The sequence below is a fragment of the Malus domestica genome, chromosome 15 (assembly GCF_042453785.1).
Source record: "Malus domestica chromosome 15, GDT2T_hap1".
NCBI lineage: Eukaryota > Viridiplantae > Streptophyta > Magnoliopsida > Rosales > Rosaceae > Malus > Malus domestica.
In genome coordinates, this window is record NC_091675.1 from 49867949 (window position 1) to 49940037 (window position 72089).

Sequence of the window (72089 nt, forward strand, 5' to 3'; positions counted from 1 at the left end):
TCATGGTTATTCATTTGGGTGGTTGTTGTTGAAGAGGTCTCTGGATTGGGTTTTTTCCCTAAATTAAGAGCTACCTCATTTGAGTCGAGCATGCATGCTACATGGCACCTCTACTTACACATATAAACAACAAAGTGATTGCTTTGCCAAAAGAAATGTGATATTTTAGTTGGTATCATCATATCTTGGAGAATGATTTCATGCTACAACATAGCATATGTAAAATCACGGAATCCTAAACCCTAAACCATAACCCCTGGGGAGGAACAATACAAGGACAATGTTGCATCATACCAAAGTTCTCTTTATGTCATTCTCAGAATTCTGCCAAGATATGAATTCTCCTATAATATGTTATTTACTTAGATAAGGAGAAGTTCCGTACACTTAGAGTTGCGCATCTCTGACATATGTAACCCTAGCTTCCGCCTGCATACATTCAAGCTTTTCGAAATTCCTAGTCTGACTTGCCTAACGCAGAGATTTCTTGAGAGACAGAACTTATTTGTGTCTCATACAGCGTTAACACAAGAGATGTTGTGTTGTGTTTTTTACAGAGATTAAATGGATAATTTGCACTGTGGTGATTTTCTGCTATCACTGAAAAATGTAGCTGTATTTTTTAAGGGGTATTGATCGTGCCCTTCTTTCTTTATACGCCAGAAAACCTGTCGTATTTCTATCTTTTTATTTTTGCCTTCGTCCAATGGAAAGTGGAATTAACCCAGGTCATTTTTTGCGCAGGTGGTCTTTGGATTTGCTCGGATTTGGGTGGTTATGTGGAGTTCCGGTAGCCGTTAATGAATGTCTTATTTGGTGAGCAGTTGATGAAGGAAGCAGTAGGAATGAGGGAGACGACGTGTGGCCTTGTGCCAGTTATTAGTGTTGGAAAATATTAGTATTTTGTGATTATTTGATTATTTGGGTTTGCTTGGTAGTTTAGGCCTAGCCTATGGGAATTAGGGTTTCTAGGTTTTGCTCTCTATAAATATAACTTATAATCTAATATGAATAACAAGTTAGTTACAATGTAGCCTCTTGGACTTTATGTAGCTGTCTTGACCATTTTGTAGTGTTTGATATCAAGAATATTTCTAATTTTGTAATCTATTTGTTTGTTCATCGTGAAATGCGCACTCTGATATTCAGTTATTAGTGCAAGCCGCACAGTTGGGTAGTTGAGGCGGATTGGATTTGTTTTTTCATTTCCCAATCAAAAAAGTTGGCCATTGAGATTTCTTATGAAATCCGGTGCAATATATGTTTGTACTGGTAGTTAAATTGATTTTGGCCATTTAAACCCAAACACGCTATTCACTTTTTGGGCTAAAATAAAACTTAGGCCTATTATGGGGCCGTCTAATTTTTATCTCATAAAAGGAGTGCGACATCAGTTCACCAACAGCGAAGCCTAGCTCGGGCCCAACATGTGACAACCATTTAGGAGCTCGGGCTCATATGTTCCCGAAGTGAGACCTCCACGTAAGCGACGAAGCCCAAGAATCTCGCAGTTGCTTAAATGACCAAGGGACGCGTCATCCGACGTGAAGATGACAATACAACACTGTACGAGCGCCAAAAAACGCAGAGGCAGGCCACCGACCGGGAAATGTAGTTATTGTCGTGGACCAAATGACCAGTCTAGCCTAAGAGTGGAATTTTTTACCACATTACCATACCTACAGTAATACTAACCGTACCATACCAAAGTTGTGCCAAAATATTTGTACCACTAGTAATGGTACGTTATTTGTACCCTACCATACTGTTTTGGTATGGTACCGGTAATCAAAACCAGTACCAGTGGTATACCGTACCTACTGGCTACCAATATTATTAATATTATATTATGTATATATATATATATATAAATAGAATTATGTATTCTGTACTATGTAATATTATATTATGTCGTTTGACTCATTTATCCTAAAATCTCCACAGAAACCAAACACTCTCAGTCTCTCACTCTGGTCTCTGCTCGACGCAAAGTTAGAAAACCTAGGGCTTGTTCCGTCGTCCCAGCTCTCTCATCGACTCATCTTCGTTTCTCGTTTCCGAAGACTTTGTCTTTCTCTACAGTCCATCTCATTATCTCCTTCATCAACTTGGGTTGTCCTTCTTCGCAGTTCCATTTGTCAAGGTAATTTACTACAATTTTGAAGAATATAGAGATGAAGTTTAGGAATCTCCTTCATCAGTTTTTCCATTGTACTCTTTTATCAGTTTTTCCATGGTACTCTGTCATCAATTTTGAAGAATGGGTTGTCCTCTGTAATTAGATAAAAACTTTCAGAAACCCTAAATTGATAAAATTGGGATTATGATCTCAAAAAGGGTTTTCACTTTGTGATATAAGTAGCACAAAAAGTAGGTTGGGTTTTAAGTTCTAAGTTATTCTCTTTTGGTCCAATGAGTTCACCGTTTGCCAATGTGCATATTTTTTCACCTTTGACAGCATTAATAACTAACCACCACTTGTTATTCAAACATTTTATTTATTAAGTGATGGAATAATATTGGAATTGAAATGTTTTTGTAAGTTTTAGTGTACCTTGGATAATTAGCAATGTACCAAGAAAATGTATATTACTGAGACTCATTTGACCTTGCGAAAGATAATTTGTAATGAAAGTTATGGATGTCTCTTTCAACATAGAAGGATTCTTAACGAATAGTTCCTCTCGCCAGGTAGTTAACAATTATAGGTAGTTAACAATTATACCTTTCATGATTTGAGAGCCACGGGTGCAAATCTCGCCGGGTTGGTTATAGTCGAGTGAGAGACCAATTTCAGGGTAGGGTGGACATTCAAATGTATATTTTTTTACATCCTATACTAAATTGATTAGTAATTAATTAAAGCAGATTAATATTTGGGATATATAGGTAGTTAACAATTATACTAATGTATGTTTTTTTTACCTCTTTTGCTTGCTACTTGCTTGCTTCAAGGGTGATTTTATCTTTTAAAATGTATGAATTATTGCATAATTAAATGGCTTATTCATATGACTATGCATACAATTTATGTGAATGAGTTACATGGCTAGCTACTATATTTTAATGGAACATTGTGTCTTATTTTGGTTAATAGGTCAAAATGGAGTCTACTAGTACACCTTCCACCACTCAACCCCAATCCCAACCCCAACCCCAACCCCAAACACTTGGAACACAACCTCAACAAGAAAATCAAGAAGAAGTGGATGAAAATGTGGGAAGTGGTATGAGAGGTGACAATGATGTTATTTTTTTTTGGGGGGGGGGGGAGCGGTGGTGTAGTCACATGCTAAGAAAGTGGTAAGAAAAGGGAATAAGGGTCGGTGGTGTAGTCACATGCTAAGAAAGTGGTAAGAAAAGGGAATAAGGGTCAAAAAATTCACCTTGCAATTTGCTCACATTGCAAGAAAGAGTGTCCGGCCGATCTTGATAAAAATGGGACATCAAACATAATGTATCACCTTAGAAAAGTTTGTAAGAATTCACCTCTATATAAAAGGTGATAAAAGTCAACCGGTCTTACCAAATGAGTCCAAGGGTAGTGGATTGGTCCCCCACACCTTTAACCAAAAGAGACATGAGTTAAAGGTTGTGATGTTTGTCATCAAGGACGAACAACCATTTAAGGTGGTTGAAGGTGGTGGATTTATTGATATGATGAAAGAGGCTCAACCTTGGTTCAAGATTCCAAATAGGAGGAAGATTGCGGCCGGTGTGTGGGATTTGTTTGTATTAGAGAAGTCTAAATTGTTTGAAGCTATGCATAATCAAAGGGTAAGTATCACAACCGATACTTGGACATCAATTCAAAACATCAACTACATGGTAGTTACCTCCCACTTCATGGATAGTGAATGGAAGTTGCACAAACGAATCATAAACTTTATAAAGATCACGGACCATACGGGAGATGACATAGGGAAGGTTCTAGAGGTGTGTTTGAACCAATGGGGCATAGAGAAGATCTTTAGCATCACAGTTGATAATGCTTTCGCCAATGATGTTGCGGTTGACTATATGAAAAAAAGGCTACAGGAAATGAATTCTCTCTTGGTTGATGGGAAGTACTTGCATATGAGGTGTGCTTGTCACATCTTAAATTTAGTTGTCAAGAGTGGGTTAAAGGAGCTTACTAAGTCGGTTGAGGGGATTCGAAATTGTGTCAAGCACATTCATTCTTCGCCAGTTAGATTGGATAAGTTTAGGGATTTTGCTATCTTATTCAAGATGGATAAAATGTCGAATGTGCCTTTTGATGTGTCTACAAGGTGGAATGCAACATATAAAATGCTTGACGTTGCATACAGGTTTAGGAAGGTATTTCTTAGGATGGTGGAGGAAAATGTGCAATTTCGTGATTACTTTGAAGAGATGGAAATGGATTCAAAGAAGAATTTGGTAAAGAGAGTGGGGCCTCCGGAAGAGAAGGATTGGGAGAAGGCACTAGCCTTTACGCATTTTCTGAAGAAGTTTCATGATGCTACTTTAAAGCTTAGTGCAACTAAAAAGGTTACATCAACTTTGCTATGGGATCAAGTGGTTAGTTTAGAAATAAAGAAGGAGAAAAAAAAAAAAAAAGATGCTATCAATCTTACATTGCAAAGTGTGGCTACTACAATGATGTGGAAATTTAACAAGTATTGGGGGAATTTTGAGAATGTGAATTCACTTATTTTTCTTGGCCAAGTTTTAGACCCTTTTTATAAACTTCAAATGATTACCATCAACCTCAAAGCACTTGGATGGGATGATAGGAAGGTAGATTGGATGCTTAATGAGATTAAAAAATGCTTGTTTGATTTGTATAATGAGTATAGAAGGGGTTCTTCTACTACCATTGGAAGATGTGGAACTAAATGAAGAGTTCATAATTCAAGCTTGTGGGGGTGATGAGAACAAAGTTGAAATGATGAAGAAGCTTATACAAGAAAAGAGGGAGCAACGCCTTTTGGAGATATCCAATGAAGTGGATAAGTATTTTGCCGCTCCTTATATTAGCTTTATTGTTTGTAGCTTTAATCTCTTGAGTTGGTGGAAATCAAACGTAATAGAGTTTCCAATCCTTTCACAAATAGCCAAGGATATCTTTGCAATCCCTACTTCTACCGTTGCTAGTGAAAGTGCATTTAGTCTTGGGATGAGGGTTGTGGACCCTTTTAGGGCATCCTTGACTCCTAAAATGGTAGAGGCACTAGTGTGTGCTAGTGATTGGCTTAGGGCGGACGAAGTAAAATTCTACAAAGAACCAACGGAAGATATGCTTCAATTCTACAAGGAAATGGAAGAAGTTGAAACAAGTAAGACATGTTTTAAATTATTTAGTAAATTTGTTATTAAATATTCAACTTTAATTCTTATTCTAAGTCTTATTAATATATATATATATATATATATATATATATGTGTGTGTGTGTGTGTGTGTGTGTGTGTGTGTGTACTTTGTAATGTAGGCTTGACACAAGCTCAACCTCAATCTTCTACAAGTTTAATGCCTCCTCCAAATGCATTCATATCTCAAAGCTTGAAGAATTGATCAATGAATTTTTACTTTTTAAAGTTTTAAGTTGATTTAGTTTGAAATGTTAATTTCAGCATGTTTGTATTGTATCTGCAACTGCAAGTAGGGAATCCAAATTCCTTTTTATTTTTAAGCTTCATGTGAAACTGCATCCATTTGTGAAACTACATCCATTTGTGAAACTGCAACCCTTTTGTTGTTTTGGAATGAAGATTGTTTTGGAATGAAGATGGTTTTGTATTCTTAAGAACCTTTTTCAAGTAGAAGAAGACATAAACATACCTAGCCTTTCAAACTAGAATGTGTCCCCAACAACAACACTTCCAAGTGAGGGCACATCATATACATTGGGTATTACCACCTTGGATTGTGGGTTCAAATCAGCAAGCCAGTCGTCGAGCACAGCTATGGATATTTACTTTTTTATGGTTTGCTGTCTTACGTTTCTGGTTCATTTGAGTCTCAGCATGCTATAGAAATCTTGTCTTAAGATTTATTAAGTTTCTGCCACTTTGACATACAATAGTAAAAAATCTTGAATTATGTTAAATTGAGTATATGTCAAACTGTGTATATTTTCTGGGCTTTGAATTAGGTTAGAAAAATATTAGATTTTGGCCAAACTAAGTGGTTTAAAACAAAGTGGCAATTACCATTGACATACCATACCAGCCAAACTATTTGGTATACCTGTTTGTACCATACTTGACAAATCCCGAAACTACTAAGCACCGATCAACGTTATACCGTCAAGGACCCATAAGAGTTTCCCTCCAACTAGGAGGCCAATCATAGCGCAACACGTGTCAACATCAGAAGCCAATCATAACACGACACGTGTCAATGTCAGAATGAAACTAGAAACTCTCTTCTATAAATAGAGATCATTCTCTCACAATATTTCTTAATGTCATTTGTACTAAATCATTCACTAGTACTCACAAAAGGAAAGCTTGAACCTATGTACTTGTGTAAACCCTTCACAATTAATGAGAACTCCTCTACTCCGTGGACGTAACCAATCTGGGTGAACCACGTACATCTTGTGTTTGCTTCCCTGTCTCTATCCATTTACATACTTATCCACACTAGTGACTGAAGCAATCTAGCGAAGGTCACAAACTTAACACTTTCTGTTGTACCAAAGTCCTCACTGATTTTGTGCATCAACATTTGGCGCCGTCTGTGGGAACGACACTTATTCCCACTCTTTTCAACTTTGTTAAGCTGGTTTCCACAATTCGTACACTCTTTTTTTACCAGACATCCCTCTCCAACATGGGGAGCGAAGGAAGCCACAACACACAGAATGACAACCCTCTTGCACCTAGTGCAAAGCAACGGAAGAATGAAGGAAAGAAGGTTGCTCTTCAAGCTAAAGTCGATGAGCTAGAATCTCAAAACAACAAGATAGCAATGAAGAATGAGGTCCTTCAGGAGCAGTATGAGAAGCTCTTTGAGATGTTCCACGAAACTAGTCGTACTCAAACACGCGAACTCGTTACCCCTGTGGACATCAACGATCATCTGGATGTCTTCCAACAAGGAGTGTCACCTTCCTTTGACATGGGTATCCCTGATGAGGAGCGAGCTAATCATCAAAACATTGATCAACATGAGACTTCTCTCAACCCAGCTGCTTCGACCCGAAGCAGGAGAAGTGGAGGAAGACACCTTTTTGCAGAAAGGTTGGAAGGATCGAAAGTCGTTTATCGTGACTGCCGAGACTTCCTAAAGCAACGTCGAGAGAATCCCCTGCACATAAGCTCGAAGATCAATGACCCAAGGGTTTTTGAAAGACTCGGTCCCCTTCCACGTCCCAGGCCAGCTACCAATTTGGGGGAGGGGCAACAAGTCCTAGAGAAACACGAAGGTATAGGGGACTTAGAGATCTTTTGACAGACATAACCTTGAAAGTCAATACGACGAGTCCAGGAAAAAATCACATGCTCTTGATCAAACCTTTCTACTTTCAAGAGGAGATGAAGATTTACGAAAGAAAGCTCTAGTGGTACGTGACTCTACTCAGGACCCTTTTGTTCTACAGCTTCTTAAGGAAGTAAACAAGTTGAAGGCCGAACGACAAGCTGAGATACCTAATTGGAACCAACCTAGGCTTAGCCATCTTACAAGGAGGATCATCGACACCCTCTCCAAGCAAAGACAAAGCATAAGCTTGGCTTGCAACTCTATATTAGAAAGGAGGACCCGATTGAACACCCTAACCTCTTTGAATCTACCATGGCATACCGGATGCACACCAACGAAGAGCGATGTCTTCTCTTCCACTCCACCCTCTCTAGCGGAGCTCTAAACTGGTATTGCCGTTTTCCACCTAAGACGGTAAACTCATTTGAGGAATTGAGGAAACTGTTTGTTTCTCAACACATTTTCCAGACCGATTGCTTGCATTCTGCATATGACTTGTACACTATTCGCCAGAAGTTGGACGAGTCACTACGAGAGTATGCCGGTCGTTTCAGCCATGAGTATTCTCGCTGCGCTGAGGTAGATGACAAGACCGCCCTCAAGGCCTTCACGGCAAGCCTACGTGATTGTTTCTTCAAGTATATGATCAATGCCAACATTTGGAAGACTTACTCTGAGGTGATGGCACATGCTTACAACCATGCCTCCGCCGAGGCAATGACATATCAAGGGAAACCCCCCACAGCCACCCCTTATCAGCATGTAGGGAGTGGAAGCCAGATCTAACCAAATGAGAAGACCTCGACCTTCCAAACGGCAGCGGTGCCTCCCTCTGCCTTACTTAATACTTTGCCAAGTCAACAGACATATCAATCTCAGGGCAAAAGGAAAGATTTCCATCCTCACCAGTCTCATTTTAGTAAAAGGAGTAAGGGACACTACCGCGATAACCAAGGGTATCGCCATGATAATCCCCAACCCTAGGCAGTCAACACGGCATGTCAAACACGTGTCGGAACAGCCCTTACCCCGAGGTATGAGGCATACACACCTTGGAACGCCACATGCGTGGCCATTTACCCCAGCATAGCACACTTGATACCGAAGCCAAAGCCGAGGGACCCGGATTACAAGCCCACGAAGAACACGGGCACGTTTTGCTGCTACCACGAGCATAACAGCCATGCCGGCGAGAAGTGCATCAGCCTTCGTGATCATATTGAAGCTTTGGCACGTGAAGGAAAAATTTATGAATTCCTCCTTCACCCTCCAAGGGGTAACCGTAACCAACGCCAGGTGAATGTGATATATTCCATAAGTGGTGGCACACCCATATCTAAATCTTCCAACAGGGCCATGAAAAATAGTGAACGAGCTTTAAGGTCTGACCACCAAGTATTTCACGTGGAAGACATCAGGGGAGGCAAGTATCAAAAGCCTAACTGGGATCCAATATGTTTCTACCCTGAGGAAGAAAGAGGTATCATCTACCCTCACAACGACCCACTGATCGTGGAAGCTCACATAGCCAACTTTGAAGTACGATGAATCTTGGTAGACACAGGGTCTTCGGTCAATATCATGTTTGCTGAAGCTTTCAGGGCACTTAATGTAGCTGAACACTTGCTCGATCGCTCGGTTTCCCCTCTGATAAGCTTCTCTGGTGATATCGTGCAACCTTTGGGGAGCATACACTTACCTTTCACCATTGGTACAAGCCCTTACACAGCTACCATTACCACTAACTTCCTGGTGGTTAATTGCCCAACAACATACAATGTCATATTCGGACGCACATGCATCAATGATCTCAAGGCCATGGTATCCACACATATGTTGTTGATGAAATTTCCAACCCCCTATGGCAATGGTTACATCAGAGGAGATCAACTTAGTGCACGATCATATTACAACACTTCGGTCAAGCAACAACACCTGCATGTGCCCAAGGAAACCCTTTCTATACATGACCAAGTCATAAAGACCAGCCCAGACGAAGCCAACTTGGATCTTCACGATGGCAATAGTTAACTCGACGATCCTCGAGATAACTCTTTCACCCAGCAAGAACAACCCGCTGAAGAGTTGGAGAAGGTTTCTATCTCAAAAGATTATCTGGATCGCATGGTGAAGATTGACACCACCTTGTCACGACCCATTCGGTTGGCATTGATCTCTTTTTTACAAGAGAACACTGAGGTATTCGCCTGGTCATACGAGGACATGCCAGGCATCTCTCCCGATATCATCTGTCATCGCTTAAATATTGACCCCAAGACCAAGCCAGTGAGACAGAAGCGAAGATCTTATGACGTTGAACGGTACGAGGCAATGAAGGCAGAAGTTGAAAAACTCAAAAGTATAAGCTTCGTCCGTGAAGTCAATTATTCAGCGTGGGTAGCAAATGTTATCCTTGTTAAGAAGAATCCAACCAAGGAAAGTCTTCTGCTCTAAAAGGTCTTGTGGAGAATGTGTGTCGATTACACCGACCTAAACAAAGGATGCCCGAAGGGTAGCTTTCCTCTTCCTCTTATAGACATACTTATAGACTATACAATAGGGTATGAACTCCTGAGCTTCATGGATGCTTACTCAGGATACAACCAAATCCTCATGAACCTTCCGGACCAATAACACACAGCCTTTATTACTGACAGGGGACTATATTGCTATAAAGTCATGCCTTTCGGCCTAAAGATGCAGGAGCGACTTATCAAAGACTGGTCAATTCAATGTTCGCCGAACAGATTAGGAAGAGCATATAAGTTTATGTTGATGATATGCTAGTCAAAAGCAAACATGCTAACCAATACATCACCAACCTATCTGAAACTTTCACCATTTTGAAAAGGTATCGAATGAGGTTGAACCCCAACAAATGTGCCTTCAGCGTAGGCTCTGGCAAATTCTTAGGCTTTAGATAAGCCAACGATGCATTGAGGCTAATCCTGAGAAGATCAAAGCAATCCTCGACATGAAGGAACCGGTAACTTCAAAAGACATCCAAAGCCTTACTGGCAATGTGGCAGCCTTAACTAGGTTCATCTCTAAGACCATAGACAAATGTGCTCTTTTTTCAAAGCACTTAAGGGAAGTAAGAAGTACATTACATGGACTGATGAACGTGCTAAGGCATTCAAGAACCTCAAAGATTACATGAGTAAAGCCTCTCTGCTCTCCAAACCTGAGGTTGGTGGGACTCTTGTTATCTATCTGTCGGTATCGACTTCAGCAGTAAGTTCCGTTCTCATTCGAAATGATGGTAATGTCGAACAACCTGTTTACTATGCTAGCAAGGCCTTACAAGATGCGGAGACACGATACTCCAACTTTGAGAAATTGGCTCTAGCATTGGTCATGTCTGCTTGAAAACTTCGCCCTTACTTCGAATCACACTCCATCATTGTGCTTACCAATCATCTTCTTCGACAGATACTCCAAAGTCCTGACACTTCCAGGCGAATGATCAAATGGGCGATAGCATTAGGTGAATTTGACATCTCCTACCAACCAAAGCCAGCTAAGAAGGGCCAAGCAGTGGCAGACTTCATTGCCGACTTCACATATCTTGTTGACATTGTTTCTACACCTAAAAAAGTGGTTTCATTACCCTCGGAAGCTCAGAAAACAAAACCAACAGCCCCAACATGGAGCCTATATGTTGACGGCTCGTCCGACCAACAGGGTTGTGGAGTAGGACTTGTCATTACGACCCCTGACAAAGTGGCAACGGAGTATGCTTTTCGTTTCAAATTCAAGGCGTCGAACAATGAGGCCGAATATGAAGCCCTCATAGCAGGCTTATGTTTGGCCAAACACCTTGGGATTAAACGATTTGATATCTTTAGTGACTCTCAATAGGTGGTTAACCAGGTCACCAACAACTTTGACGTTAAGGATAGCTCCATGGCAGCTTATCTGGCACAAACACAATTGTTGCTCAGACACTTCTACTACCAGATCACCCAAATTCCTCGAGCGGCAAACAGTAATGCAGATGCTTTGGCTCGCCTCGCCTCAGCAGTGGAAGACAAGATTGGGAGAAAAATTCAAGTTGAATTGTTGGCAGCACCAAGCACCATGGTTGCGGAAGTGTGCAACTTATAACAGGGGGATAGTTGGATTACCCCGATTTATAGATTCCTTACTCATAGCACCCTTCAAAATGACAAAGTCCAAGCTAAGCAAATTCGATACATGGCTACCCGTTACTTGATCATTAATGACCAACTCTACAAGCGGGGTTTTAACCTACCATACCTAAGATGCCTTACGCCCGCAGAGGCGAAAACTGTCATTCGGGAAATACATGAAGGAGTCTGCGGAGATCATGCTGGATCTCAATCCTTAGCACACAAGGCTTTTCGCCAAGAATATTACTGGCCAACACTCAACCAATATGCCATCAAAATATCCCGCTCATGTGATAAGTGTCAAAGCTACGCAACTATTCCTCACTCCCCTCCCGAGCCGCTCACTCCTATGATTAGCCCTTGGCCCTTGGCCTAATGGGGACTTGATTTGATCGGCCCAATGCCTACAAGGAAAGGCAAGGTTCGCTATGCAATCGTTGCAGTTGACTACTTCACAAAGTAGGCCGAAGTAGAACCCTTGTCAACCATTACTGAGACAAAAATAGAAGACTTCGTATGGAAGAACATCCTTTGCAGATTGGGCATTCCCAATGCGATAGTCACTGACAACGGGCGACAGTTCGACAATAATAAGTTCAGGATGTTTTGCTCTAAGTTCAACATCAACATATGTTTTGCCTCCCTAGCTCATCCCCAGTCTAATGGACAAGTTGGAGCCATCAACAAAATAATCAAGCGAACTTTGAAAACCAGCTTGGACAAGGCTAAAGGTTGTGGGCCAGAATTTGTATCCCAAGTTCTTTGGTCATACAACACTTCGTATCGGATATCAACAGGAGAAACCCTATTCTCACTTGCCTTTGGTACAGAGGCAGTTGTCCTAGTTGAGCTTAAGCAAGCAACGTTCCGAGTTCTGAACTACGTGCAAAGCAAAAATGACAAACAACTTACCCTCAACTTAGATCTAGTCGAGGAACACAGAAACCAGGCTCACTTGAGGAATGTCGCCTACAAGCAGCGCATCTCCAACTACTATGACTCAAGGGTCAAACCTCGTTCTTTCAAAGTGGGGGACTGGGTATTGAATAAAAGATTACTCTGCGACAGAGTCCCGAGTGAAGGAACACTTAGTCCAAATTGGGATGGACCATTTGAAGTTGTTGGCATCAGTCGCCTTGGCTCCTACAAGCTTAGAAGCTTCGATGGCAAGACCCTTGTATTCATCCATGGAACGCTGGTCACTTAAAGTACTATTACAAGTAAACTCACATTGTACAAGTGTTAAGCTTCAGCCGTTCGGCATCTGATGCAACGAAGACTATTTGGGATGAATTTAATAAAAAGGTGATTTAGACAACTCGGTCATAATCCTCTTACATTCCTGGCAATGAAACACTCGGGTTCAAAGCTTCAACATGAATGCTTCTAACATGAAACAAAGTCTAAGTATATGTCAACAAGACTATACAAATAAACGAACAACTTCACAGTATATTCGTTCAATCATACATTCCAACACATTCATACATAAGCCAACTGTGCTTTGAAAGGGTTCAACATCCTTTGTGTCATTCGACACTTGCTACAATGTGCCTAGACACCTTGCCCTTATTCTCACCAACCAGGTGATGAAATGTGAAAAAGGAACTCATCTTCATGCCACCAACCAGGTGATGAAATGTACAACCCGTACTCTCATTCATGCCACCAACCAGGTGAAGAAGGAACTCATCTTCATGCTACCAACCAGGTGATGAAATATGCAACCCGTACTCTCCTTCATGCCACCAACCAGGTGATGCAATGTACAACCTGTACTCTAATATCATTTGGCAACTAGCCATTCATGCCACCAACCAGGTGATGAAATGTACAACACGAACTCTAATATCATTTGGCAACTTGCCATTCATACCACCAACCAGGTGAAGAAGGAACTCATTCTCGTGCCACCAACCAGGTGATGAAATGTGATCAAAGGTGATGAAGGAACTCACATTCGTACCACCAACCAAGTGATGAAAGCAACTCACCATTCATTCCACCTACCAGAAGACGAGTGGTACAACTTGTACATGTGAACTCCTAGCATTCACAAATAATCAAAAACCTTCAAGCTTGACAACTCAACTAGGGGAGCACTTATGCCTAACAAGAGTTATAGTCACCAACAAAGTCTTATTGCAAGCCAATAACAACTTCAGTGCATGGCATAAGAAGATCAAGCTATTCAGCCCTTTTGCATCTGCTTCATACATTTTTCCTCTGTAACAATGCAAACACTACAACTCGTAGAAAGCTTCACACACTCTTGATCAAAACACTGTGACGCAAAACCAATTTATGGTGCCAACAAGAGCTTCATCAATGGAGGGCAACCACAATTCTCAAAAGCTTCACACACTCTTGATTAAGACAGTATGAAGCAAAACCAATTTATAGTGCCAACAAAAGCTTCATCAAAGGAGTTCAACCACAATTCTCAAAAGCTACACACACTCTTAATCAAGACAGTTTAAGGTGCCAACAAGAGCTTCATCAAAGAAATTTAACCACAATTCTCAAAAGCGTCACACACTCTTGATCAAGACAGTGTGAAGCAAAACCAATTTATGGTGCCAACAAAACCTTCATTAAAGGAGTTCAACCACAATTCTCAAAAGCTTCACACACTCTTGATCAAGACAGTGTGAAGCAAACCAATTTATGGTGCCAACAAGAGCTTCATCAATGGAGGGCAAACCACAATTCTCAAAACCTTCACACTCTTGATCAAGACAGTGTGAAGCAAAACCAATTTATGGTGCCAACAAAAACTTCATCAATGGAGGGCAACTACAATTCTCAAACCTTCAAAACAAATTTAAGACTTTTCGAAGCAAATTTAATTTATATGGTTCATCCAAACCTTCGACTACTACAAGGTGTGGCTTGCATCACAATCTCTTGCTCAACAGTGTGGAAGCAAGATTTGTATATGTTGTCTCTCCCACATTTTCAAATTTCTACTTTCCCAAAAAAAAAAAAAAAAAAAAAAGGGAAATTCAACAAATCTTCATCAATGGAGGACAACTACAAATTCTTAAAAGCTTCACACTATCTTGATCAAGATAGTGTGAAGCAAAATTAATTCGTGGTACCCAACAAAGCTTCACCACAAAAGCTTCACCAACAAAAGCTTCACCAACAAGAGCTTCACCAACAAGAGCTTCATTAATGGAGGACAACTACAAATTCTCAAAAGCTTCACACTATCTTGATCAAGATAGTGTGAAGCAAAATCAATTCATGGTACCCAATAAAAGCTTCAACTCCAAAGCTCCACCTACAAAGCTTCAACTCCAAAGCTTCACCTACAAAAGCTTCAACACAAAAGCTTCACCAACAAAAGCTTCATCAATGGAGGACAACTACAAATTCTCAAAAGCTTCACATTATCTTGATCAAGATAGTGTGAAGCAAAACCAATTCATGATACCTAAGCAAAGCTTCAACTCCAAAGCTTCACCTACAAAAGCTTCAACACAAAAGCTTCACCCATAAAAACTTGACCCACAAAAGCTTGACCCACAAAAGTTTCACCCACAAAAGTTTCACCCACAAAAGCTTCACCAACAAAAGCTTCACCCACAAAAGCTTCACCCACAAAAGCTTCAACCACAAAAGCTTCACCCACAAAAGCTTCACCAACAAAAGCTTGACCCACAAAAGCTTCACCAACAAAAGCTTCAACACAAAAGCTTCACCTACAAAAGCTTCACACTATCTTGATCAAGATAGTGTGAAGCAAAATAAATTCATGGTGCTCAACAAAGCTTCAACCTCAAAGCTTCACCTACAAAGCTTCAACACCAAAGCTTAAAATATATATATATATATTCAAAAATTCGAAAATTCAAAAAAGAAAAAATTCGAAAATTCGAAAAAAAAAAAAATTTAAAAATTCGAAAATTCGAAAGAAAAAAAAATTGCCTAGGCCTCCTCTTCTTTGGGCCTAACAACTTTCATAACAAATATATATGAAGGAGGAGTTTTGGGTTACCACTTAGAAAGGAAATGCCTCATTCGTCAACTCTCTAGACCGGAGACTTGGGAGACTCCTACCATATGCTACTGCAACTTGATACTCAAAAGTCTCACGACCACTCAGTGACTTGGATTTTTCAAGTCTCCAACCGAGAAGTTTTCCTCACTTGGGAAATTAAGGGAGCACTATCTCAACATACATGTTTCACTCTCAAAGTTTCAACATACAAGCTTCAACAAAAGAAAAAAATTCAAAGAACTTAGTGAATAAGGCCTTGGTGTATTTAACACAATACGTTGAAATGAAGCAAAGCTTGTTTATTGATATCTCCGATAAGTTACAAATATGTACATATACATGAATCAAAATAAACAAACAAGAGGGAGCCTTCACAAAGTTTGCTCATGAGAAGTCTCAGCAGTCCGCAGAGCCCCAGAAAGAGTAGGCACCGGAGGGTGATCATTCGGAGCCTCAGTACTGGGCAGAACCCCAGAGGGAGGAGGCACCGAAGGTTGATCATTTGGAGATTCATTACGCGGTACAGCCCCAGAAGACGAAGGCAATAAATGCCTTTGGAACAAACCCACAAACCTCTGATGATCAAGTAAAATCTGACCATCAGATTCCTGCAGCTGGTCAAGCTTCCTCTTCATGTTTGTAGCATAGTCATGTGTGAGCATGTGCAACTGCTTATTCTCATGGTTGAGCCCTCTAATATCCTGTTTGAGACTTATCACTTCAGCAGCCAATGATTCAACTTGACGGGTTTGAGCAAATAGGCGTTGGGCCATATTAAACACAAAACCTGCACATTGAACACTAAAAGCCAGAGAATCATTAACAGCCAACTCATCAGACCGTTTGGAAAGTATTCTGTTATCTTTAGGAGTGAGAAGGTTCATGGCCACCATTGCAGTGATCATATCATTCTTCATCACAGAGTCCCCAACGATAAGAGGACCAGTAGGGGATAAGAAGGATGGGTGTCATATGTTGTCTTAAGAAGGCATGGCTGCCTTTTCACCAAAGTTCAAGTCAAAACGACGATCGGATGGGCCAGACATTCTCAGAAATGATGAAGGAGAAATGAGGTGCAATAAATCTCTTAAGTACAAAAATAAGGGGAAAATTCCTACAAGCAATAACTCTCTGAATGTACTTATTGCTCATAATTGGTGCCCTTATAAAAGAAAAGGTAACAGGGCCGTTGGTTCAAAAATCGAAGAGGCACTACTCTTCGGATTTCGAAGAGGCACCACTCTCCATACGCAACATCAACTCCTCGGGTACCACAGATAACTTTGCCAAAGATCTCTGACAAAGTTTAGACACATAAATTTTGAAGGTCCAGCTACCCTACTATTACCCACAAGGGTAAAGGAACAGCACCACTGCTTGATAATTAGAAAGTCCCAATGTGTGTCAACCTCCGTGCTCTGTGGAAAGGCAGACTAGTAAAAATGCCCAACCTTTACTCACATTCGAGAAAACACTCCCAACAAGATTGCTTGCTCAAAAATCGAAGAGGCACCGCTCTCCGAATCTCGAGAGCCAGACTCCTAACAGGATTATGTGCTCAAAAATCGAAGAGGCACCGCCCTCCGAATCTCGAGAGCCAGACTCCTAACATGATTAGTTTCTCAAAAATCAAAGAGGCACTGCTCTACGAATCTCAAGAGTCAGACTCCCAATAGGATTGCTTTCTCAAAAATCGAAGAGGCACTGCTCTCCAAATCTCGAGAGCCAGACTCCCAACAAGATTACATGCTCAAAAATAGAAGAAGCATTGCCATTTGAATCTCGAGAGCCATATTCCCAACAGGATTACTTTCTCAAAAATCGAAGAGACAGTGTTATCCGAATCTCAAGAGTTAGACTCCCAACATGATTGCTTTCTCAAAAATCGAAGAGGCACCACTCTCTGAATATCGAGAGCGAGACTCCCAACAGGATTATGTGCTCAAAAATCAAAGAGGCACCACCCTCCGAATCTCGAGAGCCAGACTCCCAACAGGATTACTTTCTCAAAAATCGAAGAGATACTGCTATATGAATCTCAAGAGTCAGACTCCCAACATGATTACTTTCTCAAAAATCAAAGAGGCACCGTTCTCTGAATCTCGAGAGCCAGATCCCCCACATGATTGCTTGTTCGAAAACCGAAGAGGCATCGCTCTCCGAACTTTGAGAGACAGATTTTCTTGAATAAAGCTTGTCTGGAATCTTTACATGCAACATCAGCTTTCCAGATACCACACACCATTTTTTTCAAAGTGCTCTGACAAAGTTAAAACACGTGAAGCTTGCAGCTCCCACTACATTGCTATGACCAAGAAAGGTAAAGGAATAGCACTATTACTTGTTGTTAGGGAGACTCCTATATATGTCGACCTTCATCCTCTATAACCAGGCAGACCTGCAAATAAAAATAAATTCTCAACTTTTCTTCACATCTGAGAGGGCACTCTCAACAGAGTCTCTCGAAATACTCAGCTTCTTTTCCTCCCGATAATACCTCTGCCAACAAGCCACACCAAAGTAAGAGTATCTTATATCATTAGGGTTAAAAGCAAGAGTATCCCATATTATGTTTTTCCCCTGTCTTTTCCTTTGGCCTTGTTCTTACCTGCAAGACAAGGAGAAAGAGAGCAATCAGTCAGCACTTGGAATTAAGCTTCCAGTCAGGAACTGACTGCCTAGAACCCCTTGCTTGATTACTTACCTGGCATTGCTCTCGAGTATTTATCTTCAACATCTTATGCTTCCAGATAAGATACCACATCTGCCTGAGGAACAGATAGGGCAAGTGAAAAGGATACAAAGAAGCATATGGAGACAAGCGTAACAAAACACGTGCCGATACATCAACTACTTTGTCAACAACAAAAGCATCTCATATCATCAGGGTCGAACGTACTCTAGATTTGATGGACTTGTTTTGACCCTCAAATTCTTGAGTCGGCCTTATACTCTGGAGGAAAGTAGAAAACCCTTCAGCCCAGTTCAAGAATAAGCCTGTGGAAAGTTACTTCTTCAAAAGCAAAAGTATCTCATATCATCTCTTCTCCATTTGCTTGTCCTTATCCTTGTTGCTGTTTACGACATAAAGAGAAGGAGAACAATCAACCGGAAGTCGAAGTCGAACCTCCGATCCAGGTTGCTTGCTTGGAAGTTTGATTGCTTACCTTGTTTGTTACCTCCTTCGACAAATCTCCTAGCTCGGCGACTTGGGGGACTCCTACTATAAGGTTTTGTATCACACTTGACCAAGCCCAAAACTACAAGTAAGCTTCAAGTGAAATTGATACATTACCTTGTGCATCTTCATCGGTTAAAGATACCACCCCTGGATGGAGGAAAACTACTTCCAGAGAAGATGCCACATCTACATATGAAACAGATAAGGCAAGTGAAAATGATACCACACTTCAGTACTTAGAAGTTTCGTGATTACTCAATGGCTTGGATCTTACAAGTCCCCAACCGAGGAGCTTCCCTCACTCGGGAACTTAGGGGAGCCCTGTTTGTACCATACTTAACCAATCCGGAAACTACTGAGCACCGGTCAAAGTTATACTTTCAAGGACCCAGAAGAGTTTCCCTCAAACCAGGAGGCCAATCATAGCGCGACACGTGTTGACATCAGAAGCCAATCATAGCGCGACACGTGTAAACATCAGAAGCCAATCACAACACGACACATGTCAATGTCAGAATGAATACCATACTTGACCAATTCCGAAACTACTAAGCACCGGTCAACGTTATACCGTCAAGGACCCAGAAGAGTTTCCCTCCAACCAGGAGGCCAATCATAGTGCGACACGTGTTGACATCAGAAGCCAATCATAGCGCGACACGTGTCAACATCATAAGCCAATCACAACACGACACGTGTCAATGTCAGAATGAAACTAGAAACTCTCTTCTATAAATAAAGATCATTCTCTCACAATATTTCCTAATGTCATTTGTACTAAATCATTCACTAGTACTCACAAAAGAAGAGCTTGAACCTATGTACTTGTGTAAACCCTTCACAATTAATGAGAACTCCTCTACTCCGTGGACGTAGCCAATCTGGGTGAACCACATACATCTTGTGTTTGCTTCTCTGTCTCTATCTATTTACATACTTATCCACACTAGTGACCGGAGCAATCTAGCTAAGGTCACAAACTTAACACTTTCTGTTGTACCAAAGTTCTCACTGATTTTGTTCATCAATAATACCGATATTCGGTATACCGAAAGTTTGGTACGGTAATGGTAATAGATTTTGCCGTACCAAATATTTGGTATGGTAATTGGTATAGAGGTTTTGGTACGGTAATGTACCAAAACCACCCCTGGTCTAGCCCCACTCTAGCTTAGTGATGAGATCAAGGATGCTCTCCAGGACTCCTATAAACAGGGACAATGATTGTTTGCCCTCCCACTTCCCGTGCCCTCCCGTGCCTTTCTGTTTATGTGGTCACGGTTAAGCCACGTCAACATTTTATATTACTATTTATTTTTGTCTTATTATCTCTATAAAAAAACAATATAAAATGTTGACGTGGCTTAACCGTGACCACACAAAACAGGAGGGCACGGGAAGTGGGAGTGCAGACAATCCTTGTCCATAAACAGAGGCAAAGGCATCAAAGTTGACCTTCGCCAAATTCAATTTCTACGATTACAAATTTCAGGAGATTCTTCAATCAAACCCTCAAATGCTCTTCAGCAAAAACCCAAAGCTCTTCAGATCAACTCAAAGCTTTCTTTAGAGCATCTTTGCTAAGATTCGTCAGATCTAAAACACTTATGTACAATTCTACTACCCCGTAGAATGATTCGGTCAGATCATTCCAAACACCTCTGATCACCTCTCTGAGGTAATGTTTCCTTCCTAGTCTATTTCGATATCACTTATATTGCTAGGTTCTCCTAGCATTATCCTGCATTCTATGGCTTGAATCTTGCTAGTTTATTGGTTCCTTTACTTTAACATACTTTCCGGTTCTGTAAAGTGGCTCATCAGTCCACAAGTTTCTTTCCTAAAGTAATCTTGCTTCGATCTCGGTTTCTTTGCTTTCATTTCTCTTTGCTTTACGTTTTTAGGGAAACAAATCACACTAGATTTCAAGTGTCTTAGAAGTATTAAAACAAATAACCTTACCAAACCAGTGTCTCATTGTGTGCTAAGTCATTTTGATTTAGGAGTCACATTTAAGGGCAAATCCTACATATACTACACAGTCATGGACTATATGCAGTCTGCAACAGTGACAAACGTGTTCTTATAGTTATACTCAAATCATGTTTTTGTACTGAGAACGAAAGCAACGCTCAAAACAAATCACGTATTGCCCTAAATCGAATTCTATCTAATTTTTTTACTCCAACATTGAATAGTAAATTTCAATCACTTACTGTAAATTATGAATGATCTCTAATTTCTTATAAAGTCATCCATGGCACTGAGAATGAAAGCAACACTCAGAGCAAATCACGTGTTAACCTAAATCGAATTCCATTTTATTTTTGACACCAACATTATTCACTAGTAAAATTCAATTACTTACCCTAAATTATGAATGATCCTAATTTCTTATAATTGAGATATTGCCATTGGTGCGCTGAGTGCTAACTCGTAATGATGAACTTGTAATGATTTATTTGGTATTACATTCTAAATGTGAACACTATAATAAACAAATCCTCCAAAGGCCATAGCCGACCTCTATTCTATATTGCTTCATATCCCATCCTATAAAAAAGGATCACGTTGCAAAAAAATTGAGAGATAATTGACTATCAAAAAAGCAGACTTTATTCTATCCTATAAGATATAAAGATTATGAGGAATATTAACTTTCTCAACGCAGTGGGACGCGGCCTGCTGCAGCATGAAATGATCATATTAATTAGATGTGTGTGGCCATTTGCAGGCCTTAATTACAACTTTGATTATCTCAATTAGCGATTTAATTACTTGCTTCAATTAATTTAGCCAATCAGCCATGAGCATCTGCAACACTCTTTTGAAGTGGCTGTCAATTTGTCATACACCAAAAAGAAAAGCAAGTCCAATGTATATGTAGATGGTAACCTTTTTACAGAACCCTAGCATGTCCAAATCCAATATATTTGTAAGCAAAGCATGCAGTTGCTATTTTGCGCTCAAGATTCAGGCGCACGTTAGCGTCTCCACCAGAAGAAAATAGAAAGTTGATAGTCATGAAAAGCAAAAAAAGCTTATAAGGCATTGCCAACTCGGATTTGATTCCCAAAACTGCCCCTTTTTTTTGGTCGAATCCAAAACTGCTGTACATAGCATTTTAAAGAGTGGGGGTATCTAAGTATCTTTGCTTTGCGCTTCTTCATTGAGCACTCGTCTGAATAATACGATCCTTTATATCCCAACTGAGATTTCCATCAGCCATGGTTATTCATTTGGGTGGTTGTTGTTGAAGAGGTCTTTGGATTGGGTTTTTTCCCTAAATTAAGAGCTACCTCATTTGAGTCGAGCATGCATGCTACATGGAATCTCTACTTACACATATAAACAACAAAGTGATTGCTTTGCGAAAAGAAATGTGATATTTTAGTTGGTATCATCATATCTTGGAGAATGATTTCATGCTACAACATAGCCTACATAAAATCACGAAATCCTAAACCCTAAACCATAACCTAAGGAGAAACAATACAAGGACAATGTTGCATCATACCAAAGTTCTCTTTATGTCATTCTCAGAATTCTGCTAAGATATGAATTCTCACATAATATGTTGCTTACTTAGATAAAGAGAAGTTCAGTACACTTAGAGGTGCGCATCTTTGACATATGTAACCCTAGCTTCCGCCCGCATACATTCAAGCTCTTCGAAATTCCTGGTCTGACTTGACTAACGCAGAGAGTTCTTGAGAGACAGAACTTATTTGTGTCTCATACAGCGTTAACACAGGAGATGTTGTGTTGTGTTTTTTACAGAGATTAAATGGATAATTTGCACTCTGGTGATTTTCTGCTATCACTGAAAAATGTAGCTGTATTTTTTATGAATTAGTCTCTGAAAGGAAACAAATTTAAGACTTCATAAAACGATTGACCAAGTATGCATCCTACAGATCTATAATATATATTGTATTCTTGATGTTTTTCATTTTGTAAGTAGGTAGAAAGTTAGCTGATCACCGGGATTAATATTTAGTATTGCTTTTGTTTATTTTAAATATATTACAAATTCACGGTGACAACGGAGGGAAGGATTGTTTATTTTTTAAAATAAGATTACAAAATCATGAAAAATGTGGCCATGATTAGAACCGCGCATGAGAGGGAAGGAAGGAGGTCAACATTGAGGCCAAGGTTTTTTTTCGGTTGGTCATATATAATTGAAGTCTGGTTAATAAGGAATTGATCACAAAATGTTAGAGGAATCGTAAATGCACCACGAACATGAGCATTACAAACAATGTGAGAGAGGTTTTCAAATGACTAGTCATTTGCTTTCATCCCTTCTAATGTTTTGTAGTGTATTTATTCCACATTTCATTTAAATCTCTTGGGTTTTAAAAGAATCTCAACCAAGCACGCCCTTAGAATTTTAAGCACTTCAAGATGGTTAGAGCTTATTACCAAGGCCACACGAAATTTAGTATAAAATGAGTCAGTTGGTCTAAAGCCTTTGCAACCATTGCAAAACAAAACAATTTTGTCTATTTTTCTTAACAATTTTGGCTTGTTGACAACGGACTTTTTTGGAATAGCATTTTTAAAAAGCACTTTCTTTTAAAAGGCACTACAAATTTTTTATTCAAAATACAATTGTTTTTTTTTAATGCAAAAACACTTTGTAACTTTTTGATAATCTAAAAAGATTTTTAATTATTTTAAAAACACTTTTAAATATATCAAATAAACAGAACTACATTGCTAAAACTGCCAAAAATTGGAATGACATGAACGTCATGCAAAATGTGCGAGGATTTTTATTCATCTTATTGTATCCTCATATGTATTAAAGAAGTAAAAAAGAAAATAAGAAAAAAAGGAAAAGGTCTCTGAATTCCAAAGAAAAGAACTTTGCAATGTTAACCAATCAGATTTTTCAACAAAGAATAGCCTACGTAGGTTTTGTAAGATAAAAATACAATGGTGCCCTCTCTTGGTACCTTTATCTACTTTCTTGGTGTGAATTCCCGTAACGCGATTTTATAATGTTTGTAATTCCCTGCTTATCTACCTCCAACCAATTAGGAATATTTGTTGACTATTATACTAATCATGTCGGCAACTAAACAAAAACGATCCCAAATGTAAACAATGATAAAATTAAAAAAAACATCACTCGTTTAAATTCTTTACTCTCCTGTAAACATGTTGACAACTTGACAGTAGAATTTTCCACCATGTAGATTTTGATTGGCCTAAAATGGTCACTTGAAAAAGGGTTGTTTGCCATTATGTTCGGCTTTTTATCTTCAAATAACTGTTTCATTGCCTTAATTACCAAGCACATATACTCGTTTCCCGTTTGCATGCTGGGGAAAGAGTAAAAATTATGCCCCGACTCCCAACCATACACTACATGCATAAGGGGTTCAAAACTATTACCATACCCAATATGTTTGTTATTAAACTAACTTAAGGGTGTTGTTCTTTGACACTCTGAAAATTTGTGGTGATGCTATCTACATACTTCTTTTTACATTTTACGCACTCTTCTTAATTTTCGATTGTCAGATCAAATAAATTGAAGAATATCAAATGACATAAATTAACAAAGAGTTGTGTGAGAGGTAAAAAAGTATGTGGATAACACCACCCAAAATTTATTGTGCACTCAAAATTTTCTATATTTAAAAAGATTTTTTTTTAAGGAACCCAAAAACCCTAGTGCATGTTACTCTCTCGTCCCTCTCCTTTCTCTAAAAGCCCCGGAAGGAAAAAATCATCCTCAGCAGCTGGCCCTAGCCTTTGGCTTTAGGGTCGGTGGCAGCCCCCCGTTTTCTTTGGCCTTGATACGATCCAATTCTCAATTCCCTTAATCAACCTACAAGTAGCACAAGAAAGCTATGGAAGAAGAGGGAAGGAAAGAAGGACCAGAGCTCCAAATATTTTTGTGTTTAATTTCTTTTTGTAAATTCTGATCTGTTTTCAAACCAAAGAGCAAGTGCTCTTATACACAAAGTGTGATTACTGCATGCTGGCACTTCTAACAAATTCCCCTAATAACAAGTAAAACCCTCAATTACAACTAACGTGACTCTTAATTTGTGATTAAGATAATCACAATCCTAAGTTCATAACAGGCTTCCTTCTTGTCTTCTACTCTATTTCTTTATCTGTCTTTCAATTCGTGCTTTGTCTCAGCTATATGAGTCTTTATCTCAGTTTTATCCCTTTTACTCACTCAAATGCAGCTCACGCTTGCCCCATTTCCCTTCCCGATTACACCATTCTTTCCTACCTCCCCCTTGCCCCCATGTTTTCCAACCGAAATCATGATTTAGATCTCAGAGTGTAGGGCTATATTGATACAAGACCCAACCCTCACACCTCATTGCGATTCGGCTTGTCGAAAAAATTAGGCGAAGTGTGGGACGATTCACATCGAAACATGGGTGTTTCATCCACCCCCTTTGCCCTTCCCCTCCTCCTATTACATTTTGTGACCTTCTTTGCAAGTGTGGTTGTGGAGGCTTTGGTTCTTTGTACATTGATTTTGTGCAACACTCTCAAATCTAATTTTTGGTTCGGGTGCTCTTTTTAGTTTGGGATGATGTCTTCCTTCATGGAGGAAGCAGCGGCGGCAGTGGTGGCTGCTGTTTGGCTGTTGGAAATTAGGGTTTTGCTATTGTTTTTTTTTATTTTTTATTTTATTGTTGCCTATGGGCCTATGTCTGTGTGGGTCTCTCTTTATGTCTCGAGTTGTAGCTCTCATTTGATTGTGTTTGTCTTCTCTTTTATGTCTTGCTTTGTTTATGTAGGGTTTTGCGTTTAGTTTGGACTTAGGTCATTTACACAAAAACACTTTTTAACTTTTTTGCCAAATGTAGACGAAAACACTTTTAATAATCTAAAAATGTTTTCAATTATTTTAAAAACACTTTCAAACATGCCAAAATAAACAAAACCACATAGCTAAAATTGCAAAAAAAATGGAATGAAATTGGCTTCATGCAAAATGTGTAAGGATTTTTATTCATATTATTGTATCCTCATATATATCAAAGAAAAAAAAACAAAAAAAGCAAAAAAAAAAACAAAAAAGGGAATGGTCTGCGCATTCGAAAGAAAAGGACGTTGCAATGGCAACCAATTAGATTTTTCTTCAAAGAATGGGCCTATGTAGGTTTTGGAAGACAGAACTACAATGATGCACTCTCTTGGTACCTTTATGTACTGTCTTGGTGTGAATTCACCCAACACAATTTTATAATGGTTGTAATTCCCAACTTAAACACCTCCATCCAATTAGGAATATTTGTGGATTATTATACTAATCATATCTGCAACTAAACAAAAAGATTCAATAAAACTTCACTCGTTTAATTTCTTTACTCTTTTTATACATGTAGACAGTAGAATTTCCACCATGTAGATTTTGATTGGTCTAAAATGGTCACTTGAAAAAGGGTTGTTTGCCATTATGTGGTGCCTTTTATCTTCAAATAACTGTTTCATTACCTTAATTACTAAGATACATATACTCGTTTCGCCTCAGGATGTTGGGGAAAGGGTATAAGTTATGTCCCAACCATACACTACATGCATAAGGGCTTCAAAAGTACTACCATACCCAATATGCTGATTATTGAATTAACTTAAGGCTGTTGTTCTTCACACTTTAAAAAAATTATCGTTATCCTTACACTTCTTTTTATCTTTCACACACTTCTTCAATTGCCGATCGTCTAATCGAATTCAAGAAGATTAAAGGACATAAATCAACAGTGTGTGGAAAGTAAAAAAGGTATGTGGATAGTGTGAGATTTTTTAATGTGTCGGGAACACGGAGTGGTACATCATATATTATTATACAAATAGAGGAATTTTTTTTTTCTTAAAGTGTCCCTCCACTTGTATAATGATATATATAGCGTATGTGCCCGTGTTTCGGGCACATTGAAAATTCTCTTGTAGATAGTATCATCCTAAATTTATTGTGCACTCTAAATTTCAATCACATTATTGCTAGCTCATTATGAGGCTTAGCCCACTACTCCACCCCCTTAGTGTAGATAACATTGTTTGTTAAAAAAAAATTATTGTGCGATCCAAATTTTCTATATTTAAAGAGAACTACAATTTTAATGAGTAAACAATAAATTATTAAAGTGTCAATAATAACACTCTTAACTTAATTCTTTCCGGCTGAATTCGAGTGATTGGAAACAGTAAAAAAAGCATCCAAAGACCAACTAGCAGAATCAGACCAGGTGATGTTTATGCAGTACTGCAGTGGGTATGATTAGTCCAATATTTATTAATTTGACTAGCTTACTATTTAAGTTTACAGTGTATCAGCCTCAGCATATGGTAGTGCAAATGTTTTCTTAACTATTAGCATATTGTAGGACTCTAGATTCCATAAGTACTAAACTATCGATGAACAAAGTATACAAGATCGAATCAATCCCACAATTCAATAAGTATTATAGTATGAAAATGGCTATTACCTTGAGGCAATGGCTATTATTTATTTAGAATATAACTCTAAGAAGTCGGTATGCCACAACTAACTAAAGTCTGCGTATTTGTTATACTATTCACTATATTGGAAATTAGAGTGATTGAGTTAGACTATTCACTATATTATAAATATTTAAAAGAAGAAATACATGACAAAATAAAGAAAATTGCAACGTAATTATTGGAAATTAACCTTCTATATATATGCACCATAAACACCTATCATATAGTGTTCCACTGTAAAAGTGTGAGCTACTCGATAAATTTCATAAATAACACGTAACATGAACATACCAATCTAAATAGCAGAGAGCAAAACTCAAGGGGTTGGTAGAGTGGAAAGTGAGCAAAGACTTGAAATCTCCAATTCGAGTTTGAACTTCCACGGATGCATTTCTTGGGCAATCGGCTCTGCTTTCACATACTATTTCACCCAAGTGCCTAAGTACACTGTCGTCTCATGTGGTACCAGACTGAATGGAATGGGCATGCACCTAATGGGGTCTATGTACCTCTTCTCCTGTCTTATTTTCTGATGATATTATGATATTTTTGTGAGGCACCCGCGCTAATCTTGGACGCTTTATGAGATTTATTATGGAATATGGGCTTAACTCAGTTCAAGTAGTCAACAATTCAAAAATTTTGGATTTCTTGGGTAAATATGTGTAATCAATAGATCCATCAGGAATCTATTGATATTGGAGTAGGTTATTTTCCATTCAAATATTTATTAGGTGTTCTCCTCTTCCAAGGCCGGCCTATGTGGAGTTACTTTTAATACATTGCGGATAGAGTAAAATGTAAATTTTCAGCTTGGAAGCGTCTTATGATTTCTCAAGCGAGTCTTCTACAGCTTATCTCGTCTATTATTCAAAGCATTCTAATTTATAGTTTTCAAGTGTGCGCTTGGCCTTGTCTTCTTTTAAATCAAGTTCCATGTTGGATAAGGAATTTTTTCTGATCAAGTGATCCGAACTCTTGTGCCTTGTGGTAGTCCACTAATTTCTTGGCATGTTTGTTGTCGCCCAAATCATCTTGGTGGCTTAGGGTTAAAGGATTTGGTGTTTAAAATCGCTCATTGCTTATGAAGCGTTGTTGGGATATGATAGATTTTTCATCTCTATTGGTTATCTTCATGCTTGCTCGCTTCTTGCATAGAGATTTGATTCTTTCTTTCCACTTATAAAAAATCTCAGTGTGGCTGGGTTCTAAAAATGTTATGCCAATTATCTCTTCACATTTGACTTGGATTGTGGGTGATGGCCCTCAATTTTTTTTTTTTTTTTTTGGCTCTGTTATTTAGTTGGGTAGGCCTTTCATTTCCTATCTTGACATCCTTGATACTCTTGCTCGTACGGTTAGAGTCCCAATGAGAGACTTTATATGCAATTCTCATTGGAATTTGTCGGTGGATTTCATTACTATTTTTCCTTAAGTTGCTACTTTAATTACAACTTCTCCTCTTTCATTGTAGATATCTTCAGACTCTTTATATTGGTCTGGCTATCTCTTCGGTATTCTTACAGCTAAAAGGGCTTATTCTCACTTGCTTAACTTTGATATCCAAGTGCCTTGGGGGAAAATCATTTGTTTTCATCGGATTCAACCAAGGCAAAGCCTAACTGTTTGGAAAAGTTTACATAGTCATTTCCTCACTGATACGGTTCTTCAACATATGAGAATTTTGATGATTTTTTGTTGCTCTTTTTAAAATTCAGCTGTTGAGCCTCTCTGTTACATTTTTTTTTTTGTAATTCAACTGTTTCTCTCCCTCTCTCTTGCTTTAATACTTCACGTGTTTTATTTAATTTAGGTTATGCGATTGAGAATCGCACTAATTTGTTTATGTTTTAAGATTTTTTGTGTCCATTGTTTGAGTATTTGAAGTATTCGCATAATGTTAAGATATTACTTAAGTAGATTATGGTGTACATCTTTGTATTGCATGTTACTTTCTTACTTTCGTTGTATGTTTTTGTATGCATTTTGAGGGAAGGCTCATTATGGCCCCTAACTAGGTATAAATTTTTTACTTACTAATGAAATTCACTTGTGTCAGTCGAGTTTTGTTTATAAAGATTTTAATTATTCCCTATTATGCATATTTTAGTCGAGGATAGGAGACTCCTTTAACAGGTTATGTAGCCTAGACCTATAGTGCACCGGAGAAAAAAAAAAGGAACTTTAACGAAAAGCTCTCGGTACTGTTCACTTTAACGAAAAACCATATTTTTACACTAAAAAGTCAATCATGGTACTATTCACTTTACCCTTTATTTTGTCCTTATCATTAAAACTCAAAGTTTTCAAACCCTTTTCATTAGTTTTCCTAAAAAAAAAAGGTCCTAGCTCCATCTCTGCTCATGTGACTGAAGGATTGTACTGTATTTGTTATGGCCTTTTGATTGTGCTCTTCTTCCTTAATGAACTATTTCCGACTGTTCGAATCGGTCGGTTCGGCCAGTTTGCCCACCCTAATTGTTTGGATACCCCAAAGAAGCAGCATGTAGTCCATACTTCGCTTGTGTCACAAGTATTAAACCGACCACTAACAGGTTGTCAAGTATTGGGTGTCATTCATATCCTGGCTAATTGATATCCATTTCAAAAGAAAGATCTGTCTTATATCTCATTAGTATTGGGCATTGGGTTTATGTCTAACAATCGAACAAAACATTATATATAAAGATCGATCAGGTGCGTCTATGTCCAACTTTGTGAGTGGTACAGGAAGAGGGTGGGTGGGGGTAGGGGTCCCTCTAATAAGAATGAGATTCAAGGAGACGAATACAATTTCTCTTAAAAATGTGGGGCATGTTGCTTTCAGTATAAAGCAGTTGGCACTGATCGAAGTTATTCCCCTACTACGTACATCTTTGTGGAGTATAAACGTAAAGATTCTTTATGCAAAGATAGATATATGCTATCTCTCTCTCTCTCTCTCTCTCTCTCTCTCTCTCTCTCTCTCACACACACACACACACACACACACATCAGCAGCAGCAGTACTACTATGTACAAGTGCACAAACAATCCCTCCTTTTTGATCGTCAAGGCTTCTTGTTACTGCTGCACCCAGTGATCCCCTCAATCATCACATATATACCTCTTCCCTGCCACAATTCCTACCAGTTTTTTAAAACTACCCTCTCTCCAAAACCTTCTCTCTCTCTCTCTCTCTCTCTCTCTCTCTCTCTCTCTCTCTCTCTCTCTCTCCATCTTTGATTTTTCAAAAATGGCTTCTTATAATCATACCACCTTCGTCCTTTCTATCTTCCTTATAATTTACTCGCTTTTTAATCCGTCTCAAGCCGTCATCCGTACAAATACTAGCCAGTCTGAGTTTTTTTTGCTCATAATAAAGTCTGTTTCAGCAAACGCCGGGAACTCCCTGTCAGATTGGGATGTCAAAGGAGGGAAACCTTACTGCAACTTCTCCGGTGTCACCTGCAACAACGAAGGGTATGTTGTCGAGCTTGATATATCCAGTAGGTCACTCTCCGGTAACTTTCCTGCAGGCATCTGCTCTTACCTGCCTCAGTTGCGTGTTCTCCGTCTTGGACGTAACAATCTCCGGGGTGACTTTGTGGACAGCATCACCAACTGCTCATTCTTGGAAGAGCTCAACATGGAACATTTGTACCTCAGTCAGACGCTTCCGGATTTTTCACCCATGAAATCTCTGAAGGTTCTTGACATGTCGTACAATTTGTTCATCGGCAAGTTCCCCATGTCAGTGTTCAACCTCACCAATCTTGAGGTACTCAACTTCAATGAAAACGAAGGTTTCAACTTGTGGCAGCTTCCGGAGGACATCACTCGGCTGACAAATCTCAAATCTATGATCTTGACAACGTGCATGATTGAAGGGAAGATCCCGGCATCAATTGGAAAAATGACTTCTCTTGTTGATCTCGAATTGAGCGGCAATTTCCTGGGCGGTGAAATTCCGGCCGAGATTGGTTTGCTCAAGAATTTGAAACAGTTGGAGCTCTACTACAACCAACTTGTTGGAACTATACCTGAGGAGCTTGGAAATCTCACTGGCCTGGTAGAATTAGACATGTCAGTCAATAAGCTGACTGGAAGGATTCCGGAATCTATTTGTCGTCTTCCCAAGCTCCAAGTCCTGCAGCTTTACAACAACAGTCTTTCAGGTGAAATCCCAAGCGCCATCGCAGACTCGAAAACACTGAGCATGCTGTCGCTTTATGACAACTTCCTGACAGGAGAAATTCCTCGAAATCTGGGGCACTCATCACCAATGATTGTCTTAGACTTGTCCGAGAACCATTTTTCCGGTCCATTGCCAACGGAGGTTTGCAAGGGAGGTAAGTTGCTCTACTTTCTTATGCTGGACAATAAGTTATCTGGAGAGATACCAGAGAGCTACTCAGAATGCCAGTCTCTTCTTCGATTTCGACTTAGCTATAATCATCTGGAGGGCTCAATACCTGCAGGACTTCTTAGTCTTCCCCATGTTTCGATCTTTGATTTGGGTTACAATAATTTGAGTGGTCAGATTGCAGATACAATTGGAAGAGCTAGAAACTTGTCAGAATTGTTTATACAAAGCAACAAGATTTCAGGTGTTCTACCACCTGCAGTCTCTGGAGCAATCAGCCTAGTAAAGATTGACCTCAGTAATAATCTTCTTTCTGGTCCAATTCCTTCTGCAATTGGAAACTTAAAGAAGCTTAATTTACTGATGTTACAAGGCAACAAGCTCAACTCTTCCATTCCCGATTCTCTTTCTTCACTAAAATCTCTCAATGTTCTTGATCTCTCCAACAACCTCTTGACCGGAAACATCCCAGAGAGTCTCGTTGAATTATTACCAAACTCCATCAACTTCTCAAACAATAAGCTTTCTGGTCCAATTCCTCTCTCATTGATAAAAGGCGGGTTGGTGGAAAGCTTTTCCGGCAACCCAGGCCTCTGTGTTAAAGTTTCATCAGATCAAAATAATTTTCCCATATGTTCACAATCTCTTAACAAAAAAAAGTTAAATTCTTTCTGGGTAGTTACAGTTTCAGTAGTCTTCCTCCTCATTGGAGCTCTGCTGTTCCTAAAGCGCCGGTTTGGAAGAAGAGCAGAGGTGGAACATGATGAGAGCCTGTCCTCATCATTCTTCTCATATGATGTAAAGAGCTTCCATCGAATAAGCTTCGACCACCGCAAGGTCATTGAAGGCATGGTTGATAAGAACATAGTAGGCCATGGAGGATCAGGGACAGTGTACAAGATTGAGCTGAGCAGCGGGGATGTGATTGCAGTGAAGAGGCTGTGGAGTAGAAAAGCAAAAGATTCTGGAGAAGATCAGCTGTTCACACACAAGGAGTTGAAAACTGAGGTCGAGACGCTGGGAAGTATAAGGCACAAAAACATTGTCAAATTGTACTGCTACTTCTCAAGCTCGGACTGCAATCTTTTGGTTTATGAGTATATGCCAAATGGTAACCTTTGGGATGCTCTTCACAAAGGTTGGATCCATCTAGATTGGCCTACTCGTCACCAGATTGCCCTCGGGATTGCGCAGGGTTTGGCATACCTCCACCATGATCTGATGCCTCCAATTATTCACAGAGATATCAAGTCTACCAACATCCTGCTCGATGTCAATAACCAACCCAAGGTTGCAGATTTTGGCATAGCCAAGGTTTTACAAGCAAGAGGAGGAAAAGATTCCACCACCACTGTTATTGCTGGGACTTATGGTTACTTAGCCCCGGGTAATTTCCCGATCCAACTTTCTAAAGATTTAATTAAACATTTACAATTATAGTAAAATGTTTATGTATTGCGTAGACCTAAGCATAGTCAAGTTGTCTAAAACAGTGCTCTTCCTCGTCAGCACCCAAGTTCGAATTCCCCTCCGTGTTTTAAATTAGATTAGAATATCACTTAGATAAAAAATAAAAAATAAACACATTATGTGTTACTTATTGTATCAAATTTGTCCTTGGTAACTCTTGTGCAGCCACTTTTTTATGGTTGCTTGTAGTTGTTACCTTTTTAGGCTAAACAAGTACTATATCTTGATTTACTTTTACTAAGCTGTGTTTTGACTTAAATTAGTAACTAATCCAGATCATGTTTCACTAAATTTAACTGATTAATTTGTTTTTGGCGACAGAATATGCATATTCATCCAAAGCAACAACCAAGTGTGACGTCTACAGTTTTGGGGTAGTTTTGATGGAGCTGATAACTGGGAAGAAGCCGGTGGAGGCAGAGTTTGGAGACAACAAGAACATCATATACTGGGTTTCAAACAAAGTGGACACCAAAGAAGGAGCTACGGAGGTGCTGGACAAGCGATCATCGGACTCATTCAAGGAGGAGATGATCCAGGTTCTTCGCATTGCCGTTCGATGCACCTACAAGGCGCCTTCGCTGCGCCCGAGCATGAAGGAGGTCGTTCAGCTGCTGATTGAAGCTGACCCTTGCAGATTTGATTCATGCAAGTCATCAACTAAGACCAAAGAAGCACCAAATGTGACAAAGGTCAAGAACCCTTATGAGTTATGATTTGCATGGAAGAGTTTGCTTGTTGGGTCCCACGGTCCTAGGTTAAAGAGTGTTATACGGCACATATATATGATAACCATGTAATTAAAGTCCTCTCAAACTGATTGGGGGACTGGTCATAAAGGTATAACTGATTACTCTCTTTAGTTTTTTTTTTTCATGAAGGTGGTTTGTATAGTCTATGTCTCCATCTTTTTATCTGCTTTTCGATTTTGTAATTTTGGTTTTGTAAGGATTTAGGAATTCAATCACTATAGCTGCTTTTTTTATGGTAACCCTAGCTCATCAGCATCCATATTTTTTTAGGGATCAACTAATCCAATCATTCCTAGCTTTTGTGAATATTATTTTTCCTCCTTATCTTTTGTGCTCTTTTGTATTGGAGTGGAGGATAAAAAAGCACATAAATGTTAGTGAGGAGTGGAGGGTTGTGAATTGTATGAGAGCTTTTTCTGTCAAAAAAAAAAACAAAAAACAAAAAAAAGTGGGTTCCTGATTCTGAAATTAAAGTTAAGAAGGCATATATGATTCTTGTGTGGAGGGGCCACTTGAGTTAGCTACCCATTGGGGCTGATTGACAGCTCAGCATATCTTAGAAGATCATATTCTAAACTAGTCCGATTAACGAGTGATAGATTCGAATTTGAAGGATAGAGGAGAAGGCAATAAATCTTCTTATTCTTTTTTGTGTTGTTTCCATCTTTTTCTACATGAATTTGATTCATTTTTGTTGAAATGAGGTGTGTGTTTATCTTACGCTGCCAGTCTCAAGTCCAAAGAAAAGAGGCAGGGGAGGGTATCAGGTAGTCGACAATCGACACTATTTTTAGGTCGAATCTATATGATATGAATCTTACATGAAATTGCGCTAAAGCTAGGTCGCCACTCAAAAGTGATGCGTTATGTGGCCCGAGCACATTGATAAGTGAGTAAGGGTTGTTGTGTCTCATCAACAATGTTAGTTGAGTAATAGTACTATAGAAACTTCTTTTTGAACGACTCCTTGGAAGCATTTGTTGACATCAACTTTACCCAGGATACGCAAAATTAGTAGCGTTGACCTTACTGGATGGGTGAGGTAAAAAAAACTAGGACATGAAGGAGGTTCAAGAGAGTATAATGCGCTTAGGAATGTGGAATATAGGAACCCTAATGGGAAAATCTATAAAAGTAATGGTAGGTATGGTGAGGAGAAAGATAAGTATCATGTGCCTCTAGGAAACTAAGTGGGTTGGTCTTGAGGCAAAAGATCTCGAAAACTCAGGTTTTAAGCTTTGGTATTCAGGCACAAATAAATCAAGAAACGGTGTTGGTATCATTATGGATAAAACTCTAACAAAAGATATTGTAGATGTTAAGAGGGTCAGGGATAGAATTATAGCAATCAAGATTTGGATAGAACAATAACTCATCAATGTGATTAGTGTGTATGCACCTCAAGTTAGGTTGGATAGGAGTCTAAAGGAGAAATTTTGGGAAGATCTTGGAGAATTGATTCAAAGAATTTCTCAGAATGAGAAGTTACTCATAGAAGGAGATTTAAATGGACAAGTGGGCAAAGTGACAGTCAACTATAGGGGTTTCCATGGTGGTCATGAGTTTAGGGAGATAAATGAGATAGGGGAAGCCATTTTGGGTTTTGAGATGGCATATGATCTCTTCCTAGCCAATACCTTATTTAAGAATAGAGAAAAACATGTGGTCGCCTACAAGAATGGGTCATAAAAATCACAAATATATTTCTTTTTGATGAGGAAAAGGGATTGTGTAACTTGTAAGGATTGCAAAGTTATACTGGGAAAGAGCCTGGCTAACCAACATTGCATTTTGGTGATGGATGTACATATCAAAAAAAAAGATAGAAGAAACAACAAGACCGTGATATGTCCAAGAACTAGATCTAAAAGGAGAAAAACAAGTCACTTTCAAAAAGAAATTGCCCCCCCCCCCCCAACAATGCGTTTGGGATACAGAGGGGAACGCTAACAAAATGTCGAATTCCATGGCTAACTGTATCCAAAAAGTTACAAAATGAGTATTAGGGGAGACCAAGGGTTTTACTCCACATCAAAAAAAAATATTGGTGGTGTAAGAATGAGGTACATGATAAGGTTAAAGCTAAGAAGGAATGTTGTAAAGTTTTATACAAGGAAAGAATTGATGAAAATTATGAGAGGTATCAAATAAGAATAAGGAGGTGAAGAAAGCTATAAGAGAAGCAAAGCTAGCAGCCTTTGACAAAATGTATAAGCGGTTAGATATCAAAGAATGAGAGCTTGATATCTATAAACTGGCTAGAGCAAGAGAAAGAAAGACAAGAGACTTAAACCAAGTAAGGTGCATCAAGGATGATATTCAAATGTTTTAGCTAAGGAGAACGCGGTTAAAGACATATGAAGAGCTTCTTTTCATAATCTTTTTCAATGAAGGACACGAAATGAGTACTTTTTTGAGTGAGTTGAGTAACTTGGAAGAGTGTAGAAATTACTCATTTTGCCGCCGAATCAAGAAAAATGAAGTGGTTGTAACTTTGAACAAGATGAAGCATAGAAAAGCAGTGGGTCCCGACAATATACCAATTGAAGTGTGAAAGGTCTTCGAAGAGACGGGTATAGGATGGCACACAAGCCTTTTCAATAAAATCTTGAAAATGAAGAAGATGCCAAACGTGGCGAAAAAACACTTTGGTGCTTATCTATAAGCATAATGGGGGGACATACAAAATTGCATGAACTATAGGGTATTAAGTTAATGAGTCATACAATGAAGATTTAGGAGAGAGTAACTGAGCATAGGTTAAGGTAAGAGACGCGAGTATCAGACAATCAATTATGGTTCATGTCAGGGCGCTCGAGTATGGAGGCAATCTATCTCTTACAGAGACCGATGAAACAACATAGAGATGTGCAAGAATTTGCACATGGTGTTTATAGATTTTTAAAAAAAAAAATGTATGATAGGCCTCAAGAGAAATTCTTTGGAGGATTTTATAGAAGAAAGAAGTATGAGTAACGTATATCCAAGCAACAAAGGATATGTATGAAGGAGTAAGGACTGCAGTAAGCACTCATGAAGGACAAATTGAAAGCTTTCCCATAACTATAAGGTTACAACAAAGCTCAACTTTAAGTCCTTGCCATTTTTCATTTGGTAATGGATGAGTTAACGAGACATACTTAAGATGATATCTCTTAGTATATGCTTTTAGCAGATGATATAATGCTGATAGATGAAACAAAGAGGGATTAAATGTGAAGCTTAACCTTCGGTAGGAAATGTTGGAATCTAAAGGTCTTCTCCTAATTAAGTCAAAGACAGAGTATATGGAGTGCAAGTTCAATGGGAATAGGGGCCTAAATGAGATAGGGGTGAAGATTGGAAGTCAAGAAGTACAAAAGAGTGAACACTTTCGTTATCTTGAACCTATTTGCAAAAGAACAAAAAAATTGATGGAGATCTTAACCATAGAATACAAGCTGGATGGATGAAGTGGAAGAGTTTATAGGGTATATTGTGCTACCACCGTAAGCTACTAAAGTTCAAGGGAAAATTTTATAGGAAGCAATAAGGCCATTAATGCTTTATTGCAAGAAATGTTAGGCGATCAAGGATTGACACATGAAAAAAAATGAGTATAGCAGAGATGAGAATGTTTCGCTAGATGTGTGAGCAGGCGAGAAAGAATAGGATTAAGAACAAGGATATTTGAGATAAAGTAGGAGTTGCCGCAATTGAAGATAAGATGAGGGAAAATCGTTTAAGGTGTTTTGGACATGTGAAACGAAGAGCAACAAATGCTCCCATTAGAAAATACAATTATGGGATAGAGGTTTAGAGCGAAAGGGGTAGAGGAAGACCTAGAAAGACATAGAGTACTTGAAGCTAACGGAATACTTGGTGCAAAACTGAGCGTAATAACGCTCTATAATTCATACAACCGATCTAACTTAATGGGATACGATTTTGTTATTATTGTTGTTGAGGTGTGTACATGAAACATCACCAAGCTTGTTTCACCATAGATAGTGAGGCGTGAAGCCTCCACTCACAAGGTGGAAAAAAGTCTTTAATGATTAAAGGCATTATAAATGTGACATATAATTCTTCCATTTCTCTCAAATTCATTTCTTCTAAATATTGTATCACTGCCTTGTTTTATGTTGCTCTATAACTAGCTTGATCATGTTATAGACAATATCATGTTCAACCTACAATTTTTTCATTTTCCTCTAGAAGACCAAGGGTGAACTTAAATACAAGCCGAGGATCATGAAAACACAATTAAGGGGATTGTGATTATTGGACCTCACTAAAAAAAATGACCCGTCAATTTAACAGTCACAACAACTTTCTGGCTAATCTATATCCTAATAGAGTAGGAAGAATCCCATAATTTAACGGCTACAAAAACGTTCCCATCGTCTACGAGTTCGTACTGTATAAGAAAAATCCGAAAGCATATATCTTAAAAGTAGAGTAAAAGAACAGTCTCAATGTCTCATAAGAGTTGAGTCATGTCACATAAATATTAATTGAGATAGAAAAGCAGTCGGCCATTGGGCGCATAGTAGTCGCTTGGAAAGACAAGTTGTGAGACAATCATACATACATATATATATATATATATATATATAAACATATACAAGCCTTTAAAAAAAAAGAATCTCTATTTGCTGAAAAAAAATTGAATTAAGTTTGGGACTCATGTGACATAAATATAATTGAGATAGAAAAACAGTCGGCCATTGGGCGCATAGTAGTCGTTTGGAAAGCCAAGTTGTGAGACAATCATACATACATATATATATATAAACATATACAAGCCTTTAAAAAAAATCTCTATTTGCTAAAAAAAAAATTGAATTAAGTTTGGGACTCATTCCACATCAAATTTTAACGATTCGAATTGTTTATTTTGTAAGTCTCTATTCATAAATCATCCTTGCAAAAAATTTAGTCAATTTAAAACCATTTACCTACTTAATTGTCACGATAAAATCTCAATATTTATTAGAACATAATCTTTGTCAATTTCTTTAAACTTAATTAAACGCCTAAAGTATTTTTGATTTGACTAATATTTTGCATAGATGATCTATGATGTGCAACATAAAAAATAAACAGTTCGAATCATTAAAATTTGATATGGTATAAGCCTTACAACTAATCTCAATTTTTAAAAAGAATGAGAAGCTCTTCTCTTAAAAGTTAACACACACATATAGCATGATTCATGAAGTACAGGTGCGTGTGTTTGCAACCGTGTGAGCAAACACGTTTGCAATGCAGGTCTGTCTGTGTCCAACTTTGTGAGTGAGTGGCGCTCGAGGTCCTCTTATCAGAATGAGATTCATGGAGGCAAATATTTTTTTTGGCTTTTGGCTTGGTGGAGACTCCATGGAGATCAAAAGCAACAAGCTTTCAACAGTTTAAAGCAAATAATGGTTCTTCAAATGAAAAGGACAGCGTATGTATCATGGCAAAAATGCATAGCTGTAAATTCTAAGTTAATTGGATTCGGTCATTTCCACAGGATATGGATCCTCTTCAAATCCTTTTTCATCAAATCCACTTAGTTTAGAATTCGGACCATTAGATTTTGATCTAAAGGCTACAAATGTGGAGCTTCTTTAAAAGTTATTATAACTGTAGTTGTTGGATCAAAATTCAACAGTCAGAATTCCAGATTAGGTAGATTTGGTGGAAAGGGATCCGATCTCTTTCCGTTTCCACAAACACCTTGCAAATTGCAATCATTCTTTTGGGGAAAGGATCCCCAAGTCCACTAATGCACATAATTTGGGTATTTGAAATTTAATCCAACGGTTACACTCAAGAACCTACTTTAAAAGTTATAATAACTTTAATCGTTGGATTGAATTTTAAATATCTAAATTGTGTGCCTTGACCGTGCGTTTGGTACGCAGACGGGACGGAACAGGACGGAACGGGACGGGACGGAACGGGACGGGACGGAACGGAACGAAGGTGTAATTTTTGAAAAATACATGGGGTATATTTGTCTTAAAATGGTAAAACAGTGTGTTCCACAGACGTGGAACAAACCCGTTCCAGGGGTGGGAGGTGGGACGCAAAAACACCCAAAATCTGTCCCGTGGAACAGCCCGTTCCACCCATTTTTGGCGTACCAAACGCGGGACGGAACGCCTCGTCCCGTTCCGTCCCGTCTCGTCCCACGTACCAAACGCACCCGACTTGATGGAAATGGTCCAGATTCTTTTGAGTTACCATCATTGACTGACTTCTTTCCAAAATCCAAAGACGTGTCATGTTCTTGACATGAAATTTAAAGGACATAAGCTTGACTTTTTGACTGCATATAGTCCTTGAAGGCAAAGTTGCTAATGTCTTTTTGGAAATGACAAAATAGGAAAAGGTATTACCGTCACGATCTCGTAACCCCATTTTTTATTACCATCTGACGTGATTATAAGTAAACGAAATTTACAGTGATTCGAAAAGATAAACAAATAAACTATAGCCGCATCGGTTGGAATTTCAAAGTTGAGTTACGAATTGGTGTCATTAGGATTATTGGACGAAATGAGTATCAAAAGTAAGAAATTATTGATGTTTGACTAACCATGACATTCACAAACAGAAAACAATACACAATTATAACAATGATTACTATGTCCACAAATGAAGCACTGATGAGCCCAAGCAATGGGAAGGATTGTCTGCCCTCCCACTTGCGATATCTTTCCGTACCATTCTGTTTTGTGTAGTCATGATTAAGTCATGTTAACATTTTATAATGTTTTTTTATAGAGATAAAGGTCGTACCTAGTGCACAAGGCTCCTGCTTTACGCAGGGTCTGGGAGAGATGAATGTCGGCTAGCCTTACCCTCATTTATGGAGAGGCTGCTCCCAAGTCTCGAACCCGAGACCTACCGTTCATGGGCGAAGGCACTTGCCATCGCATCAATAGTAATATAAAATGTTGACGTGACTTAACCGTGACCACACAAACAGAAGGGCACGAGAGGGCACTGGAAGTGGGAGGTCAGACAATCCTTGTCCCAAGCGATGGTGGTTTAAATTTAATTGGGTTGAAAATCATACCACATGAGAATTTTACATGCATTCCACTTTCACAGTCTCAATCTAGAAATGCTACTTGATTCATTGAGAAATAGATAGCAGCAAGAAATGTGCTACTTGATTCATTGAGTAATAGATAGCAGCAAGAAATAGTAAAGTAATTAAAAAACTCGACACCATGCACTTTTGTTTTTCTCTGATGAATGTCACGACTAACGAGTGTGTTCTATACTATAAGCCTCGGAAAAGATAATTACACCCATTGTAAATTGTAACATACTCGCCATACTACTCAGTTTGGTTTAGATTCCGCGGACACGTTGAAAACCCCCTCACAAACACCCTAATTTGAGCCCTTGGCATTGATGAGTGGTTTGGGCTCATTCAGCCAAGTGGGATGGAATTGAGTATCAACATTACTACTTCTACAAGAACTCTTTCTTTCATGCACAACCAAAAGGTATGTGGTGTTGAATTAAACATGGTAAAATACCAAAAATATATATATATATATGATAATATTTGGAAATTTCTTGTATATTCATTAATCTCCAAAGTGGAGTATATATAAGAGTTACAATTGGTATTATATATGCACTTCGTCAATGTGGGACAACAGACTACTATTTACACTTTAACTAATATATAAATATATAACTCGCAACATTCCCCCTCAAGTTGGAGCAAAGATGTCACGCATGCCCAACTTGTCAAGCGAGTTGGAAAACACACTATTAGACACAACCTTAGTAAGCACATCAGCAAGTTGATCTTGAGATCCCACAAACAGAAAATTAACAATTCCAGCATCCAATTTTTCCTTGATGAAATGTCGATTAATATCCATATGTTTTGTTCGATCAAGTTGCACTGGATTATGAGCAATCTCAATAGCAGCCTTGTTATTACAATGAAGTTTCATAACAACCTTGGGTTTAAATTCAAGATCTCTCAACAATTTTTTTCAACCACAACAACTCAATACACCATGAGACATACCACGAAACTCAGCTTCAGCACTTGACCTAGCCACCACTTTTTGTTTCTTGCTTCTCCAAGTAACTAGATTACCACCCACAAAAGTAAAGTATCCAGATGTAGATTGCCGGCCAGTGATCAAACCAGCCCAATCTGCATTTATATACCCTTCTACATTCAAATGACCATTCTTGGAGAAAATCAAGCCTCTGCTAGGAGCCACTTTCAAGTACCTCAAAATACGGATTACTGCATCCATATGAGCTTCACTAGATGAGTGCATAAACTGACATACCACATTAGCAGCATAAGCAATGTCAGGGTCAGTGTGAGACAAATAAATTAATCTCCCCACAAGCCTCTAATATTATTCTTTATGAGTAGGAACTTGATCCGAAATAAGCCCATACCATTATTCTGGTCAATTGAAGTATCAACAAGTTTGCAATCTAACATACATGTTTCAGTTAATAAATGAAGAACATACTTTCGTTGAGACAGAAAAATACCATGGTTGGATCGTGCAACCTCGATTCTAGAAAATACTTCAATTCACCCAATTCTTTCATCTCAAATTTAGTAGCTAGGTACTTTTGAAGGCGTTGTACCTCTTTCTGATCATCACCAGTCACTATCATGTCAACAACATAAATAATCAATGCAATTAGCTTACCATTTCGTTGCTTTAGAAACAAAGTATGATCTGAATAACTCTGAAAATGCCCAAACTTCTTCATTGAACTTGTAAACTTCCCAAACCACGCTCTAGGACATTGTTTCAAACCATATAAAGCCTTTCGTAATTTGCACACAACACTTTTTTTTCAGGAGATATACCAATACCAGGTGAGAGATCCATATAAACTTCTTCCTTAAGATCACCATGAAGGAAAGCATTTTTAACATCAAACTGCAATAAGGGCTAATTATGGTTTGCTGCTAAAGAAAGAAGAACACGAACAATTTTAAGTTTGCAACAGAAGTAAAAGTCTCCTGATAGTCCACACCATAGGTTCACGTATAACCCTTAGTAACTAATCTGGCTTTGTACCGGTCAATAGAACCATCTACTTTATGCTTAATAGTGAACACCTATTTACATCCAACAACTTTCTTCCCGTTTGACAACAGAACCAAATCCCAAGTGGAATTCTTTTCCAAAGCCTCCATCTCAACATTCATGGCAAAAACCCACGACAAAGTATCCTGCAATTTTGTTGGAACTAATACACTAGATAGCTGACATATGTAAGATGCATATGGTTTGGACAAACGATGAGTAGACACATTGTTGTTGATAGGATAATTGGCTTTAGCATGCATATCAGGCTTATATTGTACTTTAGGTTTTCTACGATTAACTCGTGGAGGCAACTTATACAACAACAACAACAAAGCCTTTCCCACTAAGTGGGGTCGGCAAGTAGAATAATTATCAGAATTTTACCTCATGTGTGTCACCATTTTGTACCAAACCATTAGAAGAATCATCACTGAACGAACCATCAACAGGTAACTCGTTAGTCATACCAGCAGCAGACAATTGGTCATCAAAGGGCAATTCGTCAGACATACCAACAACAAGCAACTCGTTGAGCACATCCAACAGGTAGTAAGTAGAAATAGTCTCGAGAATGACAATTGATTAATCGTCATCTATAGCCAACTGGTCAGTATCACGCAACATAACAGGTTTCGTCCTCAACTCTGCCTATAACACGTCATTCATACTATCTCTTCGAATCCACACTTCACTCTCCATCTCCCCCTGAAGTAGAGAGTCAGAAGAGGGCTTCACAAAATACAAAACTTTCTCATGGAATGTGACATCCATGGTAATATAAGTTTTCTAAGTCGGAGGATGATAACACTTATAGCTTTTCTGATTGTTAACATATCTAATAAATACACATCGAAGAGCACATGCATCAAGTTTACTATGCTAATGAGAGTAGACATGCACATACGCCACACACTCAAACACCTTCGGAGGAAGTTTGGATACAAAAACATGAGAAACATGTTTTTGTAGCACATTAAACAATGTCTGAAAATCAAGAACCCTACTTGGAACACGATTTATCAAGTACACAGCAGCAAAATAGAATGCCCCCACAAATGATTAGGAACATATTTATCCAACATCAAGGAGTGAGCAACCTCAATTATTTTACGATTTTTCCATTTGGACACACCATTTTGTTAGGGTGTAAACGGAGTAGTCGTCTGGGGAATAATACCATGAACACAAAAAAAGCATGCCAAAGTGTGATTCACATATTCTCCTTCGTTATCAGACTTGAAGACCTTAACTTTGGTATGAAGTTGAGTCGACACCATTGCAAAAAATTCTTGAAGAAGTAAAGGGACATCACTCTTATTCTTCATCAAGAACACCCAAGTTAATCAAGTAGAATCATCGATAAAAGTAACAAACCAACAAAATCCATTAGAAGTAACCTTCGCCGGACCACATTAGAATGTATCAAATCAAATGGCAAAATAGTTTTAGAATCACTTATGGGAAAGGAAGCATGATGACTCTTAGCCATGACACATGCTTCACACTTGAACTTTGAATCACTACAAGTGCGAAACAAAGAAGGAAATAAATGCTTCATATAACTGAATGATGGATGTCCCAAACGTTGATGCCACAACCAAATTTGATGTTTGTCATCCACTTTAGCACTTAGCAATTGATGATTATTTGAACCTGAAGCAACATTATCCTCCATACTTAAGATGTACAAACCCCCAATTCTTTTACCACGACCAATTATCTTCTGAGTTTGAATGTCTTGAAAATAACAATACTTGGGGTAGAAGTGAGCGGAACAATATAATGTATCAAGTAGTTTTCCTATCGACAAAAGGTTGCACTTAACATCAGGAACAAGAAAAGTATGGACGAATGATAAGGACTGGGTGAGAGAGATAGTGCCTTCACCCTTCGTAGAGGAAGATGCTCCATTTGCATTAGTAATATATGAATTATGAAAATAGTCACATAACTTATCAAATACTCTAGCGTCACCAATTATATGATCAGCGGCTGTATCAATTATCCATATATTTGTTCCACCAATATGCATAACAATACTATGATTATATTGAGCCATTTAGCTAAAACATGAACAATAAAGATACAAAAGATATGCAAAGGAATTAAGACGATTTACTAGGACACTGTAGTAGAATCACTATTCTAGAACTATTCTCGGTATTGTAGTACAGCACTATTCACTTATTTATTTTTTTTTATTTTTGGCACAATACTAAGAAAAGTGGGCACAAAATTAAAGCACACATGTCATCAAGAGTAAACTGCTCTAATGCCATGTTGAATTAAACATGGTAAAATACCAAAAATATATATGACAATATTTGAGAATTTCTTGTATATTCATTAATCTCCAAAGTGAAATATATATAAGAGTTACAATTGGTATTACATACGCACTTCATCAATGTGAGATAATGATTACTATTTACACTTTAACTAATATATAAATGTATAACTCGCAACATGTGGCACAAAAACTCTAGCACAATGTTTTGAGTTTATTACAATGACTTAATTGAGCATTGAAGAGTTCTTTGCAAGCAACCAAGCAACGTAGGACGAAATAAAAAAGTTCAAGGACTAAAGTGAAAACACCTCATAGTAAATCTAGTTTTTTTACTATGGTAGCCAATCATGTATTAAAATAAAACGTTTTCTTGCTAAATGTTACCATAGTACCTAGATGTAAGCGGTTTTTTCATTGTTACGCTTCTGAATCAAAATAATTATGTTACATTGATTTGGTGTTTGTCCAAAATGTTTTCATTGTCGTGTTCATTTAACATTATTTAAAAGATTAGGGACCAAGTTGAGACAATAATTTTTTTTGAAACCAAAGTGAAATCACCAATGCATTTAAGGGGTTAATTTTGTAATTAACTCTAAAGGGGATCAATTATGCAATTAACTCAATAAGTTAAAAGTTAGTAAACGGACTTGCTTAGCATAGCATTGGGCCTTTTTAAAGTGATCATAGACCGGCTTGTGCCTTACTATTTTTTGGCTTATTTTTTGTTATGGTCATTGAAACTCGATTTTGACCCTACTTTACTTTTATAACTCCCACCACTTTACTCTTGAAATTCAAAATTTGATCTACTTTACCATGTTTTCATTTCGTCTATCAAATGCCTGTTAAAGTTGTTGACATGGATGGGTAAAATTGTAATATCATAGACTTATTTTTAGATATGCTCCCTAAAACTCAACTTTGATCCCACTTTGCCCCTTGAAACTCAAAAGTCGCCACTTTACTCCCTAAAATTCCAAATTCGCTCCACTTTGACTTGTAGATTCTCTCTCTATCTCTTCTCCCTAAAACTCAAAAGTCGCCCCCTTGGGACATATGTGGGACTCAACACCAAATATGACTATGTCGCATGTACTAATAAATTTGATTATAAATCTCCACTATGTGTTAACATTCAACAATCATATGTTATTAAGTTTAAAAGAAGAAACTAAGGATTGGAATTTTTTTTGGAGTTTCAAAGATCTGGAAAAAAATGAAAAAGAAATTGATTAATCTGGTGCGCTCAAATCAAACTGACATAACGGAAAAAAAAAAGTGTTTTGCCCCAATTCCACGGATAGCAAATCAATCTTAGAGAAAGAGAGAGAGGGAGAGACAGGTTTGATAACTTGATAATGAGGAAGAGAAGATGGAGTTCTCACCGGCAAGATGTGGTCAGTAATGATGGGATAAATGACGCCAAGAAGTCGTTCTCTTCTTTTAGGGTTTTAGATCACCATAATACATGTTCCTCTTCTTTCACATATGCATTTTTTAGTCCACATCAACATATTTGATGGATTTTGAATAGAATTGGCAGAATTAAGGTAATGTGGAGCGAACTTTGAGCTTTATGGAATAAAATGATGACTTTTGAGTTTTAGGGGTAAAGTGGGATGGAAGTCGAGTTCCAAAGGGGTAACTAAAAAGAATACTATGATATTACAATTTTACCCATCCACTTCAGCAACTTTAACGGGTAGCTGACAGAAGAAACGGAAACATGGTAAAGTGGAGCAACTTTTGAGTTTTAGAGGATAAAGTGATGACTTTTGAGTTACAAGGCAAAATGGGATCAAAATCGATTTCCAAGGGTTGTAGGTAAAAATAAGCCTTTTTTTTATATGACAATATTATACACTAAAGTTATTACGTCATCGTATTTGTATGAGTTTAAGCACCAAACTTATTACGTCAAAATGTGCAACACAAAACACACATTAAAACTCAATTGTTCAAAAAAAATTTAATTTTCATTAACAATGACGCATTACAAAATTTGAAATTGTGAGAGAAAGTTTATACCCTACATATACCACCAATTAACAACTTGAAGATACAAGTCGAGTTCCAAATGGATAGTAGGCACGGAAACAATCATGAGTAGTGTTGTTGTGCTTCCATGGCTAGATCACGGACACATATCTTCTTTCCTAGAGCTTGCCCAGAAGCACTTACGAGAGAAATTTTCACGTTTTTTTTGTTCCATGCCTATAATTCTCAACTCCGTCAAGCCAAAACTTCCCAAAACATACACTCGTCGCATTGAATTTGTAGAACTAAATCTTCCATAGTACGATGAGTTTCCAGAACTTCCCCCTCACTACCACGTACACCACCAATGGCGTCCCACCCCACCTCATGCCCACCTTCATAAAAAGGCCATGCGAATGGCAAGCGCTAACTTTTCCAACGTCCTCAAAACCCTAAACCCTAATTTTCTAATATGTGATAGTACTGTTGTCCAATAGGCACTGTCTCTAAGTCTGGACCAAAATATTCCCACATCCAGTTCTTCATCTTCACCGTTGTTTGTCACCAAATCATTTCTTTTCATCATCTTCTCAAGGGCCCTAGTGTTCGACTTCATTTTCACGCACTCTATCTTCGTGATTATGAGATTAGTAAGTTCAATAGTATGATACTGCCGACATCATCGAATGACGACTGAAAGGATGATAAGAGAGATGATGTCCTTCCACAACAATTCCCTACTATTACTACTACTACTACTCGTCGCTCTTGTGACAGGACTTTGTCCAAGACGTTCGGGGAGATAGACGGAATATAAATATTGATTACCTCTCTGAGTTAATGAACAGCAAGATTATGTTTATTGGTTCGATAGTCCACAACCCTAATAAGGACCATGAAGACAAAGATGAAGAAACATATCAAATCATTGAATGGTTGAATAAATGCGAAACATCTTCGGTTGCATAAGTTTCTTTTGGGAGTGAGTACCATTTATCCAAGGAGGAAATAGAAGAGATAGCTCAAGGCTGGAGCTTAGTCAAGTGAGTTTCATTTGGGTTATTAGGTTTCCAAGGGAAGAGAAAATTACTAGGTCTGAGGAGGTACTGCCACAGAGAGGGTAGGAGAGAATGGGATGATAGTTTTGGGCGCCACAAGTAAAGATATTGCAGCATTTTAGCTAATAAACCTAATAATCCTACATGTCCTCCAGGTCAGCAATCCTCGTCAACCCATCAATCTAAGTTCGTGCAGTTTGATTTGTAAAACTATATTAGCCTATATAGATTAAAACACATATAAGTAACTAACCTGGAGACGCCATGCGTGAAACCTTGGTGTGCAAAGAGTCTTCTACGTTGTACTGATCCTTAGCAATCAAACTGTATGGGGAGTTTGTGAATATTGCGTATATCAGCAAACGCAGGGACCTTCACTTATATAGACATATTAACCTAAGAGGCTTAGCCCATCATTGAGACCTAATAGGTAACTGAATATGTCTATATCTCCTTAACCAATCAGGATTAGGAACCCCTTTAGCAAGAATAACAACTTAATATTACATTCCTTTTGCAACCGGTAAAGTCCAAGTTAATTCCCTAATCCTATAACTTGATCCTCAAGTAACGTACAATGATTATGAGACCACAAAACCTTGTGAGAACCGGATTTTACTCCAACATTCTCCCACTTGGTCGAAACAAGCATTGTATGAAACTTAACTTAAGAGAAAACAAATCAGGATTACTTTAATGGCCATGGAAATCACTTAAACTCAAAGTTCCTTATAGCTTCTGTCAATTAGCACAATCACATAGAACTAACAAGTCTATTGGACAAGAGCAACGTCCATAGTCTTCATAATCACATATGTGAGCATGGTTAATCACATGAAACATCAATAAGTGAGAAAATCGAAATATAAATATCAGACTTGATGTAATATATTGATATTTTAATTTCTAAGGTCCTCCTTGATCAGACCATGAAAGTCTGCTTAATGCTTCAACCGAAGCCCTCCAAAACTATTAAAAGAATGAAGAATAACAACTGAAACCTTATGTCCAAAACCCAGTCAGTTCTAGCATGATGATTGGTGTAACTGTATCAGAACACCTTAGTTTTCTACTCTTAATGAAAACAGTATCTGAAAACATTCTTCATATCATCTTGTAAATGCTTGTGACTTTAAAGCATTAACTTTACTTTTTACTTCATAGCTGCATTCAAACAGCCACACAAATATATAAAACAATCAACAAGTTCATAATAAAAATAACTGAAAATGCTTCAAACTTTATAATCCAAACTCACGAACCAACCAAAACTAATAGTTTTAGTGACTTAACTCCAGAATCAATGCAAGGGAACTAACTAAAATAAATGAATCTCCCACTAATTCAGTGCATCAAAATCGAAAACTAAGCCCATGTTTTTCACATGCACATGGAACACTGCATTAGGAAGAGCTTTGTTGAGTGGATCCGCCAACATTGACTTAGTATCAATGTAATCAATTTTAATTTGTTGCTTCTTGACTTCCTTGCGAATCATCTTATACTTGAGATCCAAATGTCTAGTTCCATTAGACCTTTTGTTGTTCCGAGCATGGAAAACAGCAGCTTTGTTATCGCACCATAACTGAATTGGCCTAGCAATTGATTCGACAACATTCATGCTAGATATGAAGTTCTTCAACCACACAGCTTGTGAAGTGGCTTCATAACAAGCTACATATTCAGCCTGCATTGTAGACGTTGCAACTTCCCCTTGTTTTGCACTTTTCCAAGACACTGCTCCCCCAACGAGCATGAAAACGTAGCTGGAAGTAGACTTGAGAGAATCTGCACACCCCGCAAAATCCGAATCCGAGTAGCCAATCAACTCGAGATTATTGGTCCTTCTATAGTAGAGTTTATAAGTCTTAGTCCTTTTCAAATATCTCATGACTCTCTTTGCAGCCATCCAATGAGCAAAACCTGGATTAGATTGATATCTAGACAAAACACCAATTGCTTGAGCGATGTCGGGTCTAGTGCACACTTGTGCGTACATGAGGCTGCCAATAAGAGAAGCATAAGGTCTTCCAGCCATCTCTACCCTTTCAGTTTCAGTTTTAGGGCATTGGGATTTACTTAGCTTATCTGCCTTTGCCATGGGAATGTCACAACCATTGCAATCCTGCATCTCGAACCTTTTCAAAACTCGTTCAACATAAGCCTTTTGAGATAAGCCAAGTATTTTATTCTTCCTATCGCTAGTAATTTCTATCCCCAAGACGTAAGAAGCCTCTCCCATATCCTTCATCTCAAATCTATTAGACAAGAAAAGCTTTGTCTCATGGAGTAGGGTAAGATTTGTGCTAGCTAGCAAGATATCATCTACATAAAGTACCAAGATTACAAAATGTCTCCCACTGAATTTTAGATATATGCACTCATCAGACGGGTTCTCAATGAAACCATAATCTTGTATAACTTGATCAAACTTCAAGTACCATTGTCTTGAGGCTTGTTTCAAACCATAAATGGATTTCTTGAGCTTACACACTAAATTCTCTCTCCCTTCTTGAATGAACCCTTCCGGTTGCTTCATGAAAATTTCTTCATCCAAATCACCATTCAAGAATGCAATTTTTACATCCATTTGGTGTAGAAACAAGTCGAAGTGAGCTACAAGTGCCATTATGACCCTAAATGAATCTTTGGTAGAAACGGGAGAAAATGTCTCATTGTAGTCAATTCCTTCCTTTTGAGTGAACCCTTTGGCTACTAATCTAGCCTTATATCGCTCTATATCTCCCTTAGAATCTCTTTTGGTTTTGAATACCCACTTACATCCTATAGCCTTGTACCCCTTTGGTAATTGTACTAGCTCCCAAACTCCATTCTTACTCATTGATTCAAGCTCAGACTTCATGGCTTTCAACCACTCTTCATGTTGAGAACTAGTCACGGCCTCCTTGAATGTAATTGGATCATCAACCTCTCCTAGATTAAATTCAGATTCTTGTAGATAACAAATAAAATCATCCGATATTGCATGCCTTCTAATTCTTTGGGATTTTCTTAAAAGGACTTGGTTTTGGTCATCGGTATTACTAGCAGGGACTATGGGCTCACTCACTTGGATTGGTATATCATGGTGACCATGTACAATTTCTTGCTGCTCACTTTCCACGTGAGCATTAAGAGATGGACTTTCATCACTTGCTGCCATGGTAGAGTTAACCACAACATCTTCTTGTACAACAGGTCCTTGTTCATTATTTAATTCCTTTTCCTCTTCAAAGCTAAAGCTTTCAACCTCTAAATCACCAACCGACTCTTCTATAAACTTAGCTCTCCCAGTTTCAATAATTCTTGTGGTGTGATTTGGACAATAAAACCGATAACCTTTGCTCCTTTCGGGATATCCAATGAAAAAACAACTAATGGTTCTTGGGTCTAACTTTTTCTCCAATGGATTATAAGCTCTTGCTTCTGCCTTGCAACCCCAAACTTTTAGATGAAATACACTCGGTTTCTTCTTGTACCATAATTCATATGGAGTGCTTGGAACAGATTTGCTAGGAGCTCTATTTAAGATGTAGTTTGCTGTCTTTATAGCATCACCCCACAAAAACATTGGCAACTTTGTACAGCACATCATACTCCTCACCATATCTTTAAGAGTTCTATTTCGTCTTTCCGAAACTCCGTTCTGTTCAGGTGTTCCAGGATTAGTGTACTGTGCTACAATGCCATTCTTTTCCAAAAACAGTGCAAAAGGTCCAGGACGACGGCCAGCTTCATCATACTTGCCATAGTATTTCCCGCCTCTATCGGATCTAACAACTTTGATCTTTAAGTCCAATTTGTTTTCCACTTCAGCTTTATATATTTTAAAAGCTTCAAAAGCAGCAGATTTTTTCAGCCAAAAGATATAAGTAGCCATACCTTGAATAGTCATCAATGAAGGTGATGAAATATTTAAAACCATCATGTGTTGGTGTGGGAAACGGACCGCAAATGTCGGTGTGAATAAGTTCCAGCAGATTTTGGCTTCTAATTGCACCCTTCTTTTTGGTGTTAACCATTTTTCCTTTTATACATTCAACACAAACATCCATGTCTTGATAATCAAGTGGTGGCAAAATTTCAGTTTTTGTTAAAGTTTGCATTCGTTCCTTTGATATATGTCCTAACCGTTTGTGCCATAACTTGGATGAAGTTTCATTGGTTGAAATCCTTCTCTTAACTCCTACGGTGTTCATGGAGACAAATGGAACCTTGCAATTTAGTTTAAATAAACCATCAACAAATAGACCACTTCCAACGAAATTCAACTTGTGATTAATATCGAAGCCATCTTCATTAAAACTAGGAAAAATTTTATTCTTGATGAGTTTGCCAACGGAAACCAAATTCCTTCTCATTGAAGGTACATAAATAACATCTTCTAAATCTAAAACAAAACCAGAATCCAAAACAAGTCGAACTACTCCAATGAACTCCACCGGTACTCTTTCTCCATTGCCTACGAACACACTTACTTCATCCTTGTTTGGCACCCTCTTGCTTATGAACCCCTGCAAGGTATTTGTAATATGCACAGAAGCACCACTATCAAGCCACCATGTATCAGAAGGAACATCAACCAAACTAGTTTCAAAGCAAACAAACACAATGTTCTTACCTTTAGCCTTTTGTTTCTCCAACCAACGCCTATACTTTGGGCAATCCTTTTTCAAATGTCCAGCAAATTTCTTACAGAAAAAACACTTCAAACCATTTGGCTTGGTTGCTGCCTTGAAGTTGTTAGACCCTTTAGGTTTGTAGGAGGGGTTTTTGGAAATCTCATTGACTGAATTCTTAGCATGGGTGTGGACTAAATTAGCGACCTTGCTCTTGTCATGTCTTATGTTCTGCTCTTCGTGAACACAAATAGCTATAAGCTCATTGAGATCCCACTTTTCCTTTTGAGCATTGTAGGTGCTTTTTAGTTGAGAGTACTCCGAAGGCAAAGAGTTGAGGGCCACATGAACCAGGAATGGATCACTAATTGCAACATCCAAAGCATTTAACTTAGTAGCAATATCAATTAGCCCCAATATGTGCTCCCTCACACTTCCATCGACAAACTTGGTTGTCATCAATAAGTTCATAAGGTTTCCGGTTTCAGCTTTGTCGGATTCCTTGAACTTAGCTTCAATTGATGCCAAAAATTCCTTAGCACTATCCGTATCAGCAATACCACCTCTCACAGTGTCAGACATTGCCCTTTTCATAATGAGAATTGCCATCCTATTTGCCTTATGCCACTTTTCATACTTGTTTTTAATCTTAGTCGAGTCGTCCTCTTCAGGAACATCTGGTTCTTCCTCTCTCAAAGCAACATCTAAGTCCATGAGACCTAGAATAATCTCTATGTCTTGCTTCCACTTTTTATAGTTGGTCCCAGTTAAAGCTTGGATTGAATTGAAATTCAAAGAAGCATTGACAGTTGAAGATTTAAACAAACAATACATACTTAATCCCCATAAACTTCAAAACATAATCAACTTACACCTACGGGCAAGAAAGTTAATATGTATGTGGCACTAAAATACATAGTTATAAGAATTACTTTCATGAAAAATTTTCCACACTTACGAGCAAGAAGAAAACCTTCCACAAATTCTTACAGTATATATTCCATACCATGCTATTGTCTAATTGAACCAATTAAAATAATCCACACTTACGAGCAAGAAGATTATCATAATCGTTATAATTAAAACAACACAATTTGATCAATAGGACTTTGGATTTAGAGACCACTCAAATCAATTAAGCCGCTACGGCTTGCTTAATCGATATCAACCAAGTGATACCTAAAAACTTGATCATATATTACTTTATGCATGTCAGATTATTAATCTTTATATCAGACATGTCTTTCTAGAACCTGGAAACAATCCATCATGCAAATATATGTCCAGTTTCAATGTCTTTCAATTAGTCCTTATATTGGCAATACGTTAATTAACACGGCATCCATGCACAACAATATAATAATGTAAACCCATCATCCACTTTGAATGCCAGATAATTGAAAAAACATAGCAGCCATCATGCGTAATTATTTTAAGGCAAAAAACTGAACCAGAAAACTATAAACTATAACATGATGAACGACAGAAAAGGAACTTTACCGAGTTTTCTAATTTAATTTTCTTTTAAGGTCTTAATCATACAAGCTACGCTCTGATACCACATGTAAAACTATATTAGCCTATATAGATTAAAACACATATAAGTAACTAACCTGGAGACGCCATGCGTGAAACCTTGGTGTGCAAAGAGTCTTCTACGTTGTACTGATCCTTAGCAATCAAACTGTATGGGGAGTTTGTGAATATTGCGTATATCAGCAAACGCAGGGACCTTCACTTATATAGACATATTAACCTAAGAGGCTTAGCCCATCATTGAGACCTAATAGGTAACTGAATATGTCTATATCTCCTTAACCAATCAGGATTAGGAACCCCTTTAGCAAGAATAACAACTTAATATTACATTCCTTTTGCAACCGGTAAAGTCCAAGTTAATTCCCTAATCCTATAACTTGATCCTCAAGTAACGTACAATGATTATGAGACCACAAAACCTTGTGAGAACCGGATTTTACTCCAACATGATTTACATGGTTTCCGCTCATCAACTCAAAGTTAGAGTTTGGATAACACACGAACTCTTCAACAGATTTAGAAGAGTCACAGTCCTTCTTCACCATGACTCTATCTTCACCGTATATACCTTAGCTTCAGTTTATGTTTTTGTAATTTGAATTCCCTTGTAATCTGTGATAATATATACACCATAACTACCTAATCTTGTAGGGTGCGTTTGTTGCACCGGACTATCTCGGACTGTACTAGCTTCAGGGACTAAACTAGACTGGCTTAGACTAGACTAAGCTGGACTGATTTAGTGAAGCGTTTGGTGCAGTGTCGGATTAAAAAGCAGGACTAATATATTTTATTATTAAATTTATATTTACAATATTTTATCATTAATTTAATCTATATATACTAATATTTTATTATTAAATTATCATTTTCCTTTTATCTTCTCTCGTTGTTTTGTCCGCCAGCCCTCCCCTCTCCTTTTCTCTGCCATTTCATCTCCTTTCTAGAACATCTTCCTCTCTCTTTTTTTTTCCACCCATTGCATCCCTCCCCTCTCCTCTTTCTCTACCATTTCATCTTCCTCTCTCTTTTTTTTGTCCACCCAAATCTTCCTCGGACTCCAAATCTACCTTGCCCTGCACCAGTGACTCCACCTGCTGCTGGCGGTCCTTACCCTGCACCAGCGACTCCACCTGCTGCTGGCAGAGAATTCAGCGACTTGAGGTTCTGGAGCTTCTCGGATGGCTCGTCCATGGCGATGGTGGCGGCAGGAAATATGGGATTGGGGATTTTTTGTGGGTGATGGTTGGTGGTGGGAAATATGAGATGGGGGATTTTTTGTGGTTGATGTTGGTGGTGGAAGAACCCTCGCAGGGAGGAGGAAGAAGTCCAGAACTCACAGAAGGGCTCGCAGGGAGGTGAATCAAGCAGGACGAAGAGAGATGCTGTCGAAATCGAGGTCGATGAGGTGAATCAAGCAGAACGAAGCGAAGTTCCTAGCTAATCCCGTGGTTTTTGGGGGGAGTCGTGAAGACCGGCTAGCATGCTCCGCAGGGACTCGTAGTCGAGGCGAGTCCCATTTATTTTAGTCCCACAACCTACCAAACGTAGGATTATAGTCCTACTTAAGGTAGTCCAAGCCAATCCCTCCTAAGGAGGTGTACAAACGTGCCCGTATATATAATGAAGTAAAGGACTAACTCATCATTAACTAAGTTAAGCTTATGCAATCAGTATTAAAAACCCTAGCTTAAGTTCTTTCATGGTATCTTCGAGCTAAAATCTAACGACAAAACAACTCAATATTTTTTTTTTCCCCTCTCAAAATGTCTTCCAATTCCTCCCCCATTCCCCTTCCTGTCCTACATAATGCCTCTAATTTCATCACGATCAAACTTGATCATACCAACTGTCCCCTCTGGCAAGCCCAGATGCTCCCGTTACTCAAGAGTCACAATCTTGTTTCATTTTTAGACGGAACAAGCAAGTGCCCTCAGGCATTTCTCAAAGATGCCGATGGTAATCTCACTGATGTTGTCATACCCGACTTCAAAGCTTGGATCCAGCAGAATGCTATGGTCGTATCTTGGATCAACTCCTCGGTCTACCCCACCCTACTTGCTGCTTTGATTGGGAAAACTAGTTCTCATTCCACATGGTTAACTTTGCATGAAGGATATGACTCTCAGTCTACATGCCGACTTCTCCAGCTATATAGTGAGTTAATGAATACTCACATAAGTGATTCCTCAATTTCTGAATTTTTGGATAGGATTAATTGTCTTGCAGATGCTCTCTCTCTCTCTCTCTAGTTCTCCTATTACAGACTCCGACATTGTTGCAATTGTTTTGAACAACGTCTGCCCTGCCTATGAGAGTATCGTAGCCTCAGCCCAAGCTCGAGACGAGGCAATTTCCTACAGTGCTTTGGAGGCACTTCTTCTTGGTGCAGAAATGAGACAGAAGATGCATTCTGGATTTGGTAATGACAACACACCCATTGCCTTTGCTGCTGTTCGCAATGGTAGTTGTGCATCTAGTGGCTTTCGTGGACGTAGTTCCTTCTCAGGTTTTAAGGGATGCAGTAGTCCCAATGGTGGTCGAGGTCCCTCTGCATCCCGTCCCTGCAATCTAGTCAATCATCTTTACGGATCTCAGTCTCGCCCTAATGATGGAGTCCTAGGGCATTCTCCTTCTCACGGTAATTTTAATACTGGTAGAATTCAATGTCAAATTTACAACAGGCATGGACATTCTGTGATTGATTACTACAATCATGTCAGCATGTCCTACGAATGGAGAGTTCCTGCACCTAGACTTCAAGCTTTTGCTGTTGTCGGCCCTCCTGCTTTTTCTAGTGCTCCGGCCATTCAAAATTAACTCTTCGATTCTGGCGCTAATACACACATCACTAATGATCCCACTCAAGTTATCAACCTTCATCCTTACAACGGTATTGATCAAGTGAATGGTGTAAACAGTGGAACAAGTTTGCAAATCTCTCACGTTGGTAATTCTTGCGTTCTCACACCCCAAGCCACTTTTAAATTATCTAACATGCTTATTTGCCCTAATGCATCCACAAACGTTATTTCCATTCATAAATTTACCAATGATAACAAATGATCCCTAACCTTATATCCCAACTCCTATGGTGTTTAGGATCTTCACACGGGGAAAATGCTTTTTCAAGGCCCAAGTAGGAATGGATTTTATCCTCTTTCCAGTGTTTCATCATGCAATAGAGGAGTCTCTGCATTCGTAGGTGCTAAGGTGTCCAATTCTATTTGGCACTCTAGATTAGGTCATCCATCATCCCATGTTTTAAATTGTTTAATTTCTAGAAATAAAATGTTTGTTAATGGCCTTGTAACTAGTGATTTTTGTCACTCATGTCCGATGGACAAGAGTCATAAGTTACCTTTTAGTTTGTCTAGTTCTAGGTCAAGTTTTCCTTTACAATTCATTCATTCGAATGTATGGACGTCACCTTCTGTTTCTATCAATGGATTTAAATATTATGTAGTCTTTATTGATGATTTTTTCACGATATTCATGGTTGTATCCATTAAGATTAAAATCCGATGTCTTTTCTACTTTTGTTAATTTTAAAAAGTTGGTTGAAAACATGTTTAGCACCACTATCAAATCCTTTCAAACAGATAGCGAAGGACAAAATAGGGTTTTAGAATGAAAACATCGTCATATTGTTAAAACTGGACTCTCACTTCTTGCATATTCATCGTTACCAACTTTATTTTGGGATGAAGCATTTAACACGGCTAATTATCTAATTAATCGTTTGCCAACTAAGGTCTTGAATGATGAGTCACCTTTTCAAAAAAAAAATTCTCAAATCTCTTAAATATGATATTCTTAAAGTTTTTGGTTTTGCATGTTTTCCATATCTTAAGCCATACAACTCTAATAAACTGCAGTTTAGATCAAAACGTTGTGTTTTTCTTGGTTATTCATTAAATAAACAAGGTTATAGGTGTTTACATTTGTCTACAAGTCGATTTTCTTTTTGTCCCGTCATGTTATATTCGATAAAACAATATTTCCATATAAAGAATCCATCTCTACTCAATCCTTCACCTCATCTACTTCCTCGCCTAAAACCATCATAGATATAGATCCCATCACGTCACATTTCCAGCAATTTTTCAATCCCACTCCACCACTACCTTAGCCTATCCCTCCCGTTGACACACATACACCAACCAACCCTACCCATTCTACCAACCCTAGTCCTGCACCCTTACCATCTCCCACTCCAACCCTCAGTACCTTATCCTTATCCAATCCTACCACTAATCTACCTATAGATCCCATAGGATTTAACCAACCTGCGAATGCAAGTACATCAACATTAGCCTCTTCATCTCAAAGGACAATTCCTTCTACACATTCCATGGTCACTCGTGCAAAGGAAAGGATTCACAAACCCAATCCCAAATATGCTTTTGTTTTAAATGTAACTAATGATGTGGTTAAGCCTGCTTATTTCACACAGGCAAATAAATCCCCAAAATGGAGACAGGCTATGGCAGATGAGTTTAATGCCCTCCAACGTACTGGTACGTGGTCCTTGGTGCCATTTCATCCATCTCTGAACGTTCTCCCAAATAAATGGGTGTACAAAATTAAGAGGCATTCTATGTTTCCATACAAAGATTCAAAGCTCATCTTGTGGCAAATGGTTTTCACCAGCAAGCAGGAATTGACTACAGTGAGACCTTCAGTCCCATTGTCACTCATGCCACGATCATACTTCTTCTATCCATTGCTCTGCATTACAATTGGCCCATTCGTCAACTCGACGTCCAAAACGCATTTTTACATGGCTCTTTGGCAGAAGAAGTTTATATAAGACAGGCCTCAGGTTTTGTTGACCCTCAGTTTCCCTCACACACTACTACAAAAGGGCATATTACTGGCGTTTTAAAACCGACAAGAAACACCAGTTAACGTCGGATATTTGGTAAAAATCTGACATTAAATAAAGCAATGTCGGATTGAGGAACCGACACCAATACTACCGTCACAAAAGGGCAATGACGTCGCTTATTCCCCTTAATCCGACACCAAGAAGTAAAGTATTATAAAATAAAAATAAACAATAGCGTCGCTTAAAAGCGACATAAGATCTGACGTCGCTTTTAAGCGACATTAACAGTTGACATGATGGCGCTTAAAAGCGATGTTAAGTAAAAATTAAAAATTAAAAAATCACATCAACTGTCGGTTTAAACCGACATCATCTGAGTTAAAAAATAAAATAGTCCCGCTACTGTCATTCATAAGCGACACCAAATATATTAATAATAAAAAAAATATTTTTCCGTTTTTAATTAATAATAATTAAAAAATTATATAAAAATAAATCTCACCATGTGTCAATGAAAAAACAAACAGTTTTAAGCAAACTTCATATTAAAAATAAAATTTCTACCAATTATATATTAAATTTAAAATTAATTACAATTCCTAAAAATGTACAACCCATAAAAATTCTTCCCGAACTTTTGCAAATGGTTTTGAACCGATTGTATGGTTCATAGTTTACAACCCATAAAAATTCTTCCCGAACTTTTTCGGCAATCTCTTGAAAAATAAAAAAAATTTATTAGACAAATTTCAAGGTTTAATAAAATAAATCATGAAACATTTACCTTTGTTTTTTCTTTATTTCAGTATGACACCATTGGAATATTTCTATAATCTCTAATCTCTGCCGCTACATGTTTCGAAAAAGCACTAGAATTATCACTAATGCATTTTCCAGACGAATCAAACGAACAAGGCTGTTCTTTCCAATTCGAAATTGAGGGTCAGCATCTCCGTTGAGTTGATCCTTGTAAATACAGAAAAACAAGTAAAAACAAAGAAACAAAAATAAATTTTCAATTTAAGCATGAAACTAGTTAGAATACAAAACTAAAACTAAAATTAATAATCATAATAATTTAAAAATAAACCACCTTCGAGCTCTTCCTCTTCAAATTGGAGTTCCTCATAATGTTGATCTTCAAAATGGTGATCCATAGAAAATTGGGAAGGAGAAGAGGAAAACAGAAAAGGAGGAAGAAAGGGACGTACGGATGAAATGGGGAAGGAGAAGAAGAAAGACTGAAATTGGGGGAGAAAAGAAGCACGGATGAATGGGTAAGAGAAGGGTTTAAATATGGGTACTTGAGGGGTTTAAATATGGGTACTTAGTTGGCGTCGGTTTAAATCGACATTAATTGACTGACGTCGGATTAAATGTACATGGCGTCGCTTTTAACCAATGCCAACCTGACACATTTTACATAGCGTCACTTTTAACCGACGCCAACTTGACACACTTTACATGGCGTCGCTTTTAACCGACGCCAACCTGACAACTTTTTGACACTCTTTATTGAAAATACTACGTCAGTTTAAATTAATGTTGGTGTCGGTCTTAACCGACACCAACTTCTGACACACTTTTTGAAATTCATGTAGTGTCAGTTTAATGAAACTTGCGTCGAATTAAAAGATGATAACGTCGGTTAAAACCGACACTAAGTTTGAGAATACATTTCCAGCGGGAAATTTCCCACCTAATATTTCAAATTATCCATCTATTTCCCGCCTAATGTTTATCCATCCGTTTCAAATTATCTCATATAACATTTTAAGATTTTAATAAATAAAATTTAACTTAAATAAAATACGTAATAAAAAACATAAATATAATTTTATTATAAAATATCATCACATACTAATTGAAACATAGTCTAATTAATACTTAAAATTTATAAAATAATTAATATCGGTTTTAAATTGAAATCGAATTCATTCATTGTATTCATATAGGGTCAAAGAGTGTAGATGTCAAAAGTCATCAAAATCAAAGTTAAAATAACGAGTCTTTTTTTTTTTTTGGGTATCTCATATAACATTTTAATGAATCTATCGTGTTAATAAATCTATCATTTTGATGGGATACGCATTCTACGAAACTAATTTCCACAATCCAACCGTCAAACTTTTTTGTATATGCTTCGAGATCGCATACGCCAAAAATCGCAAAAAAACAAATATTCAGAGATCAAGTAACGGGACAAAACTTTCCGACGGTTATAAAACGAAAAATCACGATTTAACGGTTCTTTGAACTCCGCTTTTGATTATTTTTTATAGATACACTCCTTGATCCTATATGAATACAATGAACTAATTTGATCGTCAGTTTAAAATATTTATACTTTCATTAACGGTTCTTAGCATTTCACTAACACTTAAAGTTTATTTATACTTTCATTAAGTATAACATAAGATTTTGTGGTATCCACTAGTGTAAATATTTTAAATTGAAGATTGAATTCATTCATTGTATTCATATAGGGTCAATGAGTGTAGCTGTAAAAAAACATCAAAATCAGAGTTAAAATAACTGTTAAATCGTGATTTTTCGTTGATAACCGTCGAAAAGTTTTGTCTCGTTACTTGATCTTTGAATGTTTGTTTTTTGTAATTTTTGGCGTATGCAATCTCGAAGTATATACAAACATGTTTGACGGTTGGATTGTTGAAACTAGTTTCGTAGAATGCGAATCTCATCAAAACAATAGATTCACTAACACTTACGAGTTTATTCATACTTTCATTAAGTATAACATAAGATTTTGGGGTATCCACTAGTGTAAATATTTTAAATTGAAGATCGAGTTCATTCATTGTATTCATATAGGGTCAAGGAGTGTAGCTGTAAAAAATCATCAAAATCGGAGTTAAAATGACCGTTAAATCGTGATTTTTCGTTGATAACCGTCGAAACGTTTTGTCCCGTTACTTGATCTCTGAATGTTTGTTTTTTGTAATTTTTGGCGTATGCGATCTCGAAATATATACAAACATGTTTGACGTTGGATCATTGAAACTAGTTTCGTAGAATGTGTATCCCATTAAAACAATAGATTCACTAACACTTACGAGTTTATTCATACTTTCATTAAGTATAACATAAGATTTTGTGGTATCCACTAGTGTAAATATTTTAAATTGAAGATCGAGTTCATTCCTTGTATTCATACAGGGTCAAGGAGTGTAGCTGTAAAAAAATCATCAAAATCGGAGTTAAAATAACCGTTAAATCGTGAGTTTTCGTTGATAACCGTCGAAACGTTTTGTCCCGTTACTTGATCTCTGAATGTTTGTTTTTTGCAATTTTTGGCCTATGCGATCTCGAAGTATATACAAACATGTTTGACGGTTGGATTGTTCAAACTAGTTTCGTAGAATGTGTATCCCATCAAAACAATAGATTCACTAACACTTAAGAGTTTATTCATACTTTATTAAGTATAACATAAGATTTATTGATATCCACTAGTGTAAATATTTGAAATTGAAGATCGAGTTCATCCATTATATTCATATAGGGTTAAGGAGTGTAACTGTAAAAAATCATCAAAATCGGAGTTAAAATAACCGTTAAATAGTGATTTTTCGTTGATAATCGTCGAAAAGTTTTATCCAGTTACTTGATCTCTGAATGTTTGTTTTTTTCAATTTTTGGCCTATGCAATCTCGAAGTATATACAAATATGTTTGACGGTTGGATCGTTGAAACTAGTTTCGTAGAATGTGTATCCCATCAAAACAATAGATTCACTATCACTTAAGAGTTTATTCATACTTTCATTAAGTATAACATAAGATTTATTGGTATCCACTAGTATAAATATTTGAAATTGAAGATCGAGTTCATTCATTGTATTCATATAGCGTTAAGGAGTGTAGCTGTAAAAAATCATCAAAATCGGAGTTAAAATAACCGTTAAATCATGATTTTTCGTTTATAACCGTCGAAAAGTTTTATCCCGTTACTTGATCTCTGAATGTTTGTTTTTTGCGATTTTTTGCTGATGCGATCTCGAAGCATATACAAATAAGTTTGACGGTTGGATCGTTGAAATCAATTCCGTAGGATTCGTATCCTATCAAGTTCAATGGTGTGTGTATATATATATTTATTAAGTAGATTTAAATTTATTTATTTTGTACGTATAACACTTAAGAAATTGAATGGTATGTATATTCAAGCCAATCCAATGGTCACCAATTTTTAATATTTAATTTAATATATATATATATATATATATATATAATTATTATAGTTTTTAAAGGTGTAAAATTGTTAAATTAATATATATAATTATTATAGTATTTTTTAAGGGTTATAAAATTATAAAATTATAAATTTATTAAATTATTAAATTAATATATATAATTAGTGTCGCCTATAAGCGACACAAATACTTTATGTCGCTTAAAAGCGACACTGTTTTGTTTAAAGCGACGTCAGTATTTAAAATTATTAAAATATATGTCGGTTATAAGCGACATTAAATGTTTACGTCGGTTTAAAGGTGACGTAGACATTTTATGACGCTTATAAGCGACAGTAAATCCGACGTCATGTTCCATTAGTGTCGCAACTGTCTTATGCGCCACTACATTATATTAAACCGACACCATCCACTGACACTATAAGTCTCTTTTGTAGTAGTGACAGTTTGTCAAATGTTTTCAATGAAGGATCTTGGCCCATTACATTATTTTTTGGGAATGGAAATCAAGAGGACTCCCACTACCATGTATCTCTCTCAGTCAAATTTAATTAATTGAGATAAAATTAAATCTCAGACATTCATAAATGAATAAAACAAATGTGTGGGTGAGCAAAACTCGACAAAACCTATCAAACTTTTTAGGTGATAAGGGTTTAGCTTTAGCACATTATCGTTTGTGTTGAAAACCCCTGTTTCGTCCATTGGAATTCGTCTTTGAGTTTACGTTCTTTAGTTTTCCTTTTAGAAAATGCAAATGGATAAATCGGGAGTGTCAAAACCATCACCCTTAATTTAAGCTTTCAACGTTTCATAACATAGAATTCGTTTCACTTTCAAAGATTACGAACCGGAACATCAAAACACAAAGAGGTGTAAAATGTGCTCAAATGGAAACCCGAAAATGAAGACGAAGGCGAAGCACAAGCAAACAAGAAAACAAACAAACAAACACAGATCCATTGACCTCTGCAGCTAAAGTCAGAAATAATGCCAAAAAAAAATGTGGCAATGTAGTGTACTAAATCAAAGACCTTGCTGATCAAAGCCTGCTGTAGGATCTCAACTTCTAAGCAGGCCAAGGTCAGCCTTCTTGTCTTCTCTGTTGAACATTTATGTGCTATCACCTATGTACGTAAACGTTATCCAATCACTCAAATATTCGACAAGCAGCGCTAGAGCCCCATCGGATTAGCAAAGATAATTGTGTCGTAAATACTTGACAAGAACTGCTTCGAAGACACGAGTACAAGACATAATCTTTGTAAGCAAAGACACTACTGTAACCTAAGGCGAAATTAGAGTTATGTGTCGAGTACCAGAGATCATACTAAATATGTGCAGAAGACTAAGCAGGCATGTCAGACAAGAAAACAGCTTAAGTATGACTCTGATAAAGTTCCGGTCATGCCATGGGTAGAAATTGGTTCGAGAACTGTTAGGACGAAGTCTGGAAGTTGCTTTGTCTGATGGATTGACATGAGGACGGAAAAGTTGGCACAATCTAAGGCAAAGACAGTCCTTATACCAACAAACAGTTTGCAAAATTGACAATCTGAAGCAAGATTCAAAACACAGAATGCATAGAAACTGTAACGGAAAATGATAAACCAAATTTTGATTGTCATTTCAACACGATTTCATAAATCCCTTCCACTCGTTAGCAAGTTTCAACCATGTATTTTGAACTTCTACCAACATCTAAAACTAGATCCTCCGGGGTGGAAAACCTCGACCCTTTAGAGCAGAACAAAAGAATAAAAATGTTGAGGCGACAAAATCCTAGCATGCCCTTCACAATTAATGATTTCAGACAGCAAAGACACATTCACGAGACACATTCACAAGAAATCACCAGTTCATATCAACAACACAAGTTACAATTTATCCCGGACCTGCTTCATCGATCCTTCTCGTGGAGAAATTGTGTATTCACAACTTAAAACACATACGTCCATCAACTAATTAGTAGCTTAAGAAAACTACAGACAGTAACAAAAGAAATGCATCCACGCTACGCATTGAAGAAGTGTACTACTTTACCAACAAATGGTCCATGAAGACAGACAGGCAGACAGACGGTAATTTCTTAATCAAGCAGGCTGCTGTCGATCATTAAAGCCCTTATTCACTTCAACAAGCAACGCACAGACATCCAAATAATTTTTATATGATTAAATTGCTGAGCAACCTTTGTGACCGAAAGGTCCCGGTTTGAGTAGTGGAAATATTCTCTTTTTCAAAGCATGGATACCCTTGTAAAACTGGGAGCATTGTTCGCTTGGGATCGCCATTTTTATTAAATTGCTGAGCAAATAAAATGAAACTATATTTCATAAGATTAACTCGATGTTTGGAAAATTTGGGGAAAATTACACATACATCAACATCATCACATTAACGGAGTCTTGTTCTTGACATTTCAGTCCCCATGAAAGATGACGAACAGTATGCTCTTCTACCGCCTCTAAAATTTCAAGGACCTTTCACTTCCCAAATAAATTAGAAGGAAAAAAAAAAAAACCACAAGGGAAAAACATAAAATAAATAAGAGGGTATGAAATTTGTTAACTTTTTGGTTTTTTTTTTTTAAAGAAAATACGTATGAAATATGCCTGGCTCCATCCTGTTTGCCTTTTCCCGACCAGTAAAGGTTGGATTTTTCGTCATTTCACAGAGAGAAAGAGCTACTTTGCAGTGCTCTCTGTCTGTGAATGCACGAAAATGTCCCTCGAAATAGAAAAGCATGGTGAGAAGGTACCTCAACCTCAGGGGCAACTGGGTCACTGCACACAGTGGGAGAAAAGGAGAAGGACGTCGACCTGTCTTTCACAGCCATTGCAAGCCAAGCGAGCACAGACAACTCTCTCTCTCTCTCTCTAACTCCTACTCTCTCAGTCGTTTATATAAGCTATTTTCCTCTGGGTTTTGTTGTGGGGTTTTGGGAGAGAGAGAGAGAGAGAGAGAGAGAAGAGGGTGGGGTTTTGGGAGGGGGAGAGAGAGGGGGAGAGAGAGAGAGAGAGAGAGAAGAGGGTCGGTTCTTGTTGGTGGTGTATAATGGCAAATTTGATTGGTTGGGGGGAGGTAGTTTTTATGTTTTGGCAGGAAACGGCATTACCATTTTCAACTTTCTCTTCGTTTCTTTTCTCCTTACAAACACTCACCCTTTTGTCTTCTTTTCTTCTTTTTCTTCTTTTCTTCTTTTTCTTTATGATGTGATAAGATAATTTTTCACACGAAATGATGGATTTAATAACCAAAAAGAAGTTTAATTAAAACAAATCCAAATATGATACATGTTCGTACTAGTAATAAATAGTGTATGGTAATATCACAAAAATTTTGAGTTCAAATCTTCTATATCCAAAATTATTTGTGATCTCAGACGTTGCATTTCCCCCTCTTCCTCACCTGAAGTCAAGCACACCAAAGGCTGAATTAGGGTACGATTTCTACGAACAAAATCGTGGAAACCTTCTATTTTAATTTTTAAGTTCAGCTTGCATTTAAAAACTTGTTTGGTAACTATAAATTCAAAACTAAAAGTTAAATTTTGAAATGTAGCTTAGTTTTGGACTTCAGTTTCCTTTTTTTAGGTGAAACCTTAAAACAATGATCAAACATGTTTTGAATCTTCCAAAAAAGTAAAAACTAAAACTTAAAAAATAAAATGATTACCGAATGATCCATTAATATACAAGAAGATTAGTTTATAACAAGAATCCAAATACTATAGTCGAAAGAGAGATCGGCTATTAATGAATGACCATCGTGACTCAATTGGTACCTATTCTCTTTTTCTTTTTTTTCGGAGAAAGTCCTAAATTTAAATTCTTTAAGCTGTTTAGTACTACAATCTAGTGATATTTTTTTTCACTTGTAAGTGAGAGGTCTTAGGTTCTATTCTTATCAAAAGAAAATTTGAACCACATTATTGCTAGCTCATTGTAAGACTGAGCCCACATCCTCTCCCTTAGAGTAAATAATATAGTTTGTTCAAAAAATAAAAAAATCAAGTCCCTTACGACAATTATTGATTTCAAAAAGGAAACAGGGAAAAGAAATGAGTATTAGTTAACGTGAATCCATAGATGATGAATTTGTTGATACAATAAATAGTGCATGACAACACAAAGAATATTCAATTAAGAAATCAATTCACTATTAATTACTTGGAGAGAAAAAAAAAACCACAGCCCTACAAAGGGGAGGAGCGTATCCCTCTCATTGTTCCTAAGTCTCATCCTTTGGCGAGAATCAAACCACTTTATTTGTAAATGAAAGATTTTAAGTTTGATTCTCACCAAGCGAATTTGAATCACACTATTATGGCTAGTCGGTTAGTCCATTGTGAGACTTAGCCCACTTCTCCACCCTCTTAATATTATCGTTTGTTAAAAAAAAAACAAAAAATCCCTTGCGATGACGTAGTATGAGTTATGCATAGTTTTTAGTACCCCAATCACTTATTTTTTTGCTCATCCCTCAATATAGTTCATCCTCCAAAATGCTTTCTTTAAATTTGTCCATTTTCTCTAATTTTATTTCTATCCTCAATTTAATTAGAGATTGTTTAGTCATTCAAATGTATCAAAATAAATCAACTGTAGTAATAATATTCATCCGTCTTTGTCGGAGCGTAAAGTTCTCATCCTCGGTAAAGGTTATGTGTGATTCGTAATCTGCCATCACAAACATGGTTTTCCAAACATGAATAAGCATAGTTGCCCACGTGGCTAACCTAATAATAGTTTGTTGTGAAGAAGTTGAGGTTCCACAATAAAACTAATTGGTAATATAGGGAGTAGTCTAATACTTATAAGCGAGTGCAATGTCTATTCTTTTCTGGACATGATATTAAGGGGGTGAATTCAATGGGGATTTTAAGGGATTTTAATTCTTTTTTTTTAAGAGAAAATTAGAATTAAAAGCCTCATTTTAGACTTTTGTAGACTAAACATTTATGCTTTTTGAGTTTTTGATTAAGCTTTTGAAACATTTGATTAAGATACTCAGACTTGAACTACTTCAGATTAATTGAAATTAATTTACATTTAAATATCTGCTATATATTTTAAATAATTTCAACTATATTTAAGTCTAAAAATTTAAACTTTTCAAATCTAAATGTACATCCACGCCAAATGGAAACATACCAATACAACAACAACAACAACAAAGCCTTTTCCCACTAAGTGGGGTCGGCTATATGAATCCTAGAACGCCATTGCACTCGGTTTTGTGTCATGTCCTCCGTTAGATCCAAGTTTTTATTCTTCTGTTGAGATCTCCATCTAATTCTCCGTTCTCTTGCAAGATAGATCCTAGGTAGCGAAAACGGTCACTTTTTGTGATCTTCGCTAGATTGCTCCGGTCATTAGTGTGGATAAGTATATAAATGGATAGAGATAGGAAAGCAAACACAAGATGTACGTGGTTCACCCAGATTGGCTACGTCCACGGAATAGAGTTCTCATTAATTGTGAATGGTTTACACAAGTACATAGGTTCAAGCTCTCCTTTAGTGAGTACAAGTGAATGATTTAGTACAAATGACATTAGGAAATATTGTGGGAGAATGATCTCGTAACCACGAAACTTAAGTACCGGAGTGTGGTATCGTCTTGACTTGCCTTATCTGTCTCATAGGTAGATGTGGCATCTTCTCTGGAAGTACTCTTCCTCCATCCAGGGGTGGTATCTGTAACTGGTGGAGATGCACAAGGTAATGTATCAATTTCACTTGAAGCTTACTTGTAGTTTCAGGCTTGGTCAAGCGCGATACAAACCATGTAGTAGGAGTCCCCCAAGTCGTCGAGCTAGGGTATCTGCTGAAAGAGGTGACAGACAAGGTAAGCAATCAGAGCTCCGGCTGATTGTTCACATTCTCCCTATCTTGCAGGCAGCATGAAGGATAAAGAGAAGAAAAATGAGAAGAGATGATATGGGATACTTTTGCTTTTGAAGAAGTAACTTTCCACAGGCTTATTCTTGAACTGGGCTGGAGGGTTTTCTGGTTTCCTCCAGAGTATAAGGCCGACTGAAGAATTTGAGGGTCAAAACAAGTCCATCAAATCTAGAGTACGTTCGACCCTGCTGATATGGGATACTTTTGCTTTTGACAGAGTAGTGGATGTATCGGCACGTGTGATGTTACGCTTGTCTCCACATGCTTCCTTGTATCCTTCTCACTTGCCCTAGCTGTTCCTCAGGCAGATGTGGTATCTTCCCTGGAAGCCTAAGATGTTGAAGATGAGTACTCGAGAGCAATGCCAGGTAAGTAATTCCAGGCAGTCAGTTCCTGGCTGGAAGCTTGATTCCAAGTGCTGACTGATTGCTCTCTTTCTCCTTGTCTTGCAGGTAAGAACAAGGCCAAAGGAAAAGACAGGGAAAAAGCATGATATGGGATACTCTTGCTTTTAACCCTGATGATATGAGATATTCTTGCTCTAGTATAGCTTGTTTACAGAGGTATTATCGGGGGGAAAGAAAGCTGAAAATTTCGAAAGGCTTCGTTGGAAGTGCCCTCTCAGATAAGAGGAAGGGTTGAGCATTTTTGCAGGTCTGCCTGTCCGTTGGGGATGGAGGTCGACATATATAGGAGTCTCCCTAACATCAAGTAATAATGCTATTCCTTTACCCTGCTTGGTCATAGCACGGTAGTGGGAGCTGTCAGCTTCACATGTTTTAACTCTGTCAGAGCACTTTGAAAAAGTGGTCTGTGGTATCTGGAAAGCTGATGTTGCGTGTGAAGATTACAGACAAGCTTTATCCAAGGAGATCCAGCTCTTGAAGTTGGGAAAGTGGTGCCTCTTCGATTTTCGAACAAGCAATCCTGTCGGGGATCTGGCTCTCTAGATTCGGAGAACGATGCCTCTTCGATTTTTGAGAAAGCAATCATGCTGGGGGTCTGGCTCTCGAGATTCGGATAGCGGTGTCTCTTCGATTTTTGAGAAATTAATCATGTTGGGAGTCTGGCTCTCGAGATTCGGAGGACGGTGCCTCTTCGATTTTGGGGCAAGCAATCTTGTTGGGAGTGTTTTCTCGAATGTGAGTAAAGGTTTGGCATGTTTGCTAGTCTACCTTGCCACGAAGCACAGAGGTTGACACACAGGGACTTTCCAATTATCCAGCAGTGATACTGTTCATTTACCCTCTCTTCGATTTTTGAGAAAGTAATCATGTTGAGAGTCTGGCTCTCGAGATTCGGAGGGCGGTGCCTCTTCGATTTTGGAGCAAGCAATCTTGTTAGGAGTGTTTTCTCGAATGTGAGTAAAGGTTGGGCATGTTTGCTAGTCTACCTTGCCACGAAGCACAGAGGTTGACACACCGGGACTTTCCAATTATCCAGCAGTGGTACTGTTCCTTTACCCTCTCTTCGATTTTTGAGAAAATAATCATGTTGAGAGTCTGGCTCTCGAGATTCGGAGGGCGGTGCCTCTTCGATTTTGGAGCAAGCAATCTTGTTGGGAGTGTTTTCTCGAATGTGAGTAAAGGTTGGGCATGTTTGCTAGTCTACCTTGCCACGAAGCACAGAGGTTGACACACCGGGACTTTCCAATTATCCAGCAGTGGTACTGTTCCTTTACCCTTGTGGGTAATAATATGGTAGCTAGACCTTCAAAATTTATGTGTCTAAACTTTGGTAGTGTTGTTTCTTTGCTATTCTTTTACCCTTCTTGGTCAGAGCGATGTAGTGGGAGCAGCAAACTTCACGTGTCTCAACTTTGTCAGAGAACTTTGGCAAAGTTATATGTGGTACCCATGAGCTACTGTTGCGTGTGGGAAGTGGGTGATTGAACAGTACGATTCATATGCTTTCTACTTCGCCAGAAATCTTCGACAGAATGCCCATAATTTCCGCAAAGCTGAGTGTGCGTGTGACAGGTGCTGACGAGGCTGGAAAAGTAGGTGCCTCTTCAATTTCTGAGATCGGCCCTCGTGGTCTCTGAGCAGCCCAGCTTTTGAGAAAGCAAGCCTCTTCGATTTCTGAGATCGGCCTTCGTGGTCTTTGAGCAGCCCAGCTTTTAAGAAAGCCAACGCCTCTTCGATTTCTGAGATTGACCCTCGTGGTCTCTGAGCAGCCCAGCTTTTGAGAAAGCAAACGCCTCTTCGATTTCTGAGCAGGCGCCTCTTCGATTTCTGAAGCTTCGTCGAGTGCAGATTTTTATAGGGGCTGACATTAAGTTCCAAAGCACACTTGAATATCCACCAGTAGAAGCTCCATTCTTGCACTTCTAAGATCTTGATTTGTCCGACCTCTTCTCTCTTCAACACCTTTGAAAATGTCTGGCCCCTCCGACCGTCGTTTTGACTTGAACCTTGTTGAAGAGGTAGCCCCGCCTTCTCCAGACAACATATGGCGCCCATCCTTCGTCTCCCCTACTGGTCCTCTTACCGTTGGGGATTCCGTGATGAAGAATGATATGACCGCTGCGGTAGTGGCCAGGAACCTTCTCACTCCCAAAGATAACAGACTACTTTCCAAACGGTCTGATGAGTTGGCTGTTAAGGATTCTCTGGCTCTGAGTGTTCAGTGTGCAGGTTCTGTGTCTAATATGGCCCAACGCCTATTTGCTCGAACCCGCCAAGTTGAATCATTGGCGGCTGAAGTGATGAGTCTCAAACAGGAGATTAGAGGGCTCAAGCATGAGAATAAAC

The 72089-nt window shown here is 38.0% G+C and overlaps 1 protein-coding gene and 1 pseudogene across 1 annotated transcript; both read left to right on the forward strand.

The window, feature by feature from the left end:
- The first annotated feature begins 30145 nt into the window (after window positions 1-30145).
- LOC103416276 (receptor protein-tyrosine kinase CEPR1-like) lies at window positions 30146-34066 on the forward strand. The gene is made up of 2 exons (XM_008354530.4): window positions 30146-32992; window positions 33397-34066. Exons 1-2 carry the CDS (start codon window positions 30496-30498, stop codon window positions 33789-33791), a joined length of 2892 nt encoding a protein of 963 aa, XP_008352752.2. The 5' UTR covers window positions 30146-30495; the 3' UTR covers window positions 33792-34066.
- Window positions 34067-43483: 9417 nt separating this feature from the next.
- On the forward strand, window positions 43484-47865 carry LOC114821429 (beta-D-glucosyl crocetin beta-1,6-glucosyltransferase-like; annotated as a pseudogene).
- Window positions 47866-72089: the final 24224 nt, after the last annotated feature.

Bases quoted from the DNA above. Each gene is read 5' to 3' on its own strand.
- LOC103416276 (XM_008354530.4), top strand. From the start codon at position 30,496: ATGGCTTCTTATAATCATACCACCTTCGTCCTTTCTATCTTCCTTATA. The intron at 32,993-33,396 runs GTAATTTCCCGA...TTTTGGCGACAG, and splicing joins TTATGGTTACTTAGCCCCGG to AATATGCATATTCATCCAAA.